General features: G+C 39.6%; 3 protein-coding genes across 3 annotated transcripts in view; all 3 read left to right on the forward strand.

Moving 5' to 3' along the window:
- slc38a6 (solute carrier family 38 member 6) overlaps positions 1–1,786 on the forward strand; it is an 18,056-nt gene extending 16,270 nt beyond the window's left edge. The window contains exon 16 of the mRNA XM_062995693.1: positions 687–1,786. Within this exon, the coding sequence (XP_062851763.1) occupies positions 687–770 (84 nt within the window). The 3' untranslated portion in view covers positions 771–1,786. The remainder of the gene's footprint in view (positions 1–686) is intronic.
- A 2,620-nt stretch (positions 1,787–4,406) lies between these two features.
- Positions 4,407–31,488, forward strand: prkcha (protein kinase C, eta, a). Its single transcript, XM_062994886.1, has 14 exons — positions 4,407–4,778; positions 15,724–15,787; positions 17,797–17,950; positions 18,983–19,017; positions 19,178–19,260; positions 20,040–20,169; positions 20,997–21,130; positions 21,230–21,364; positions 24,099–24,272; positions 26,194–26,348; positions 26,541–26,679; positions 28,633–28,821; positions 31,071–31,217; positions 31,327–31,488. Exons 1-14 carry the CDS (start codon positions 4,407–4,409, stop codon positions 31,483–31,485), a joined length of 2,070 nt encoding a protein of 689 aa, XP_062850956.1. The 3' UTR covers positions 31,486–31,488.
- Positions 31,489–39,574: 8,086 nt separating this feature from the next.
- On the forward strand, positions 39,575–60,715 carry hif1aa (hypoxia inducible factor 1 subunit alpha a). Its single transcript, XM_062995695.1, has 14 exons — positions 39,575–39,938; positions 48,464–48,654; positions 48,954–49,096; positions 49,744–49,831; positions 49,939–50,042; positions 50,747–50,943; positions 51,194–51,300; positions 51,421–51,568; positions 53,201–53,409; positions 53,856–54,043; positions 55,719–55,909; positions 56,185–56,278; positions 56,942–57,047; positions 57,290–60,715. The coding sequence occupies exons 1-14, from the start codon at positions 39,907–39,909 to the stop codon at positions 57,448–57,450; spliced, it is 1,959 nt and encodes a 652-aa protein (XP_062851765.1). The 5' UTR covers positions 39,575–39,906; the 3' UTR covers positions 57,451–60,715.
- Positions 60,716–60,948: the final 233 nt, after the last annotated feature.

Genomic DNA, 60,948 nt, shown 5'->3' on the forward strand with positions numbered 1-60,948 from the left:
CTTCATATTAGGGTAGCCAAAAGAAAACCACTGCTAACCAGGAAGAACCTCAATCTCTGTCTGACATTTTATAAAAAGCACAAACCTTTTGGAAAAATGTTTTATGGACAGGCCAATCAAAGTTGTAATGTATTTGGGCAAGCAGGTTCTTGTCATGTCTTTCAAAAAACAAATCTAGCATTTTATAGCTAAAACTCTGTATTAGTACATTTTAAAGGAGAAAATAAGGGCATCTGTCGGTGAGCTGAAGCTGAGGTGTGATTGGGTTCTGTAGCAGGACAGAGACACAAAATACAAAAGCAGATTTGCCATCTGAATGTCTGAAAAGAAACAGACTAGTTCTGGAACCAGTAGAGTTGCTGTGATGATGTAAGACATGAAACCAGTAGATTCAAGTCTCATCAGTAACAAAGAGTGGAATGTGCTGCTATGGGTGTTTGAGAACTTTTACGAAATATTTTTTTTTAAATTGAATAATAGATGCTGTTAAACGGTTTAGTGTGACATATGCAACGCAGGCAGTCCAAAAAGGGGGCAATTACTTTTTTACACCACTCTACTATCATGGTATAGTAATATATTGTTACATCCCTATTAATCAGGTTGCTGCAGATAAATATAAGAAATGAAGTCATAAAACACAGAAGAAGATGATGGATGTATTGATGTTCTCTGTGTCTCTGCAGGCCATCGCTCTGGTGGTGTTTGGGGTGTTTGTGGGTTTGCTGAGTCTGTGCACCATCATTATTTCCTGGGCGCAACCATCTTGACATTTCACCTCAGACCTCCTACATCTTCTTCCAGACTTGCAGACAATTGCACAATAATGGGGAACAGATTGATCTGAAAAGGGATGTGGGGTCAGTGTAGGACCATTACTGCTCTACCACACAGAATAAACTCTGAACAAGTGACCAACAAATAGAACAAGATTAACAGCACTGGCCAATTTGTTGCACCAGAAATGTAGTTCCACCCTTATTGTAATGAGGTCAAGTATCGGGGTCAGAAGAGGTGCCGATCTTGGTTTTCATTTCGCTTTGATTTTACCCTCCTTTTTCTAATTACATTTTACCTCATTATATTAATCATTAATAATAAAACATGATATTCTGACCATCTAAGGTGTCTGAAGTACAAAGTAAATGTACATTGGCATCACTGCACCATCAGACCAAAATTTACCATTCCAGTGTCACATTCTTTATAGACTGTTTTTACTGCAACTAAATTACTTATACTTTATAAGCTTATAGAGCTGTTACCATTACCTAGCAACCTATGTCCAGTGGGATGATACAGGTGTGGTGAAAAAAACACCCAAATAATAATATAACTACATATAACAGCTCAGATAAAAGGTTTATAGCTAATCGAATTGTCTACCACTTGGCCTTGAACACCACAAATCTCAGCTTGTGATCAGAGATGACAGAGGGTTTTTAGATTTATAATCATGTTTACAGAACGGCCGCTCATCAGGTGCTTGCAGTAACACAATTCTGCCAGAGAGGCCTCCAAATCCCAATGAATTAAAATGTAGCTGAAACACCCACACTCTCTGCTCAGGGATATTGGTTTGTGGGGGTGGGTGGGTGTCGGTGATCTTATTGAGTCTTGTAGTTTTATATGTGTATATTTAGAATTTAATAAAATGTGTTCTGGGACTCAAACTGTTAATCAGTGCCACACACAATGTAAATGACTTTATTAAAATAGAATGAGTGGAAGTGTGTGCACATGTTTGTGCCTGCACTGTGCTGAACAATAAAATTGAACAATGTAATTTGTATTGTGTTGTTGATTTTGATTGAACATTTTTGCGTTCTCTCAGCTCCAAACACACCCAAACACAAGGAACCAACTGCAGGTGAATTTGGAACACCTGTGCCTAACAACCTTTCACCTCATGCCGAATTAATTTTACAGTCGTTATAAAGTCAGTAGTATTAGTTCAGACTTTGATCCTAACACTAGCAATACAGTCTATAGTTCATGACTAAGATTTCATTCTGTACTTGCTATTTAGCTGTGTTAGCACCGTTCTGATGTTCTCCAGTCTACACGCCATGCAAACCATCCATTCTGCGGCTAATTATTTTGCATGCCAGTCAAATGGTTCCTTCTGTTTGTTGTAGGTGTTGCTTCCTCACCACACTGGGTTAAAAATACACCAGCGTGTCAGGTCACCATTTCAGTACAAAATATTTGATGTTTCAACTTTAATGTTTTTTGTATGTACAAATTCACAGAGCACTTTATTAGGAACACATAACCCTCTCTGGTGTGTCTGACTGTCGATCTACAATTACCGTCAATCATAAGGGACCCCAATAGGACCCCGCTGTAGAAAATAATAAATGCATGGACATAGCAGATAGATGTACCTAATAAATTGCTAGATGATCTGAGAATATATATACTCACTAAGAGTGATGTCTGCAACATATTCCAAACAAGTTGGGACATGTTTACTGCTGTGTTCCAACACCCTTTTAACAAGGTTCTGTAATGGCTTGAGAACTGAGGACACCAATTTAGGTGTGAAAGTGGAAATTTTTTCCTCATTCTTGCTTGAAAAGAACACTTTAGTTGCTCAGTAGACTTAAAGGTCTTTGTTGTCATATCTTGCATTTTATGTTGCTCCCTACATTCTGTTCTTGAACCGTTGAACAACTATTTACTCAGGCAGTTTTTGAACCTTGGCCCACCTTCCAGCCTTGTAAATCCAATCATGACAGCGTTACCTCTGAAAAGTTCAAAAACGTTAAAGATTCACAAACGTTAAACAAAATCTTTTATATTATAGGATTATTGGAACATTTTTGGTGTGCGTTTAATAACATATAACTCTAGGCCTTCCTAATCCATTATTATGCAAAACGCTGCTAGGTACAATGATTTCTGAGGAAGAAAGACATGACTGGCTCTGGATGTTAGCAGGAGAAAGAGGTGATATATCTGTATTTGTACAGTAGTAAATTTCATTTTCATTAACCACTGTTAGCTGGTGGGTCTGATTTCACTGGAAAACACTGGGAGCAAGGCAGGAATACCCTAAACAGGGCGCCAATCCATTGCATGGACTCACTAATCAGACACTAGAAAGTCCGGTCCTCAGATCTTCCTGCTGAGTATAAGACTGCAGCACCACTTATTTGGTATTTGATAGTATAAGAGACATTATTAATACATGTACATTTATGACGATATTACAAACCTTTTTATTCGCATTTTACCTTTTGCCCCAACTAGAATGGGGTTAGAGGTTATACAGGTTTAAGTTTTGGGCTCCAATTAGAGGAACTCGGTTTGTCCCCTGAAGAAGGTTTAATAAAGAATGACCTCTGAAAGCCATCTGAAGTTACCAAGCACAGCAAAGAATGCAGGCTGGTTTGAGCACATGAACTTTCAGTTCTTTCTACTGGACATTGTTTGTATTGTCTCAGCTTGTCTGGTTTCAGTCATTAAATGTGCAAAATGCAGAAGTATATAGGCACCCCTTTTAATGACTGTGTTCGGGTGTTTTAGCCCTGCCCGTTGCTAACGTGTAGAAAATCTATTATATAAAATAATGTATTTGCTTGCATGAGTTAATTATGGAGAAAGTCCTGCACAAAGCCCTGATATCAGTAACGGGTACTACGGGTACCCTGACTACAGGTAGAACAGGAGGAGTTTGAAAGCTGATCCAGCAGACAAGGCAAAATTATTCCACTAGTACTAGGCCGCTAGTACACAGAAGCGATGAGATGCTTGTCTTCCTTGAGTCCCGAGAGGTGAGTCAGGACAAACCAGACTTGTGTGACTAGAACTTTGTTTGCAGACTTTTTGTCCAACATCACTGCTGATCAAAAACTTGCACAAAGCCTTACTGAAGTAAAGTGGCTGAGGCCAACTGTATAATAATGCCTATAATAATGGTTTTGAATTGAGATTTGTTCATGTTGTTCAAGTTCATGGTCAGGTGTCTACATGTTTTTGTGCATATAGTGTGTAAAACACTGGTACATACTAAAGTATTTGGTTTGTTTTCAATGCTTTCTTTCGTGCAGTGCCCTGGTGCTTCTTGATGGAACTTTTGCATGCACTAGCTCAAAGAAGTTTGTAAAGTTTATGATCTCACACTTCCTCTTTAGGTTTAAACTCTTCCGCATACACACGCATACACACACACACACACACACACACATACACACTCACTCTTCCTTTTATTATAACCTCGGCACCTGGTAGCTCAGGCGGCACGGAGTACACAGGAGCTCGTGAGTCGGTTCCCTGCACGGTGCGCGTGCTGAACTTTACCGGGATGCCAGCAGCAGTGCCACTCTGCTCCTGCTGACCTGTACCTGTAAACACCCCCCTCCTTCCAACCCCCGGTGTCTCACCCACGGTTTGTCTCGCCAATGAAGCGCTTCAGCGGCACGGTGAAGGTACGCGTGGGCGAAGCGGTGGACCTGCAGCCCACTAAAGCGTCCACGCGTCATGCCGTGGCTCTCGGTAAGGCCGGAGTGGGACTGATTGGCGGCACGGTCCTGGACCCGTACGTGGTGGTGCGGGTGGACGAACACGCGGTCGGACAGACCCGCGTGAAGCAGCGCACCAACGCGCCTACCTACAACGAGGAGTTCAGCGTGGGCGTGGATCGGGGGGAACGCCTGGAGTTCGCCGTGTTCCACCAATCACCCATCGGCTACGACGACTTCATCTGCCACTGCACCATCCAGTTCCAGGACCTGCGCAGCAGCGAGAGCGCTCTGGAGACTTTCGAGGGATGGGTAAGTATGCGTGCGTATTTTGGCACAAGTTCTCCAACACCCATATCACCCTTGTTGTATCACCTCTATCAGCACACATCTCTTCCAAACACTTAATATCCAATCAGAATCTTTTACGTCGCTGTGGAGGAATTTGTGTTCCACTTTCTCAGAACTGCTTTAAATCTGACACATTACTGCTTCAGGTCTCACCAGGCCACAGCATCTAAACTAACTTAACTTGCTTTTGCATTCTGATCTGTCATAACCCAATTTCACCTCAGTATCAGCTCACAGACAGATGATCTTTCATTCTCCTCAAAACAGTACTGATGGAGTGAAATTTATTGATCCCTCACTTCCCGAACCAGCAAGGCTTTCCCACTCCATCCCTCCACAATAACCAGGTTTAACTGTTGCTATCATTTTCTTACTACGACATGATGGATTGATTTTTTCTCTGCACATAAAGAGCCTTTTCTCCTCTGTTCATAGAATGTTATTTTAAAACGTTTAAGGATCTTCACAGTGTTTTTTCGGCTGCACTCATTTGCCCTGGTCCGTTTCTTTCATATTGTGAAGACTGAGCTTATCTGAACCTAGAGACATTCGCCTTCACTGTAGTTCAGAGTAGTTCAGTGTAGTTCTAGAGACTTGGAAATAGCTTTCCAGACTGCTGTAATTAAACAGTTTTCTCTGCTGTTCTAGAATGTTTCAAATGTTCTAGAAATTACAAGTGGCTGGAAGACAGTCTACTGTCCACAGTCAAGCAGGCTTTACATCACCATGAGCTAATAGGCTGCCAATCAAAAATGTGCATTTTACACAAATTTTAAAGCATTTATATCTTAGTGTATCAGTTTTCTCCAGGTCATCTGGCTGAGAAGCGTTGCAGGCTAGCACACATGACCACACTATCCTTTCTGTATTCCCTCACCACTCATAGCCTCCCCTAAACCAGACAGTAAAAGTTGCTGTTTGGAAGCTGATTCCTCATCTGGCCTTCCATCCCTCACAATGGTTAAATGTGCCACTACAACTTAAACCTGGTGTTGGCTATTGTGTCAGGCTATTGCACTAGTTAAGCACCTGGTTTTGAATGTAATAAGTATTTATAAAGAGATTTATTTCCACAGAGGCATTTTTGTAAGATTATAAAATTTTTACTAACATAATTTCACAATATGACTTTAGTGTTACTTATATTAAACCAATATAAAAACACACCTGCCCTGACTTGCTTCCTTCAATAAATCTGTAATGCTTAATAAAGTAAATTAAACATTGATATTTAAGTTAGCCTTAACAGATGCATTTTACCATCATTATTAGTTTTAGTTTGTTGTAATAACCTGCATCAAACTAATTTTAGCACACATACACACATGCAAATACACACGCACTATAAAAGGCGAATGAATGAACAATGAGAAAAAAGTGCTTAATCTGATGCAATCGAGGTCACAGTTTTAGTTTACATATAAGGTCGTGCATAAAGCTGTAAATGAGGTTGTGTAAAAGGTTGTATATAAGGCCGTGAATAAGGTTAGTTGTGAGTCTGAGTATGAGGTTGTGTATAAGGTCACGTTTAAGACTGTGTATGAAACCATGTATGATTTTGAATATGAGGTCTTTTATGAGGTTGCTTCTGAGATGATGTATGTGCATATATCTGGTCTTGTATGAGGTTGAGTAGGAGGTTGTCAAATGTGTATAAGGTTGTATATTAATATATGTTTTAGATAGCATGACTACATGAACACAACCTGTTTCAACAGTATAGGCTGCTGTTGGTGGTGTATTAGTGTGAGAAATGGTGTCTTGGTGCACATTGGGCCCCAAATACCAACGAACAGAGTTCCAGCGATGCCAAATTCATCAGTTACAACCAGTGGTAAATGTCTGAATGTTTGAAGTCTCAGAAGTCATGGCAGTCAATGTCAAACATGAGTGAACATGCCTCAGTAAAATGGAGCACTGGGTGCAAGCACAGGGTTATTACTAAACACCCTAAATGTAGCGCAGCCCCTAAAATACCCCAAGAACCAAGCAAACATCTGTATGATCCAGTCCCAACAAAAACGGTACATGGTAAAGATTTACAAAACTCATGGCAGCACCACCATTTTGGAATTTTGTGTTCTTTTTGTAAGTATCTTTTTGTGTAAGCAGCACAATACCTGGACCCCAGAGCAAAGTAATACAGTATGTTCTAATGAGCCAACATTCACTATATTTCCTAAATCTCGGTTGTGATGTTCTACTGCAACTATGAAGTGAATCATTGTGGAGGATCGATAATGGTACAAACAACATCCTTAGGTCCAGTGATTGCTTTGCCAGGTGCACCCTATGGGGCAAACCCTCTTTCCTCATGATGTTTCTGTAATCCAAGATAGTAAAACCCCATACAAAATTGGTTAAGAATGGTTTGATGAACATTAGGATGAAAGTGAAACCCCTTTTATGCTCACCAGATGTTAACCTTATGAAAGCTCTATATAAACTTCTCTACTGTAGACTAAGAAGTAGATCTCTATTGACTTAATGCATAAAGAACTGACTGGAAGGTTTTCTTTTTGAAGCTCCAGTTTCCCACCATACACCATCAGGACTTGTATGAATGTGTGAAATATGCAGTGTGAAAAAGTAATCGTTGCTCCTCTCACTGAATGATTTTTATGTTATAAAGCTAAACATATCACAGACATGGAAATCAAGTAAAAATTGATTAATCAAGTAAAAACATATTTGGTAAAAGAGGATAAAAGAAGTCAGCCGACACGTAAACATAATGTAAAAAAGTAATTACACCTTGATTAGTTGGCCAATTTATCTTTAGTTTAACTAATATGCCGGTTTAAACACAGCAAGCTTGATTTTAGAACATAAATCAATGTGCCAGTCACAATATTAAATTCTGTGTGGAATACACTATATGGATAAAAATGACTAAATTAGTTATTTTTGCCACGTCCATTGCTAACATGTATAAAATAATAATTTAACATTGTGACAACAGTTTGGGGAATTTCCTCTTTCTCTTTTAGTATGATTATATCTCTGAACACAAAGCAAAGTCTATAAAAACATGGTTTGACTAGCTGTGTGCAAAGGAGCTCCAGTTGTCTAAACAAATTCCCGAACCAATTGGGATGAATTAAACTTGGATTGTGGGCTAGGTCCTCTCTTCTAACATCAGCGCCTGACCTCAGTGACTTTATTGTCTGAATGGTCACAAATTCCCACAGACACATTCCAAAGTCTTGTACAAAGGCTTTCCAGAAGAGTGGATGATATCAAAGCTACAAAGGAAAAAGGGAACAATACAATATAAATGCTCATAGTTTTATGTTGTGATGTCTAACAAGCTTGTGGTCATGTGGCCTGATTCATGTAGCGTATGTGTTGAATAGCCTCTTTTCTTGTGGAATTAAAATAATGTTTTACAAACATGCTGTGTTTTTACTCAAGCTTAATTTCATGTAAAATAATTTTTGTTTGTGTAAAAAGAAACAATAACTCAGGCAAGCACAAGGGGGCAAATACTTTTTCACAGCCGTGTTTTCAGTAGTTCAAAGTAAACTGGCAGGTTTGTAGAGTCTCTGTGAGTGAGTAGTTGAATACGGGAAGTGCTGGCTAATATCACACTGACCATATTTAGCATTTTCGTCATCTTGCTTCTCACTACTGTATGTCTGGTTAAAGAGGGGTGTGGGGGCTTTACATCAGTGTGTGTGTGTGTGTGTGTGTGTGTGTGTGTGTGTGTGTGTGTGTGTGTGTGTGTGTGGTTTTCGGACTACAGTGCATTTGCAAGAGGGTTTAACGCGACATAACACAGGCACACACACACACACACACACACACACACACACACACACACACACAGTGTTTTATTAGATTAATTGTATAAACAGTTGATTCCCACTGCTGGTTCGATCCCCTTTGTGCTTGTCTATTGCACCTTTAGTTTTGATATTTTTACACAGGCTGAAACATATGGGCACCTTTTATTGTTGCTCTTAACGTTCCTGTTTCAGCAGGACTGCACCCCTGTGCACAACGAGAGGACAATAAAGATCTGGTTTGACCACCGTATTCACATTAAATCCTGCAGCTGAAGTCAATTTGCACTTTTAAATGAGTTGCTATACACAAAATGGCCAAAAATATATGTGGACACTTGTCCTTAACACTTATTGGACATCCAATTACAAAGCCCCAGACATTAATATGAAGTATACTCTCCCTTCCTTCTTTCCAGCACTTTTAACATTTGTCTAAAAAGGCTTTCTACAAGATTTGAAAGTGTGTCTGTAGGAGTGTGTGCCCAGTGTGTTTAGTGGGATTGAGAACAGGGGTCTGTGCAGGCCACTGGAGCTCACACCATACTTGCCTAATACTTGTGTTTAAGTATTGTGTCCATACCTAGTGACTAGAGGGACAGCTTCCATGCACTTAATTTTTTTAATAAAGCTGTTAGAACTACTACAAGGATGACAATCTTTGGAAAGACCTCATTCAAAAGGATTCTGGACTTTCTAAAACACATAAACCTGAGGTACTTAATATAACCTGTAACCTCTGTCTATAAATTCGCGTTTCTGCTGTGAACAAGTGTGTGCCATGTATGTATGTATATAAGTTGGCAATAAACATTAACTATTCACTTTTCTAAAGACTTTTCTACAGTTTTCACCAATATTTTAAATAGTGAACAATTAGGATGAAAACCTGATTAAACAACCATATTTAAAGTGATCATTTTATTAATTGATAGAGGTTACAAAGTGAACAGATAATCCGAAACCAACCCTGAGGGGCGAATACTTTTTCACGGCGCTGTTCACATACATCAGCACTACACAACTTGAATGTGTCAGTAAAGTACTGTAATGAAGTACTTCCCTTTTCTACACATCAACCGGTGGTTCATGTAAAGCAGCCTGACAAACAGAAGCGCAAACACACACACACACACACACACACACACACACACACACACACACACACACACACACACACACTCACACTCTCTCTCTCTCTCGCTCTCTCTCTCTCTCTCTCTTACGCCTTCAGTTTCCTGGTACAGTTGGGCAGTGAGGTGCTAACTCTGCCCCACTGAGCTGTGGGTGTGAGCTTAGTGCAGTGTTGTTAAGCTTTGCATGACAACACACACACACACACACACACACACACAGTGGACTGTGTTAAAGACATTAAAAAGTTGTCTTTCAAGCGTTTTGTGTTTAGAATCCTTTACCTGATTTTATTTTCATTGTATGACCTACAATATATATATATATATATATACACACACACACACACACAGTGGGGCCAAAAAGTATTGTCAGCCACTGATTGTGCAGGTTCTCCTACTTAGAAAGATGAGAGAGGTCTGTAATTTTCATCATAGGTACACTTCAACTATGAGAGACAAAATGAGAAAAAAAATCCAGGAAATCACATTGTAGGATTTTTAAAGAATTTATTTGTAAATTACGGTGGAAAATAAGTATTTGGTCAATAACAAAAGTTCAACTCAATACTTTGTAACATAACCTTTGTTGGCAATGACAGAGGTCAAACGTTTCCTGTAAGTCTTCACCAGGTTTGCACACACTGTAGCTGGTATTTTGGCCCATTCCTCCATGCAGATCTCTTCTAGAGCAGTAATGTTTTGGGGCTGTCGCTGGGCAACACGGGGGACTTTCATGTCCCTTCACAAATTTTCTATGGGGTTGAGGTCTGGAGACTGGCTAGGCCACTCCAGGACCTTGAAATGCTTTTTACGGAGCCACTCCTTGGTTGCCCGAGCGGTGTGTTTGGGACCATTGTCATGCTGGAAGACCCAGCCACGTTCCATCTTCAATGCTCTCACTGATGGAAGGAGGTTTTGGCTTAAAATCTCACGATACATGGCCCCGTTCATTCTTCCCTTAACACGGATCAGTCGTCCTGTCCCCTTTGCAGAAAAACAGCCCCAAAGCATGATGTTTCCACCCCCATGCTTCACAGTAGGTATGGTGTTCTTGGGATGCAACTCAGCATTCTTCTTCCTCCAAACACGACGAGTTGAGTTTTTACCAAAAAGTTCCATTTTGGTTTCATCTGACCACATGATATTCTCCCGATCCTCTTCTGGATCATCCATATGGTCTCTGGCAAACTTCAGACGGGTGGACATGTACTGGCTTAAGCAGGGGGACACGCCTGGCACTGCAGGATTTGAGTCCCTCTCGGCGTAGTGTGTTACTGATGGTAGCCTTTGTTACTTTGGTCCCAGCTCTCTGCAGGTCATTCATCAGGTCCCTCCGTGTAGTTCTGGGATTTTTGCTCACTGTTCTCATGATCATTTTGACCCCACGGGATGAGATCTTGCGTGGGGCCCCAGATCGAGGGAGATTATCAATGGTCTTGTATGTCTTCCATTTTCTTACAATTTCTCTCACAGTTGATTTATTCACACCAACCTGCTTGCCTATTGTAGATTCACTCTTCCCAGCCTGGTGCAGGTCTACAATTTTCTTCCTGGTGTCCTTCGACAGCTCTTTGGTCTTGGCCATGGTTGAGTTTGGAGTCTGACTGTTTGAGGCTGTGGACAGGTGTCTTTTATACAGATAACGAGGTCAAACAGGTGCCATTAATACAGGTAATGAGTGGAGGACAGAAGAGCTTCTTAAAGAAGAAGTTACAGGTCTGTGAGAGCCAGAAATCTTGCTTGTTTGTGGGTGACCAAATACTTATTTTTTCTCATTTTGTCTCTTACAGTTGAAATGTACCTATGATGAAAATTACAGACCTCTCTCATCTTTCTAAGTAGGAGAACTTGCACAATCAGTGGCTGACTAAATACTTTTTGGCCCCACTAGAGATATATATATATATATATATATATATATATATATATATATATATATATATATATATATATATATTGTAGATCATCATTTGATTTTACGTGGGTTTCTTTTGATTGGTAAATGGGGTACAGGGGGTAACAGTGTATAAAGCAACAGGGCTACAGTCTGTAATTGTATACAAACAAAAGTTCATCTGTATGGTAGGTTTGGCTTATAAACCTTTGATTAATTTACAGACCAGATAGATGTTCCTAATAAAATGCTCAGTGTGTGTGTGTTGTATTTAGACTGAAGTCACCACATGATCCTGATTCAGCTTGGTGAAAATCTTGTTTCAGTAGGTGTGAGAGGCTGAAAGGAGAGTAAATGTGTTACCAAGGGTGTTTGTAGGGGTCTTTCTTGTTGATTGGCATTTTACACTTGTCTTCCTCCCACACACTTCCTACTACACCAGCTCTCACCATCTTATTATAATGTTTGTGCACCCCTGCACTTAACAAACTTCTGCAGATTTTAATGAACAATTACTGTTTATTAACTGAATTTCTCATATTGGAACAAAAACATTTAGCCAGTAAATTTAAATACTTTTTTAAAAAGCCACTGAGAAAATGACATGTTTTTAGTTTTACAAGCTGTTATTAAGGCAAAATGATTATTTATATGAATTTAAAATATACAAATATAAATTAGACGTTTTTTAACTGGCCAGTAGCGCCTGCTGAAATTCAAACGTGGATCTCATAACAGGCTAGCATAATAGGATGCTGCATCACCTGAGCACCCTGTATCTTCAGATCATCTGTACAAAACACATGGAACAGTGGTCTCTTTGCTAAGGTTGGGAAAAAAGCTGTCACTTTAAAACCTGAAAGCATTTAAAAAGCATTTAACCACAACACCTTTTACAAGTGTGTGTGAAACGTCTGACCCTAACTGTACTTGTCTACATGTGTGTTTGTGTGTGGCTTTGTTCTGTGTTGTTGTTTCCTGTCGCTACTGATGATCAGCCTACACTCTCAACCTGAATATCTTGTGGTGGTCTGATGTTGTGAAACTTTATAGCTATTATTATTTATGAGAAAAATAAATCAGATGGTTTTGGGTTGACGAATAAATAGATTTAATGTACAAGCCATCAAAACGTTTGACGGTAAAAATGCTGCAAAATATTAAAAACCATTTTAATCTGATCACCTGATGAGACTAGAGATTAAAGCCACGTTTGCAACCGTTCTTTGGACTCTCAGTGCTCAGGAGTTTGCAACAAACAGGTGAAATCTTTAAATTTGTTGAACTTTGCACCACACATTTGCATTAGTCAACAAAAGTACACCTGCTCTGCTGTATTGAATGTGATGGCAGGGCTTTGTGCTGACCCACAGTTGATTCTAATCTAAACAACATCTAGAGTCTCTTCTAAAGAATTTGGCATCATGATTATGTAAATATGGATGCTGGGATTCATATTGGAGCTCAGTGGTGCACTTACCCCTGAAAACTGAATACAAAAACGACACTAGTGTTTAAAACCACCTCTAAAAGAACTGAATCAAATGGTAAGTCTACTTGGTTGTAATGGAGTTAATGTTGTTTTACTTGCAGTTTTTTAAAGCCTGTAGGTGGAGCCACGCTTCTTTTTGTGCTGTTCATAGCCAAGCATTGCTAAGACTTCCCCCAGCTGTAATCTTGTTAGAGGTCATGTCTGACTCTGACCCCACAAGACTATGCTGTTTTAAAAATTTTTTTTTGAAAAAAAGTGTTTGTTGTAACAGTGTTCCATTTGAGACTCAAAACTTGAAATTAAATATTCAAAATAGCACAGACATGAAATGATGACACTGATTTAGATGGTGTGACTGGACTTGAGAACCTGGTCTCTGTGGTGCTAAGCTAGCACATTAGATCAGTGGTTCTTTTTAAACTTTTTGTCATGCAACCCCCATCCCAAAAAAATAATAGGTCCGGTCTCACGACCCCTTGATTTCCCAACCAACTAATTTGACAGCGTGCTGTCATGGCTAACCTCCCCCGAGCATTAATCACATCATAGAACGGAAAATGATATTTATGTATGTGTCAGCCATTCAGATCTTGGTGGAAGTTTTTAGTTTTTTCTCATCTGTTTTGATATAAGATAAAATAAGACTTTATTGTTACATCAAATTAACTTGTTACATCAGTACAAGAGAAAGGAAAAGACAACTAATAAACGTAATATATAGATTTAGGAGCAGCTAGACAAAATCGAACACAAAGTGTATACACTAAAGGGTTCCCTTTTAGTACACTGTTATATTATTATAAATATAATATATACATGTAAATATGAATAACATATAACATATTGCACCTTTGTATTGCATTTATATGAGGAGTATTTGGAATAATCGTAATAGAAAATGGAAAAACAAATAGAAACTGTTATTTAACTGTCATAATAGAACACTTACTTAGAGTATACAGTCCGATAAATGATCATTGGTTATAGGGTCTGGTTGTTATTGTACGCCCTGATAGCTGCTGGAATAAAGGACCTGTGGTAGCACTTCTTCCTACACAGGGGGTGGAGGACTCTGGTGCTGAAAGAGCTTGTAGGAACCCCTGGGTGTTCACCGCAATAACAAACTGGACTGGTCTAGCAATTCAGATTTTCTATACAGAAAGGGCCAAGGTCGTCTCTGAGGAGACTGAGGTCTTTCGGAGTGTACCGGCCACTGTTGAGATCTTCCTATGACACTGTAGTAGCATCAGCCATCTTTTACACAGTGGTGTGCTGGGGAGGTGCAATCTTAGAGAGAGACAGGAAAAGACTGAACAAGCTGGTCAAGAGAGCAAATCTCTAGAGGCTATAGAATTTGTAGAGAAGGTTGGAGAAAGGAGGATGATAGCCAAGCTGCCATCCATCTTGCACAACCCCTCACATCCACTGCACGAGTCTGTAGGTGCTTATACTTCCTTACAATCTCAATGTCCAAATGCAGGGCCACACCTGAGGATACTCATATAGAAACAGACCCACTTGTAGATGCCTCCTCTGAACTGTTTATTGCCTTTTTCTGGAGCCACCAGTACATATTTTTAACCTTAGCTGGCTAACAACTCAAGCATTCAGCTTGATTTTTCTTTAATAAAGCAGAAACAATCTGTGTTTACATACACCGAGCATCTGGTTTATTTCTTTAATTAGGAGGAACAGTAAGGAAACACTCTTAATTGTGCATTGCTAGCATGATTAGTAGTTAATACATTTAGACAGAAAATAATCTCACGACCCCACCCATTTTTTGGCAAACCACCGAGGGGTTGTGCCCCGATTTGAAAACTGCTGCATTAGACCACCGCATGGCTTAAGTTCCCCTTATTATATTGTTTGCTGTCTAATGCGCTGGCCACTGTCTGTATATCAGCTTTGCTATTATCCTGGCTGAGTGTCTTTAAAGAAGGGAAGATTAATGGGGTTCCCCATTGCTGTAGAGCAAATGCAACCTGTGCTGTCTGGTTCAGGCTTTTTCAAAAGTGGGGGATGATTTGCTCAGAGCTCTGAACTTTGTGTCTTTGTGGGACTCCGCCACTGGAAGGTGAAAAGAAACAGCCAGTGACTGAACCTGTTTGGTGGGGGTGAGTGATAGTCTGCAGCTCAGTTAGGTCAGCGCAGGGTTTGTGCAAGTGACGAGGGAATTGCAATAGGGAATAGAAACTACTATATTGAGGAGAAAATTGGTAAAAAAAAAAAAAAAAACTGCTAATATCAAAACATGGTGAGCACTGTGTAAAACCTGGTTCAACTTACCTGGAATACAAAATTAAATGAGTATAATATGCGAGTACCTTTACGGATTTTTATATTGTGCAGTTATGAGGAAGCTTAATTATTGTAAATGTTGGTCAGTGATGATGGTATCATGGAGAAGAACAGAACTGAACTTTAGTTTTTGAGAAGTGATGAAGTTGGTAGAGGAAACAGGATCCACTTTACGCTGGTTCTTTACCTTCACCTCATCTGTTCCCTCTTCATAACAGGACAGTTTATCGAACCATTATTGATTATATACTAACAATATGTGTGAATATAAACATAACGGGTGTGTGTGTGTTGCCAGGTTGACCTGGAGCCAGAGGGCAAGGTGTACATCCAGATCACTCTCGATGGATCATTTACTGATGGTAAGAACCACTCACAGCCTGTAACCACATTTCAGACTGACTCCTGTTATTGTGTCTGTTAGTGTGTCTGTGTCAGAGAGAGAGAAAGAGAGAATACACTATATGGCCAAAAGTATATGGACACCTGACCATGAGCTTGTTCCCATTTCTCTTTTTTAAGAACAAATGGTATTAAAATAGATTGACCTCTATGTGATCTTTTAAGCTACAATGACAGTCACTATTCTGTGAAGGCTTTTTATAAGACTTTACAAGACTTTCATTGGTCTGTGGAAATTTGTGTCCATTCAGTCAAAAGGGTGTAGACATTAATGCATATGTCTCAATTAAATATATACAGTTTTATCTTGCTGCCTGCATTACACCCAGGCTTCTGAAAAATCCCATGCAGACTAGTAGAAACACAGACAGGATCAAACCCAGGTCCTCAGGACTCATGTTACAGTGAGGCACCCACTCAACTAAATGCCTAAATACCAGACCACTGACATGGGTTCCTGTCTGTGCATGTCAAAATGTCAAAAACCAAACACACACACGCACCACACTGAAACACCTGTGTGTGGGTTTATGCTCAAAAATAGAATAATCAGATGAGCGACCATGCATGTCTGCAACAAAAGAAGCACAAAGCCCTGATCTCTTTCTGGGTGCTCGATTTTACATTCAAATGATGTTATATGTTCAAAAGTATGTGGACACCTGACCACAATTTTGCTGCATATCCCATTCCCATCACATTCAGTGCACTACAAAGTAACAGCCTCCACTCTTCTGGGATTTTTTTTTTATTTTGTGGGGATTTGTGCCAATTCAGTCAAAAGAGCATCTTTGAGGTCAGACACAGATGCTAACCTAGAACAGAAAGTCTGGCTTGCAGTTCAATTCAGCCCAAAGTTGTTCAGTGGGATTAAGGTCAGGACTCTGTGCAGGGCATTTGAGTTTCTTCAGATTAAACTCATCTAATCAAATTGTGTCTTTATAGAGCAGGGAAGGGCCAAAACTGTTACAAATATGAAAACCTACCATGTATTAATAGAAAGGACTTTATTGTTGTGGTTTTTATTTGAATTCTCTTCATGTAATGTTGTATTTAGTTAAGCAATCTGACATTATTCAGTCTGAAATATGCAATAACGGAAGCAAAAAGAAAGGGGGCAATAACTTTTTACACTGCTACACACACACACACAGAATAAAATGTACTTCCTTAGCTGATGTGGTTAGCAGTTTTGGTCTTTATTTTAATGAAACAACAGGCAGCTCATTGTCAATTTTTATCTCTTTCTTTCTTTCTTTTTCTTTTTTTAACTTTTTTTTTTCTAGGACAGAGAGAAAAAACATATTTCCTTGATGAAAGAATAAAAAAAAAATAAGGGTAGTATGACACTAAAAAAGTGTGAGTGTAGGAGGTCTTGGTTTTAGTCATCATATCATTACTAACCTTTAGCCTCATTTCTCTTTCTATTCTCGTTATTTTATAGTGTTTTTTTCTATTTTTCTAATTCTATTTTTGTATTCTCTCAATTCCCCATTTCTCTCAATCTAGTCATATCCAATTCCCCAGTTGTATATTGCTACTGCTGCAGACCTCAGTTTTGATCAAGGGGGGCCGTACTTAACACACGTCCCCTCCAACACATGTGCAGTAGCCAACAGCTTTTTTCACCTGCATGAAGTGCGTTTACACAGGGATCAATATCACATCTGAAGAGTCACACACTGCTCTCCATTATTCACTGTCTCTATGCAGGTGCTTCAATCAGCCAGCAAAGTGGAATAGTTTTAGCATGCCAGACACAGCCAGTCACAATGCCAGTCTGTGAAGGTTTTCGGCCGACCAAAAGTGTAACCCAAGCGTCCTTTTGTTGAGACACCCACCAGTTCAGAATTTATTTATCATATTTTGTCCTTTTGTTGTCACTTTCCTCCTTTTTTTTATGGAGTTGTTCCATTCCCTCCCTTCTGTTATTATTTGGATTCAGATTTAGTTTTTGTTCCTTGTTTAGAAGACCCTCCGGCTCCTTCTCCAACGTTTAAGGAGTTCAGTCGGAAACGCCAGCGAGCCGTGAGACGGAGAATCCATCAGGTCAATGGCCACAAGTTCATGTCCACCTTCCTGAAACAGCCCACTTTCTGTTTCCACTGCAAAGATTTTATATGGTAATCCCAAACACCACATGCGCGCACACACACACATTCAGAAACTAATTTAAAATCTAAACACACTGTACATCTGGTGAACAAAAACATTCTTTGTTGCAAGGTTGGCAATTACAGCTTTAAACAGCAAAAGAATAATTAGATTTTTGTGTTTGATTCACCAGGGTTACAAAATCCTTATTAAAAATTCATGGGTTTGAGTCAGGATATCATGTAACACCGTCACTTTCTTTTAAAGACAGCAGTCTTGACTTGTGGCTTTATGTTTGAACTCGTTTTAGTGGACATTTAGTTTCTAGGAGAATGAGATTCAATTCTCCATGTATGTGTCCTGTGGGTTCGGTGTTCTTGAGATCATACACTCTTATTTGTCCAAACTTGAGTAGCTGAATTAATACCAAAGATTCAGTTTTTTGGTTTTGATTCAGTTTGTGTGATAATACAAAACTGTTCTTTGAATCCACCTTAAACTACTTAGAAAAGACAAGCTGAAACTTTTGAAATGGCCCTCACAGTCCACTGACTGGAACATTATTGAAAATCTGTGGATAAAGCTTAAACATTCTATGCATGCAAGACCGGCTGAGAAGTTCTCAGAACCAAAAGCGTTCTGCAAGGACAAGCAGAACAGGGTAAAATTTTTCCCACAAAAATAAAGACTAAAACTGGCTGCTACAAAAAGCCTTTGCAAGCTGAGGTATCACCCAAAGATATCTATTATCTATTTTTATTAATATTTTATTAAAAATAAAGTGCTTCTAGAGGGTGTGTTGTGTCTCAACAAAATATATAATTTGGTCAGGGGTGCAAAAACTTTTGCATACAACTAAAACAAACTAAATTGTAATTAACCATCCACTGTGTGTGTCCTTCTGCATCTCTGTCTGTCTGTCTGTGTCTATATGTCTTTCTGTTTGTGACTCTCTGTCTGCATGTTCTGTGTGTCTGTGTTTGTGACTCTTTGTCCTCTCTGTGTGGGTGTGTCTGTGTGTCTGTCTATGTGTTTTGTGTGTATCTGTGTGTGTGTTTCAGGGGTGTGTTTGGAAAGCAGGGCTACCAGTGTCAAGGTGAGACACGCACACGCACTCAAACACACTCACACACACTTACACACACACGTTCACACATAAACAAAAACACTCATACAAACACACTTACCAAAATACACACACACACTTTTAATTCTCTGTTTAATGTAATAAAGTGTAAATGTTGTGTGTGTATTAGTGTGTACTTGTGTTGTTCATAAACGATGCCATCAGCTTGTCGTCACCGTGTGTCCACGCATGAAAAAACCTGCTAAAGAACAGGTGAGTCACAACCCACACACACACTCACATATTATACATATACGACCATGAGCTTTACATAACAGACATTACGCTTTTCATTTTTACGCTTTTATTTAAGCGTAAACTAAATTTTCATCTTCACACAAGTACAGAAGCCATGAGTTCTCTTATGATACTGTATTTCATTTATTACACGCTTGTCATAATTACAAAATAAAAACTTTTTTTTTTTCGTAAGATGATAAGAAAAGTTTCCTGAGATCTCAGTGTAATAAACACGCCTCTGATTTTGGTGATCACAACATCATTATAATAAGCAAATTATTAAAAAGCTGCCAAAAGGAATCAGACAAGGTGAAGTTAGACCTAAATCTAAACCAGTGTAATTATAAGAGTCCCTCTGTGCTCCAGTCTTCATGTGCAGGAGCAAATCGATCATGACCTGATGCAGCATGAAACTGTTTTATGTTCTGCTGAGAGGAAAAATGACCTGATTCAACTTGTCACCACAGAAAACTGACAATATTACCTCATTATTACGAGAAATGAAAATAAAATTGAAAAACGATGTGAATTTCTGCTGATTTTATGCTTTATTGATCACTTAATAAGGTCAGGTTAGCTTAGCTTTCTAATTACAATTGTGGTTGTGGTGTAATGATGGCCACACATATCACAAAGCAGTGAGAAGAGCTGAAACTATAGTGAGTTTGGTTGTGAAAGCATGTAATGTTAGTCAAATGTGTAATATTAAAATAAGAACATGAATTAATAATTTTCTCTCTCTGGGTGTGTAGACGGTGAATCAGGGCTTCAGTATCAACGTTCCCCACAGGTTCAACATCCACAATTATAAGGTTCCTACCTTCTGTGATCACTGTGGATCTTTACTGTGGGGCATCGTCAAGCAGGGACTACACTGCAAGAGTGAGAACACACACACACGCACACACACACACACACACACACACACACACACATATATATATATATATATATTAGATATAGATATATATATATAAATAGATTTACATATTTATATATATACACATGCATATATGTATATATTTTGTGTGTGTATTTATACGTGTGCCATAAAATTAAAACCACCTCCTTTTTTCCACACTCACTGTCCATTTTATTAGCTCCACTTACCATATAGAAGCACTTTGTAGTTCTACAATTACTGACTGTAGTCCATCTGTTTCTCAGCATGCTTTGTTAGCCCCTTTTCATGCTGTTCTTCAATGGTCAGGATCACCACAGGACCAGCACAGAGCAGGTATTATTTGGGTGGTGGATCATTCTCAGCACTGCAGTGACACTGACATGGTGGTGGTGTGTTAGTGTGTGTTGTGCTGGTATAAGTGGATCAGACACAGCAGCACTGATGGAATTTTAAAACACCTCACTGTCACTGCTGAACTGAGAATAGTCCACCAACCAAACATTTCCAGCCAGCAGCGCCCCATGGGCAGCGCCCTGTGTCTAGAAGGTCTAGAAGATGACCAACTCAAACAGCAGCAAGAATGATCCTGAGAATGATCCACCACCTAAATAATACCTGCTCTGTGGTGGTCCTGTGGTTGTCCTGACAATAGTCCAAATCTTGATCTTCATTTTCTGGTCTGATTATTGACCAGATTCACAGCAGCATGATTTACTTTTAGCTCCTGTACAGAGATTTTTCTACTGCTACAGGAACCCATTGTTTCTAAGTGTATTTTAACTTTTGTTTTCACCTGCATGTGTAGTCTGTAAGATGAACATTCATATTCGTTGTGAGGGGAACGTCGCACCGAACTGTGGGGTAAACAACGTGGAGCTAGCTAACAAGTTAGCAGAGATGGGACTTCAGCCAGGGGGAACAATAAAGCGCAACTCATTGGTAAACACACACACACACACACACATAAACACACAAACACACTTATACACACACAAACTTTCTGCTTAGCGTTTTTTTGTGTTGGTTTATGTGTCTTAGAGTGTAGCCGGTGTAGAATCATCTCGGCGTGTCAGTATGAAGGAGAGTGAATCTCCAGAGAAGGAGAAGGTTCGAACCCTGCACGTCACTGATTTCACCTTACTGCAGGTGCTCGGCAAAGGCAGCTTTGGCAAGGTTTGTAGGTGTGTGTGTGTACCATTGAGTTTGCTGTACTTACAGGGTTACTGGGTGTCCAGTTGTCAGCTGTAATGTCCAAGTCTGGTCTGAAATCCGAACTGGACATTAAGACAATGTAATTTTTAAGACAAGGTAATCACCATAAAGATTAAAGTAATTTAATGGGTTTTTAGTCCAAGTAATTGATTCAGTGAGTTGTTCAATCAGGAAATAAATCAATATGTCATGTAATGTCACTTTGCTGTCATTGCTTTGTGATGGTTGGCTGCACAAATAGATCAGTCTTGTGTTGCCTACAGCAGATTAGCCCTTGATAATGCAATCCATGTTGTGATGTTGTCAACTCAGCTTATTCTTGATCCTCCTTGTTATCTGAATCCCTTTACACGTCCTCTTAACACCTGCCAAGTACCTGTCTCCATCAGGGACATTCTCTTGACTGTCCCAGGTATCTACAGGAGCGGCAAAGACTTACTTTTCCCCAAACCATGAGAGAAATTTTCGACAAAGTTAAAGCTGGAACGGTACTCGAACTTTTCACAAATACAAAACTAAAGACACACGTATAAAGATAGACAAAATGAAAACAGAACAAGAAAGACTATTACCTGTCATGACACTGCCCTTGGTGTTGTCCTGTGGGTGCTTCATCACATGCCCAAAGTTACGCAACTTGTAGAAATTAATGTGGTTCAGTAGCTCCTTTTTTGTTCTGGCCATCTTGTAAACCTGCTCAGTGGTTATCATCTTCATCCATGAGATTTTCAGCATTTTCATCCACTTGTTCTCAAATGCCTGAATGTGTCTTTCCAGGCTTCACCTCCATATGTGCCCACTGGCCAGACCAAAGCTTTCATCAACTGTTACTTGGTGATGGTGCTAACTGACTTGTTGTTTATATCCTTGTCAAATTGACCAACGCCACCATTCCCATTGCTATTCTTCACTTCACCAGCATATTGTGTATACAGTATACACATGTACAGTGGGGCCAAAAAGTATTTAGTCAGCCACTGATTGTGCAAGTTCTCCTACTTAGAAAGATGAGAGAGGTCTGTAAAATCACATTGTAGGATTTTTAAAGAATTTATTTGTAAATTATGGTGGAAAATAAGTATTTGGTCAATAACAAACAAGCAAGATTTCTGGCTCTCACAGACCTGTAACTTCTTCTTTAAGAAGCTCTTCTGTCCTCCACTCGTTACCTGTATTAATGGCACCTGTTTGACCTCGTTATCTGTATAAAAGACACCTGTCCACAGCCTCAAACAGTCAACCATGGCCAAGACCAAAGAGCTGTCGAAGGACACCAGGAAGAAAATTGTAGACCTGCACCAGGCTGGGAAGAGTGAATCTACAATAGGCAAGCAGGTTGGTGTGAATAAATCAACTGTGGGAGCAATTGTAAGAAAATGGAAGACATACAAGACCATTGATAATCTTCCTTGGGGTCAAGATCTCATCCCGTGGGGTCAAAATGATCATGAGAACGTTGAGCAAAAATCCCAGAACTACACAGAGGGACCTGATGAATGACCTGCAGAGAGCTGGGACCAAAGTAACAAAGGCTACCATCAGTAACACACTACGCCGAGAGGGACTCAAATCCTGCAGTGCCAGGCGTGCCCCCTGCTTAAGCCAGTACATGTTCAGGCCCATCTGAAGTTTGTCAGAGAGCATATGGATGATCCAGAAGAGGATTGGGAGAATATCATGTGGTCAGATGAAACCAAAATGGAACTTTTTGGTAAAAACTCAACTCATCGTGTTTGGAGGAAGAAGAAGAACCCAAGAACACCATACCTACTGTGAAGCATGGGGGTGGAAACATCATGCTTTGGGGCTGTTTTTCTGCAAAGGGGACAGGACGACTGATCCGTGTTAAGGGAAGAATGAACGGGGCCATGTATCGTGAGATTTTAAGCCAAAACCTCCTTCCATCAGTGAGAGCATTGAAGATGGAACGTGGCTGGGTCTTCCAGCATGACAATGATCCCAAACACACCGCTCGGGCAACGAAGGAGTGGCTCCGTAAAAAGCATTTCAAGGTCCTGGAGTGGCCTAGCCAGTCTCCAGACCTCAACCCCATAGAAAATTTGTGGAGTCTGTGTTGCCCAGCGACAGCCCCAAAACATCACTGCTCTAGAGGAGATCTGCATGGAGGAATGGGCCAAAATACCAGCTACAGTGTGTGCAAACCTGGTGAAGACTTACAGGAAACATTTGACCTCTGTCATTGCCAACAAAGGTTATGTTACAAAGTATTGAGTTGAACTTTTGTTATTGACCAAATACTTATTTTCCACCATAATTTACAAATAAATTTTTAAAAAATCCTACAATGTGATTTCCTGGATTTTTTTTCACATTTTGTCTCTCATAGTTGAAGTGTACCTATGATGAAAATTACAGACCTCTCTCATCTTTCCAAGTAGGAGAACTTGCACAATCAGTGGCTGACTAAATACTTTTTGACCCCACTGTATATATATTGTGAAATCATTGAAACCTATAGTTTCAGGTCTTGCTTTCACCATGATGATCCGGAGGTTTGTGATCTGATCCTGTCTCTTCTTAGCGAGTCGATACAGTGAATCAATTCAATTAACGGAGTGGTTGTTTAGACCAGGCAGTCAGTATAGTGAATTTAAACTTGGTATGGTTGATTGTTTATGTACGGAAATTTTTAAATAAAGGCGTTTAATTTTTTTTTGTGTGTGTGTGTGTGTAGGTGATGTTGGCGAGGTTGAATGGTTCCGATCGTGTGTTTGCTGTGAAGGTTTTAAAGAAAGACGTGATTCTGCAGGACGACGATGTGGAGTGCACGCTGACAGAGAAACGAGTGCTGACGCTCGCACACACACACCCCTACCTTACACACCTGTACTGCTGCTTCCAAAACCCGGTAACTAACACACACACACACAAACACACACACACACCTGTACCTTACACAACTGTACTGCTGCTTCCAAAACCCAGTAACTAACACACACACACACAAACACACACACACACACCCCTACCTTACACACCTGTACTGCTGCTTCCAAAACCCAGTAACTAACACACACACACAAACACACACACACACACCTGTACCTTACACATCTGTACTGCTGCTTCCAAAACCCGGTAACTAACACACACACACACACACACACACACACACACACACACACCTGTACCTTACACATCTGTACTGCTGCTTCCAAAACCCGGTAACTAACAAACACAAACACACACACACACACACACCCCTGTACCTTACACATCTGTACTGCTGCTTCCAAAACCCAGTAACTAACACACTTACACATACACACACACACACACACACACACACACACACCTGTACCTTACACACATGCACAGCTGCTTCCAAAACCCAGTAACTAACACACTTACACACACACACATACACACACACACACACACACCCCTACCTTACACACCTGTACTGCTGCTTTCAAAACCCGGTAACTAACACACACACACACACACACACCTGTACCTTACACATCTGTACTGCTGCTTCCAAAACCCAGTAACTAACACACACACACACACACACACACACATTCCTACCTTACACACCTGTACTGCTGCTTCCAAAACCCGGTAACTAACACACTTACTCACACATGGAACAAACATATTTACATTACATTACATTTACTTTTATCCGAAGCAATTTTAACTAAATACAATTAACGCAATTCAGGTTTAAGGGCCCTGCTAAGGGTCCCAAATGTGGCAGCTTGGTGGTGGTAGGGCTTGAACCAGCAACTTTGATTACCAGTCAGTGCTGAGCTACTACTGCCACACACATTTACATGCATGCACACACTCAAGTGTGTCTAATGGGACCATCACTCACACACACACACACACACTTTGCATGTGAACTTCAGTTCAGACAGGAGCTGATAAAAGCACTGCACTGTTTCTCCTGATTCACCTTCAAGATACTGCTGTTAAACCTGCATCAGTCGCATCTCCACTCTTCAAACCATTACTAACCTGCTTAAAGGATGATGTAGTGTGTGTGTGTGTGTGTGTGTGTGTGTGTGTGTGTGTGTGTGTGTGTGTGTGTGTGTGATTGATGGTTCCATCTAATGCACTTGAGTGCATGAGGCAGAAAAACATACAGCTAATAAATTGTGTTTTTTGTTTCAAGAACACATAAAGCACAACACACACACAAACACCAAACACCTACACACACAACACACATTTAAACACACGCACACATTTACACACTTAAACACACAAACACACCTGCACACAGAACAAACATACATTTAAACACACACACATTTACACACTCACACACACAAAAACACCTACACACAGAACAAACACAGATGCACACATTTACACACACACACATACACACTCAGAACAAACACATTTTCACACATGCACACATTTACACACACCTACACACACGGAACACACAGACATTTTAACACATGCACGCATTTACACACACGTACACAGACACAGAACACACATTTACACACTCTCACACAGAACACACATTTAAACACACACACAAACACATTTGCACACACAAATTAACACACAGAACAAACACATTCACACACTCACACAAACAAACTTTTATTACACACAAACTCTGTTCCTTTCCTGTGTTCTCCTGTGATTAAATGGATTAAACACATTTATTTAAATCAGCATTTTAAAGTTTGTTGCTGATCACAGAGACAAAGCAGAAGCCAAAGCTCCTGTCCTGTATGAGAGGCATGTGAACCAGCATGTGAAGGTTTAATAAATGTGTCTCTTGTTTCCTCTTATCTCAGGAACGTTTGTTCTTTGTGATGGAGTTTGTGAACGGTGGTGACCTGATGTTCCATATTCAGAAATCCAGAAAGTTTGAGGAGAACCGAGCCAGGTTTTATGCAGCCGAAATTACATGTGCACTCATCTTCCTACACAACAAGGGTATTATATACAGGTCAGTAACACACACCTACAGAACACAGCTGTTATATATAGGTCAATAACACACACACACTGCCCCCCCTCCTCGATTTTCTGAAGAAACTGAGCAGCAGTCACAGAGAGCTCACATTGACATTCAGCAAATCATTTAATGTGTGTGTGTGTGTGTGTGTGTGTGTGTGTGTGTGTGTGTGTGTGTGTGTAGGGATCTGAAACTGGATAACGTGTTGTTAGACAGAGAAGGTCACTGTAAGCTGGCAGATTTTGGAATGTGTAAAGAAGGGATATTTGAAGGATCAGCTACAGGAACGTTCTGTGGAACACCTGATTACATCGCTCCTGAGGTGAGTCACTTCACAGGCAAAAAGTTTTCACCCCCTTGTTTAGTACTTGTTTAGAGCCAGTAGTCCATTTAAAGTCCATGTGTGTCTGAGTCTTAGAGTCCTTGATCTTTGGCTTGTATTGGATCTAATGAAATCAAAGTGGTTTCTATCTGATTCGTATCTACAGATTTATTTTGATCGATGAAAACTGAAAATTCAATTTCCTTACATTTTTCTTTCACTGATCACACAGCTACTGGAGGATTTTCTGTCTCGTACTGCATTCATGTTGTCTCCTTCAGGTGACATGAGGTCAGTTTGTTTAATGAAGCTGTCGTTCAGTTCGAGAAATGATATGAAACAAACAAAAATCAAGTCTTACCCAACACCCAACACTTAGCTTAGCATCATGCAGACACGAATAGTTGGGCCTGAGGGAGGCGCTTCTGGGTCAGGGTGGGGGTGGTGCATGCAGCGGAAATGTTACCATTAGGGGATTTGAAGATGACTAGATTCTAGACTAAGGAGAAAAAGTGATTAAAACCAACACAAAAAATAAAGATTACTAAAAAAGGCTGGATGAGGAATCAACTCCTTGCCATTGCATCAGCAAACCCAACTGTCTGGTCAAAGCACTGACGAAAGCATCAGAAAAATATGGCGGGATTACATGCAGCGACTCTCTGTAAATGCTGTAAAACTCAAGTTACATTAGGCACCTTTTCATCGTCTGGTAATCAGGACATAAGTGAGAATTAAGTGTTATTAGTGAATATAAAGTAGTGCTTGACAAACCTATTAAACACGATTGGGATGAATTGGAATGTCTATTTTAAACCAGGAGTTCTTGGTCAACATCAGTGTCTGTACTTACACATTGTCTTTTAAATAACTGGGCACAAATTCCAACAAATGCACTCCTTACACTTTAATCTTAAATCCTGTAGATTTCAGAAGAGTGTAGGCTGTTATAGCTACACGGAAAGGCTGAGACTCCATGGGTCTGTCTGAATACCTAGTGAGCTGGCTTGATGCCTACTGTCTACCTAGTCAGCTGCCTAAGTAGAGAGGATTAATCAAATTTATAACGCAGATTATTTAGAGGTACTACTTAGACAGCGATTACGCTGATTACGTCACCACAGTTTTCACTTACTAAGCTAACACAGTTATCCTCATGCCATTCAAACCAATGGGCTGAGGTGACACAACCCTCTAGCATGACAGCTAACATCTCCCTCCGTGTACCAAAAATGGTTAAATTGGCTCTGACAAGCTTGAATTTGCAAATACATGACACTTGTGCACCTTTATACAAATTGAAAATAGAATAGAAAAAAGAAAAGTTGTGCCACACTGAATGCTGAGATTGCCGTCACAGCTAGAAAGCATTGGATGCTTCCTCGTTTTTCAGATAGAATATTGCTTCAAATGAAGGTACCTCAGTAGGCAGCATTTTAAGGTATCTAAGAATTTAGACAGCCTTCTTCTCAGGAGTGCATAGGATGTAAAATGCTGTTTATACTCTATAGAGAGCTCACCAGGTTTTCTATATTCATGCATATGGTTTTAAAATGGAATATCAAAAATTCTCGTGTTCTGGTGTCCACATACCTCATGTCATCTGAAGTGATGTTGTGCTTGAAAATTCATCTCTAAAACCCTGGTGTGACCGTAAATATGTTTTAGTTTAAACTGGCCTCAACAAAAGTGTTGCGTCCACACACATACATCACTTTCTATGGTTCCAGTCTTTCTTTTTGGTGGAAAACGAATGGGTAACAAAACCGTAAGTTCTGTGTGTTTGGGTCAGTTACTGTGTTTGTGAGTGCAGTGTGGGTATGAGTGTAGTAAACACACTCAGTCACTGATAGCAGGGGTGATTAGAAGGTATTGATCAGTAGAAACTAATCAATCGTGGAATTGATTTCAGCACTCGTCTCATTCTGTTACCCCCCCTGTATTGATGAACAGATCCTGCAGGAGATGCTCTACGGGCCGTCGGTGGATTGGTGGGCCCTGGGAGTGCTTTTATACGAGATGCTTTCAGGCCACGCCCCCTTCGAGGCAGAGAATGAAGATGATCTGTTCGAGTGTATTCTGAATGAGGAGATTGTTTACGCCTCCTGGTTGAGCATTGAAGCTGTGAATATTCTCAGAGCTGTAAGTTTCACACACCAATACAGATCTGACCTGACTTTACTTACTTCCTCCGGTCAGTTACACCACCTGAGTGCAGCGTTTAGACTAAAGATTAAGATACAGATTTGGAAACAGAGTTTGGAGAATGAAGCGCTCTGGGAATATGCAGCACAGGTTTGGAAACATAAAGCTTTACAGTAAAAACTTATTGTTTTTTAAATTTCGCCAAATAAAATCACTCCAGTTCCTCAGGGGTGCACAAACCTTTGCACACGACTGTATAGTGCCCCTTTTTCACTGCACACTAGCTGTGTTTTTTAATTTGTGTTCCCACATTTTGTACTTGTTTTTATTGCTAAGTGACTCGTACTATACTTAACTAAATTTGACCAGGGACCAGGTACAATGAAGCTGACTATGGGTGGAGCGATTGACAGTCCACTGAAGTCAGAGAATACACCGATCAGCCATAACATTAAAACCACCTTCTTGTTTCTACACTCACTGTCTATTTTATCAGCTCCACTTACCATATAGAAGCACTTTGTAGTTCTACAATTACTAACTGTAGTCCATCTGTTACTCTGCATGCTTTGTTAGCCCCCTTTCATGCTGTTCTTCGATGGTCAAGACTCTCACAGGACCACTACAGAGCAGGTATTATTTGGGTGGTAGATCATTCTCAGCACTGCAGTGACAATGACATGGTGGTGGTGTGTTAGTGTGTGTTATGCTGGTATGAGTGGATCAGACACAGCAGCGCCGATGGAGTTTTTAAACACCTTACTGTTCCTGCTGGATTGAGAATAGTCCACCAACCAAAAACATCCAGCCAACAGCACCTCGTGGGCACTGCCTGTGACCACTGATGAAGGTCTAGAAGATTACCAACTCAAACAGCAGCAATAGATGAGCGATCGTCTCTGACTTTACATCTACAGGGTGGACCAACTAGGTAGGAGTGTCTAATAGAGTGGACAGTAGTGGACACGGTATTTTAAACCTCCAGCAGCACTGCTGTGTCTGATCCACTCATACCACTTGTCACTGCAGTGCTGAGAATCATCCACCACCTAAATAATACGTGCTCCTGTGAGAGTCCTTACCATTTAAGAAAAGGGTGAACGCAGGCTAAAAAGATATGTAGAGAAACAGATGGACTACAGTCAGTAATTGTAGAACTTCAAAGTGCTTCTATAAGTGGAGCTGATGAAATGTGCAGTGTGTGTAGAAACCAGGAGGTGGTTTTAATGTTATTGCGTTCAGCGTCTGGTGGAGAACGGCAACATCAGTGACGCCTCCTACTGTCACACGTTCCCTTGTGCAATCAGATTAGGACAGTAGCAAATCAGGTACAATATAGATAGTTCTGGATTTGAATGCGTACCATATAGGGACTAATTCTGTATGATTTAAGATTAAAGACACACAGGGGGCATACAGGGCAAGTGTGTGTGTGTGTGTGGTTTCATTAGCTTAGCTCATTTCTTACAATTGCTTTTGTCTTGCCTCATAAGGTCTGCTGTTTGTCTCTGCCCCAGAGACACAGACACACACACGCGCACACACACACACAGAGAGGTTGAATGTTTAATAATCTGGTTGCAGATGGTCAGAGAGATGCTGGATATATTGAAGTAGTTTTAATAACGGTCATGTGGTGTCGTATCTCCTGACCTCAATCACCTGCACGATATTAAACAATCTACAATAATCCAGTCGCCCACGTGCACAAGACTTTCTGCTTAAATCAGCAGGTTTTTTGGGGGGACTGGGGCGGTCGATGGGGGTGCAGAGTGTGGTGCTGATGCTCATGATTTACCTAAACCAAGAGATTAAATATTTATATTGCACTGTTGTGTAGGTAATGTATCTGTGAGATAATCATACTGTATATAAATCCTTTTACTAGACCGTATAAATTGGTAGAACGACAGTAACACTGTCTATAGTCAAGTGAGCTTTATGGCATTATGGGCTTAGGAAATGCTGTGCAAGAGAGAAGAGAGAGAAGCTCCTGCTGTTTATTCCTCACGTGATCAGCATTAAACTTCAGGGCTTCTTTCTTGCGTGGCAGCCTTTCAGGTCACAGTGATTTAAAGCTTGCTTGACAGTGTGAATGTTAACCTGACTTGTATCCAACCTGAAATAGTGTGGTGTAAAAAGTCTTTGTTATTTATTATTATTCATCATAATATACCAGAATATAGTAATGATAAAAGTGAAATAGCCTCGGGCAGATGTTTATTCAAGTCATATTAAATCTGCAGTTCCTGATAAAGAATCCATCTCGGCGTCTGGGCTGTGTTGCGGCCGACGGAGGAGAGAAGGCAGTTACGGCTCACGCTTTCTTCACACCTATCGACTGGGACAAACTGAGCCGTAGAGAGCTGGAGCCGCCGTTCAAACCTCAAATTGTGAGTGTGATTCACTTTGTATGGGATAAAATGCTTTGTGGAATTGGACAGACCTTCGAGCCTAATAACAGCAGTAATAATCAGATTTGTGGTTTTGTTTCCTGAGTAGAAAGCAGCCGAGGACGTGAACAATTTCGACCCGGATTTCACTCATGAAGATGCTGTTCTCACTCCCATTGAGGCCGGTGTGCTGCCCCAGATCAACCAGGATGAGTTCAATGGATTCTCCTTCACCTCAGAGCAAATGCTGCAGTACTGCCCACCCTAAAGAACAAGGAAAAACGAAAATGCACCTGGGGCCGGTGATGTCAAAGGGGGCCGATGAGGTCACGACGGGTTTGTTGTGACGTTGTAGCGAAACTATTTATTGCCGCCAGCTTGAGCATGTACACTTACAGATGTTAGCTAAAGCTATCAAGCTAAAGCTATATTGATGTGTAAATCCATGCTTGATCATAAGTTTGAGACACTGGGCCCATTTTTGGAACCAAAGACAAGTTAGACATTTTATACGTTCAGTGTTACTAAAAGCTACGATCTTGAAAACAGCAAGCTATAAAACACCTGAAGAGATGTGATGAGATCAATATTCATGTCGTTTCTTAAAGGAAATGAAGTTTGAACCACATTAGAAAATGGAAATGGGTTTCATTTTCTTTCCTTATATTATTACATACGTGAGGTTTGGTTTTTAATATTGCTTAATATTTTTCAGCTTACCTGTGGATGGAATTTGAACTAGCTGCAACTGTCTTTGTTTGTTTGTTTTGCATTTTCACATTTGTTTAAAATAAGTTTAAAGTATCTTACCCGTCAAAAGTCTGGTAAGAAAGATTATGCGCAGTGATATAAAAATGTGTGTGCATTTATGTTAATGTGATTGGTGGAGCAAGAACAGACAACACCAGGTTATTTATAGAGCTTGAAAATATTCTGCATTGTATGACCCTCAAAATCCCCAAATGATATAGATTCAACTTGAAGGTCGGTGCAGCCCCAATTGTCTTTTTCTTCTGGTCCTGCTGAAACAGATGCTACATGTTTAAATAACCCACATGTCATCCTGGCGACCAGAACATTGATTTATAACAGAATTCAAACTTCACTGCACGGAAAGTGATAATGTAGCAGAGAACATGCTGGGAGATGGCAGGAACATCCGGATGGGATTTAATTTTTAGGGTAAATGTAAATGTGATTGAATGTCATTGCTGTCTGTTTCCAGATATATGCTGCATTAGGAGATTTGATCTGTTGATTTTTTTTAATTAAAGGGAAGTGAGCACATTCACATACAGGGAACAAACAGAAACATATGCACTAATGTTAGCAAAAAGGTGCTGTTTTATTCATTTGCTGAAATTAACATTTCAATGTGGCATCTGTCTAGCAGTTTGTTCACTGTAGATGAAACAGAATGTGGATCTGGTTCATCAGTGCTCAAAATGTTCCATTAGAGGTTTTAGGGGTAATGGGGGGAAACGAGTAACATGAAATGTATTGTGGTTTTACATAGATATCATTACATTATGCATCTCGGAGGTATTAAAAGGGGGTATTGGGGGATAATAGGGGTATTATAAAAATTTCAAAAGAAAATGGTATTAAAATGGTATGTGGGGGTAAGCAGAGGGAACTGGCAAATGTTTTGGAGTGTTATTAGATCACTGGAGCAGAGAGTGACTGGATTTTTTCCAGAAATGAAAGTGTGTGTGTGTATGTGTGTGTATTTGTAGCACTTGTTATAATGAGTATTGTCATGTGTAGTTCAGTGTAACTTGCTTTGGTTCATCGTCACTGAGAGCACTTTGTGTGGAGTCGATCGGTTCCTCCGCTTTATTATGTCTGTTTTTAAAGAATTTCAAGCTTTTCTCTTTTTTTGTTTTACTTGTTTTGTCTTTGTGTTGTCAGTGAGCCACAAATTACAGAAATTTGAGTTAGACACACACTCCAAAATAACAATAACAATAAAAATAATGTAAGAAATGTTTGCCGTGTTTTCAGAGCACTCCAATAAATCACTGCATTAAAATTCAGTGCAATTCAGTGCAACAGTGCGGTGTGAGTCTGGTGCCCAGCCAGCCTTCACACTTCTGGAAAGTCTTTCCACAAGATTTTGAAGTGAGTCTGTATGAATTTGTGCCCTTCAAGGTTAGATGTTGGACATGAAGGCCCAATAAATAAATAAAAAACGTGTTTATGGACCTCGCTATATACGTGGTGGCACAGTCATGCTGGAATAGGAATGAGTCTTCCTTAAACTGTTACCACAAAGTTGGAAGCGTATCATCTTTCTTAATGTAACTAATTGATTTTACACACCCAGCACTACTCAACAAACAGTTGGGAGTGGATAAAACACATAAGACATGGTGTGTATACTACAGTGTATCACAAAAGTGAGTACACCCCTCACATTTCTGCAAATATTTTATTATATCTTTTCATGGGACAACACTATAGAACTAAAACTTGGATATAACTTAGAGTAGTCCGTGTACAACTTGTATAGCAGTGTAGATTTACTGTCTTCTGAAAATAACTCAACACACAGCCATTAATGTCTAAATGGCTGGCAACATAAGTGAGTACACCCCACAGTGAACATGTCCAAATTGTGCCCAAAGTGTCAATATTTTGTGTGACCACCATTATTATCCAGCACTGCCTTAACCCTCCTGGGCATGGAATTCACCAGAGCTGCACAGGTTGCTACTGGAATCCTCTTTCACTCCTCCATGATGACATCACGGAGCTGGTGGATGTTAGACACCTTGAACTCCTCCACCTTCCACTTGAGGATGCGCCACAGGTGCTCAATTGGGTTTAGTCCATCACCTTTACCTTCAGCTTCCTCAGCAAGGCAGTTGTCATCTTGGAGGTTGTGTTTGGGGTCGTTATCCTGTTGGAAAACTGCCATGAGGCCCAGTTTTCGAAGGGAGGGGATCATGCTCTGTTTCAGAATGTCACAGTACATGTTGGAATTCATGTTTCCCTCAATGAACTGCAGCTCCCCAGTGCCAGCAACACTCATGCAGCCCAAGACCATGATGCTACCACCACCATGCTTGACTGTAGGCAAGATACAGTTGTCTTGGTACTTCTCACCAGGGCGCCGCCACACATGCTGGACACCATCTGAGCCAAACAAGTTTATCTTGGTCTCGTCAGACCACAGGGCATTCCCGTAATCCATGTTCTTGGACTGCTTGTCTTCAGCAAACTGTTTGCGGGCTTTCTTGTACGTCAGCTTCCTTCTGGGATGACGACCATGCAGACCGAGTTGATGCAGTGTGCGGCGTATGGTCTGAGCACTGACAGGCTGACCTCCCACGTCTTCAACCTCTGCAGCAATGCTGGCAGCACTCATGTGTCTATTTTTTAAAGCCAACCTCTGGATATGACGCCGAACACGTGGACTCAACTTCTTTGGGCGAAGCCTGTTCCGAGTGGAACCTGTCCTGGAAAACCGCTGTATGACCTTGGCCACCATGCTGTAGCTCAGTTTCAGGGTGTTAGCAATCTTCTTATAGCCCAGGCTATCTTTGTGGAGAGCAACAATTCTATTTCTCACATCCTCAGAGAGTTCTTTGCCATGAGGTGCCATGTTAAATATCCAGTGTCCAGTATGAGAGAATTGTACCCAAAACACCAAATTTAACAGCCCTGCTCCCCATTTACACCTGGGACCTTGACACATGACACCAGGGAGGGACAACGACACATTTGGGCACAATTTGGACATGTTCACTGTGGGGTGTACTCACTTATGTTGCCAGCTATTTAGACATTAATGGCTGTGTGTTGAGTTATTTTCAGAAGACAGTAAATCTACACTGCTATACAAGTTGTACACTGACTACTCTAAGTTATATCCAAGTTTCATGTCTATAGTGTTGTCCCATGAAAAGATATAATGAAATATTTGCAGAAATGTGAGGGGTGTACTCACTTTTGTGATACACTGTATATATACACACAGGGGATGAACAAAATATGGAAAACAGGTACAGGTGCACTATCATTACATCATCAGTGCAACTGACTTCCACCAGATGCTTTATACACCATTATGAATCCTTTACCATACTGACTGCTGCAGGACATTGTGGGTTGAAAGCATATTTTGGCTTCCTCTGTAATTCAATCCAGATTTTGAAACCAAGTTGGACTTTGGTGCTTTGGTGTTAAGCAGTCATCTAAGCGAGACTTAAGTTCAAGTCTTAGCAGTGCCAACACAATGGGGCATGCCTGAGGGAGAGGAGGCTTATTGCCCTGCAGCAGTGACTGGTCGAGGTGCCTGCATGTGGTGGCAGAATACTTTTGTGTGTTACAGTTCTATGTAGAAATCTACAATTTGCTGATTGGTGATATTAAGAACTCCGTGTATTCACATGGATCAGAGGAGGCGTGTGCTAGTCTGTGGTGCTTTCTGGCCAGCATACATGTCGTGCATGAGGCCCAGCTTGGTGGATCACAGTGGTGTTCTTAAGTGCACTAGGTTTGTGCATGTTTTTTGGCCACATTGTCATTTCTTCTCTGTTCTAGTTTATCATGTTTTAAATGTAATTAAGCTTCGTTAATGCTTTTCTCTCAGGCCCAGAGATCTGGTTACTGTGTTCGATGGGACAGCAACTGTATAATTTATTATCTTTCTTATGTAATAAGGTTTTGGTAATGCACCTCGGTATCACTTTCCCCCATTATCATGTTAGCTGGGGAATAGCATTGTTTTATGGATCCTGATTTGCAGTTTTGCTGCTCAGCGTCTCCTTTTAATAGCTGTGTCTGATACGGAGGATTGCTTTGATAAATTATCAGCTTTCTGAATACAACAGAAGCACTGAGATATCCGAGTATCAAAGATAACGATTCTGCTATAAACATTTCAGTCGAAAATTAAATGTCCTCTTCAAATATAGTAAATCAGTCAATCATGCTTGCTCAGTTTTGTTCTGAGGCTACGAGGCTATTTCAGCCAAATGTATTCCCAAAAGGTAAACAAAATCAATCTCCACAGACAAATGTTGGCAGGAGAATGGGTTGTACCTCACAGCTTTCTAACAAGTCCAGCTTGTTGAATTTGTGCTCTGCTAGTACCGCCCAGTTTGCAAGCCATTATTTTCAAGTAGAAATGTCTAGGAGCAACAACAGCTGAGCCACACTAGCAAACAAAAAGAGACCCCCTGGGTGCTATAGTGTGAAATCATCTCTCCCCAGAGTTCCAAACTGCCTGTGTAAAGAACGTCAGCTTTAAAAAGTTTTTATCTAAAGGTTCTTGGGTCAGTACAAGCTGGTGATCACCATGTGCAAAGCCATTTGGCTGCTTTGCTGGTATAAATCACAGAGCAACAGGTCTCTGAAGCAGTAGACATATTTTTTGTAGGGTTGAATTTCTTCTCACTAGGTGCCAGTCTAATAAACAAGTTTCTTGTAAAATAACAAATATTGATTCAGGACTGTTTTGATGGTTTGGACCAATTTTTTCAGTGAACAGATGAACTGTTTTCTTCCCACTTTGTTGCAACAGTTCAGGGCACAAAGAAAGCTCTATAATAAAATGGTTTGATATGGGTGAATTTGAGTGCAAGACCCTGACCTCAGACAAACACCTTTGGGGTTAATTGGAACCATGACTATGAGCCAGGTCTTAATGATTAACATCAATTCCCGACCTGACCAATGCTCCAGTGATTAAATAGAAGTAAATCCTTACAGCCATGTTTTGTTTTCCTGTTTTCTGCCTTGCACCCAGTGTTTCCAGGTGTCAAAGGATTCATTGTGACCCTGACCAGCATAAACTCACTGGTAAAAAAAACAAACTCTTTTTATGGTGCTATTTTTTTACAAATTGTATTGCTGAACCCATTTTGGTCTTTTAAAGTGTAAATATTATTAGACATGCAGTGCATTGTGGGATTTTATGACCCTACAAAAGTCTGGAAGAAAGTAAGATGAAAGGCAGTGATGAACAGAATTAATTCAGCTCAATGGAGGAGGATGAGCTGATTTTTATCACTTGAGTTGAGGTTTGAAAGTCAAGGCATTAGTTCAGAGTTGTTTAGCTTTCTGAACAGCTGGGCCATAAAGCAAGTAAAAAAGTATTAAAGTGCTTTAATGATTGTAATTTAATCTTTACATTTACAGTATACACATTACGTATTTTAACTTCATATCTATAAAAGAATAATAAATTAAAGAGTGTTTTAAAAAAGTATTCAGTCACTATTTAAAGTGGAGGAATAAATGTTATGACTGCATAAAAAATAAATTTAAAAATAAATTTTTTGAGTCACAATTTGCCCAAATCTGGATCCAACCTGTGCAAGATGCCATCAGGCTCCTGCTATGCTCTCTCATGTGGTTTGGGAATGTCCCACTCTTACAGGCTTTTGTCAGTCAATGTATTCCATGGAGGTGCTATCAGCCAGCCAGTCCTGAGATTGCTGCTTGCTGGTGGAACCCTGACCAGGACAAAGCAGTTGATGGAAATGGATTGAAATAGGAAAATAATCTTCGAGTATTTTGTGTTTCTCCAGCATTTTGATGAACCTTTTGAACCCATTGTGCTCTGTTTGGGCCTTTTAGAGGTGTTTCTCTTTCTGCCTGTCAATACAACATCACAGTCTTTTGAAAAACATAATAAATGTAATTCTCTGGTGCTAATTGTACCAGGTTTGGTTATAAAGGACGTTTTCGTTGGTTGGGAAGATTTTATACAGCGAGTTGAAAAAGCAATAGAGCCACAGCAACACTTTTTTTTTTAACATAACTGTCAGTACAACTGCTTCCATCATTCACAAGTGGATAATTCACAGAACCTCAAATCCTTCCCGGACAGGAGCAGCACACAAAATCTTTCAACCTGCTCTAAGACTAATGAACAGCTATACAGTAAACACATGCAAACTGCTCTGCACAGAGCACAGAGATGGAACAATGTTCAGATGAAACTAAAAAAAACTTAATAATGGTAATTAGTATACTAATTATTATAATAAATTAATTATTAAATTAAATTATTAAATTATTATAATAATTTGGCAGTACATGTTTGGAGGAATTAAGAGTATGATTTTGAGATTACCAAACCCACACGGAAGTATGGTGGTGGAAGCATCATAATATGAAGCTGCTTAAGCAGTACTATAGCAGTTCACATCATGAATGCAACAAAAATACTGGGTCACATTAACTATGCTGCTTGGTACATTCTACTTATGACCGTCTTCATTTCTGGGTGGCATGGTGGTGTAGCAGGTAGTGTTGGTGTGGGACTTTAAACCAAGTAAATTGGTGACTGTGTGGTGCCCTGTGATGGACTGCCCCTTTTTCCAGGGTGCATTCCTGCCATGTACCCATTGTTTCTGGGTAGACTCTACTCCAATGATGACGCTGGTATTTAATGGGCGTGGCTTCTGTCTTCTGACGTGTGTATCAGTGGGCGTGGTTTGTTGCCTTAGCTACCATTTCGACTTTCCTCACTAAGCTCCAATTCAGGAGTCGACTCTGAATCTGATACTTAAGTGTTAGTTATCGACTCAGTTGATTCAAGGAGTCGATTCATTGCAACGTTGATTCATATGTACAGGAACTAGCACAAATAATACTGTTTAATGCCATCTTACAACTTATTACAATAAATTAGTCATATGTTATATGAGAAAATGTGAAATTTAAATAATCAATAAATAATTTAGAGTGGTAATAGGCCTATTTCCTAAATCCATGTATTTGTCTAACAGGGGATTTATTGTAAAATGTAAAAAAATCTTTTTTTCATTACTAGTTGTTAGTAAATTGTTTGATTGTCTGTGATGTGTTTTTATGGTTTATGCCTCGTGTTTCTGGGTGGCATAGGACCCACCGTGATACTGAAATAAGCGAAGCTGTTACTAAAAACGCGTAGGCAAATTATTGTTTAATCTAGTTCTTTTTTCGAATCAAGGTCGCGGTGGCCAAAACTGTAATACTCCACGAACATGGCATCAGTCCAGTTTTAATTGCCAACTGTTTATTGGCTGTTCTGAATCCTGAGTAAGGTGATGACATTGGTTAATATGTGGTGGTGTTCTGTGATCTGCTTCCAGGGTATATTCACACTGCTGACAAGCGATCCCAGGCAAACCGGAATCCCGACCACGCTGAAGTGGTTAATGGAGACGAATAATTGACCATCGCATGGGCGCCACCTGAGCCTAATCGATTTTACTCTATGAAAAGAACGCTTAGGAGTCGAGTCCTCTCGATTTCCAGGAAATTTTACGCGGGAACCGACTCATTTTGGAATCGACTCCCAGCCTCAGGAGTGAGTTCGACGGGAAGCGTGAAGTGTTTTTCCTCTGTGAACGAAGCCGCTGTCAGCTGAGCACTTTCCCAGCGGACTGAAATAACTAAAGTATAAAAACAATTACATGTCGCTTTAAAGCGAGAAATACGACGGAATTTCAGCAACCGTTGTTTTTTTATTTCGTCGACTGTGCTCGAGCGGATTCATTCCAGTTCGGCGTTTTATATGACGCTCGCGAGACCAGCCGCTGTTTAACGGTTTTCTCCGACTGTTGAGCTCGTCAAACGATTTCACCAGTTTTATAGTGTTTTGTTATTTCGACGGTTTTATATTAACATTTATTCCTATGTTCATTTGATCATTAATTGTGGTGACCAGTGGTCAGCAGTAATCAGCATAATGACTTCTGGAGCAACAGCTGATAAGAAAAGGTAAAAAAAAACGCTTTATTTTTTCCCCAAGTGGTTGAAGTACTTTTCTTCTCACTTATTAATACATTTTACTTTTTAAGGTTAAGATGCCTGTAATGTGTATTTTAACTGATCAAAAATCATCATTTATAAGGTCACTTTGACAGTATCCGAATAAAGTGCACTAGATAGGAAGGATAATGTTTATATTTTATAAGAAATGTAGGGAACCTTGGAGGAAGCGTATTGGCGTTTGAAACACAACCTCCAGTTCTTGTTTAGACTTTTTTTCAGAACCAAATGTAATAGTTTAATTCTTTAAAAAGAACTTGCAGTTTGCATCAAAACGTCAAATATATATGGTTTTAGAAATTGTATGCATATGAATTATCTGTAGTAGGATTAAGCAAAAGACATTATTCAATAATGTAAAACTTTTCCATTATGTAATAGAACTTTTAATGGTATTAGATAATTAAAAGTGTTTAGAAAGTGTTTAGAAAGCCTTTTTTTTGCAGTTTGGTGATTAATTAAAATGCAATACTTAACTTTTGGAAGTTTTCGGGTAAAATTATATTACTGCAGGCAATTTGCGAAAGGTCATTTTGTAAGGTCACTTTTTAGTCATTACATATTGAAGACAGATTGTAAACCTAGCCATTGGGGGGAACATATCAGTGCACCCCTAGTACAGGTCCAAATACTGGATAAATAGGAGGGTCTCGTTAGAAACGGCATCTGGCATAAAACAGAAAAGGAATAATTCACTAGATGCATAGTTACTTACACAGTAAAAACTACAGCCCACTTAATTTGACTGGTGTGTTTTTTGCATTTGGGGTGGCATTTGTCTATCAGTTAAATGAATTGGATTGCTTTGATTATTTGGAAACACTAAGATTGGTTAGAATGATGTATGTGTTAAATTGGAGTGTCAGTAAGGTGTCTCCTTCATTATTGTGAGCACCTCAATGTGGGGGGTTTTGCTTTAGATCAGCTGACACCTCCACAGATTGTCAGGAAGGTAAGAGCTCTCAGTATCAGTGGTACTGTCATTAACACGGGTGTAAGGAGATGTCTGAGAAGGTTAAAGCGCCTGCTGTGTTCACAACCTTGTACACTGCTGCTAGAATTTATAACAAAATGACTTCTTTTTTCAAAGGTTTCCCATTATTTGTCCCTACATCTCAGGTGTAAATAAGAAATCATGAAATCGACACATCAGCTAACAACACAGGAACAACATTGATTTGTTCAGTTCTAATGAACACCGTAAATGATATTATGATTTTCAAACATCATGTTGAATAATTTATGTCTAGAAATAGACACTCGGACTATTTAAAATGGATTATTTTAACCTGAACACGACAGGGTTAAACAGAGTTCAGAAAACATATCTCGGAGCGATCTTCGGTGAGAAGGGCACAGAGAGACTAGACAACCATAAAAGGAGGTTATCTAAAAGGTAGCTGATCTTTAGTGGCCAAAATAGCTCAGTGTCATTTCAGAGAAAAAGAAGAGTCAGAGTTTAGCTTCCTTCATGGAACAATCATTAATTTATGCGATCAAACTAATACACCAACATGTACTTGTAATTGTACAAACCCCATTTCCAGAAAAGTTGGAATGTTTTGTAAAATGTATCAAAAAGAAAAATCTGTGATGTATTAATTTTCTTAAATTGTTATTTAACTGAGAACAGTAAAAATGATTTCCACTGTTTTTACAGATCAACTTCATTGTGTTTTGTAAATATAACACATTTGATGCCTGCAACACACTTTAAAATTTGAGATCAGGACGTGTTTAGCACTATGTTACATCTCCTTTCCTAATAATGAGACTTTTTATAGTTTGGAAATTAAGAACAATAATTGTTGCAATAAATTATTTCTCCATTTCTGCTTTATACGGGACTACAGCTGCTCAGCGGTGGTCACTGTTGTCTGATTCTCCTACTGATGATGCACCAAACATTTTCAGTAGTATACTGACCTGGACTGCCATCAGGCCAGTCAAGCACATGCACTCTGCGTCTATGCTGTTGCTACTGTAAATGAGGCCTGGGCTTGTCTTGCTGAAATAACCATGGACTTCCTGGAAAAAGACAACACAGTGATGGCTGCCATAGCAGCTGATATGGTGTTAAGAATCAAACAAACAACAAAAAACCTTAATGGTAGCATGTGTCTCTCCTAAATCCCAACATACACCCATGTTAATGGTACCTTCACACTTATACAAGTCACCCAAGCCGTGAGCACTGATGCACCCTTACACCAAGACAGATGTTGGCTTTTGGACCTTTTGCCGATAACGGTCTGGATGGTCCTTTTCGTCTTTAGCATGGAGAACTCTAAGTCTGTTCTTTTTAAAAAGAAACTAAAATGTGAACTTATCTGACCACAGCACACATTTTCACTGTTTTTTGGTTCATCTATGATGAGCTTGGGCCCAGAGAACTTGGAGGCATTTCTGCATAGAGATGTTTGGCTTTCTCTTTGTGTAAAAGTTTCGATTTGCATTTCTTGATTTAAGAGCAGACTGTGTTAAGTAACAACTTAAGTACTGTACTTCTAAACTCTTGTAGCTATATTTAGCGCAGTAGCATGATGGTTTCTCATGCAATGTTGTCTGAGGCCTTGCCCTATACATACCAAGACATTTCTGGATTCTGTGAATGTTTTTATAGTATTATGTATGTACAGTACATGATGAAAGAATTTACAACAGATTGACAATTTTCTCATGATGTTTGGTACAAAGTGGTGAGCCATGACCCATCTTTGCTAGTAAAGACTTTTATACTTTCATACCCAATCATGATTCGCTCACCTGTTACCAATTCACCTGTTTATTGTAGAATGTTTTAAAACACTCTTCTTTTTATTGGAAGTGAGGTTCTTTTTTGGAAGTGAGGTTTATACATGAGTTAGACTTGCAGAAGCCAACTCATGTGTGTTATGACATTTTAATCCTGATTTGTTCAGCAGTGTTTCGCTTACAATTTAGCTCATTATACATCATTCTTTCTAGCAACACAACATGACTTATCAGCTTCTCACCATAACAAATAAACTACACGCATCATTGCATGTAATGCACCTATCAACTCATGTACAGCACAGGTCGACATTGTCCATGTTGGTCGTGTGTAGAGCTGGAAGCACTGGGTGCAAGGCAGCAGTACATCATGGACATGACCCCAATCCATCACAGGGCACAGCTTACTTACACATTCACCTCATAACTCAACACTAAGGGGTAATGTAAAGGAGCACATGAGTACACAGAGGAAACCCACATGTTGTACAGCAGCCAACCCTCAAAATATACAGCAGCTTGAATGAGTCATTTGCTGGTGTAGGAGGTTCTATTTTTTGACTAAATTTCTAACATGGCCCCCTAATTCCTCCTAAGTGATTAGAATTAATTACAGCTAATTACATGACTTCTCTGTACCCATATAAGTACAAGCAACTGTTCACTGAGCTACAAGCATTTCAATGAAAAAAATCAAGAAGATCTGTGTTAATCTTAGAACGCATCATAGATGAGGTTTATTAAAGCAGCAAACTTAAAAAGCAGTCCTCTACTACTAACACCTCTTTCTCCAAGAGTGGTGTGAGAAGAGAGGTTCTGGCTTACACGGCTTTTCGTCTTGAAAGCTGAAAACCTTTTTGCTAATATATTGATATTTTATTATCAATATTAAAATAACTGTCTGGACAAACCCAGAATTACAAACATAAATGCTCAAGCACTTGAAAAGCCGAATTTTGCTGCTGAACTTTTGTGTCGATCTGTGTTCTTCCTTGTTGAATTATTCATTACTGATTGTGAGTGCTCTCTTGTTTCATGTATATTTAATTGGATATAAAGGCCAAAGGGGTCAACCCCTAAGGTTTTGTCCAGCACCATTATTGGATATTGACCCCGTCTTTTTGTAACAGGTATTGCCACAATCTTTAAAGCTTTGGGAAAAAAAATTACTGACATAATGAGGGCACTGCTTGTAAAGTTTATTATGTCTGATAATCTTTCTTGTCTAATTTAAAGATATTTTCCTTTTGGTTGCTCCCATGTTTAGGCATCCCCACAGTGGATCATAAGGGTCTGCATACCTGGTTTGGCCTAGTTTTAACACCAGATGCCCTTCCTGATGCAATCCTCCTTATTTTTATCCAGGCTTGGGCACTGAGAGCACACTGACACATGCACCTCACAATGGCTAGGCTGTTTGGCCAACCTTGGTCTGGTAGTTGCTTGGTATATTTCACCACTTGAGCGCTCTTTTATTTTACCTATTCAGTATCTGTTTTTTAATCGGATTTTAATTTATCCAAATATTCTCTAGGTCACTCCATAAGGAAGGGGTCCCTTTTACGTTTCATCCCTTATATTTTTTCTGCCATTGTTGCTCTTGGCTGCTCATTAAGGGGTTTTGGGCCTGGATTCTGTAAAGCTGCTTTGAGACGATGTTCATCATTTAAAGTGCTGTCCAAATAAATGTGACTTGACTTGATTTGACCTTTCCTGCTAAATGTCCTTTTCTTCATGTTGGCTTTTTACTGTACTGTTTAAAAGCCAAAGCAGCTTGTCCTTTTTTCTGAGTGGAACTGTAATAAGGGGTATGATGATATTTTTCATTTGCTTAATAGTGCTGTTCACTTTTCATCTGGCCACTTTTTATCTGACTGACTGACTTTGCTTTTTTTAAACTGCTCTTACAGAGAAATGCATATGGTCAAAAGTTTACATATAATTGTAGGCAAAACATCATGTTGGCATTTTTATAGTTGTGTGAAAATAATAGGAACACATACATCTTTGTACATAAACATTCACAAATTATTTACTGTGATTTCTGAAAATAGATTGTAATCCAGGGATTAACAATAACAGGTGTTAGATGTTGTCTAGTCAAGCATACTTTACATCTCACTTTAGCTGCTTATAGCTTCACTACAGTTTGTGGTTGATGACATGGACTAAAAATTTACAAGCGACAGTTTTGTGGTGGAATAAAATGATTTATTTGTCCACTATGACAGGATGTATTTAGGAAAAAAAAAGATGAGACATTAAAACCCAACAACACTGTACCTACTTATTGAGCACTGGTTAAATTCCATATTTTGTTAGTATTTGTAAGTAATTATAAGTGAAAACATTCTCAATATTTTAATGCACAACCTTTAAAACCCTAGAAGAAACCAGGCTCCCTTGCTTGTGTGCAGGTCAAATAAACAGGGGGAGCGTATCAGATTCTGAACTGCTGACATTAAAATGCTCAGCCAGTCTAAATATTTGTTTTTCATTCTGTAGTCCTACTCATTCTAAAAAGACATCCCCCATCTATGCCTTAGCTTCTAAGACTTCAACCACTCTGTTCAATGTCACTATCATAAATAACACACTGGCAGATAATGGCATTCACACACACACACGCACACGCACACAATCCTGTCTGTGCACATATTGAAATATATTCGTGGTTGTGTTGTGTTTGGGTAGTGTTGGAAAGTAAACAGAACGGATGTGATAAAATCAGCTCTGGACTTTTCAGACTCTATTTGCAGAACGCTCTTCTCTTTTCTGCTCTTCATTTGGAGGGTGGCCGTGTCAAAGCCAGCGAGACAGAAAAGCGATAAAGCCTTAATCACATTCTGCAGTTGCTTCTGGGAACAAGTGACAAATGGAGCATATCTGTAGAGAGAGAGAGAGAGAGAGAAGGATAGAAGGATAGAGAGAGAGGAAGAGAAAGATGAGAGGAAGATGAAAAACGAAGGAAAGAAGTGGGGGGAGATAAAAGAGGCTATGAGTACTCGACCTCTTCCCCTGTTGCTCATGTTCATGTGGAATAATGTTATTGAACCTACTCTGCTTTTCCACAAGGCTTTTAAATTATCTCTGCTTGCTAGGGTTGGGCGATATTGCCCGTCTTCAAAAAAATACCGCGGTACACGGTATTACCGCGTAGGGGGAGGGGGTGTGTCTGTCTGTTAGTAATGGGTCGTTCGCGAACGATCCGATTCTATTGAACAGCTCTTTGAAATGAACTAAAGGAACCCAAGTCGCGCCTCTGGGAGCTGTTATATAGGGTGTGTTCGAAAAGCTAGGGAGCTCTCTACATATATTTTTATTTTATAATGACTGATTAATTCCGTCTACTGATGCGAAGCGGAGTGGGTGAAATACAGCTGATTAGAACTGCGCAGTTATCACGGGGAGCGAACGACACACACAGAGAGATAAAGAGAGCGCTAGTAGTATTATAACAAATAATTGAGAAAAAACTCGTTTAATGATGTTAAATCTGACTGGTTCATGGCGTGTATGTTTTAAAGCAGAAATAAACAAAGGCACAAATACATCTCTGCACAAGAGAGCATTTTTATGAAACTTAATGCAATGCAACCAGTCTGTCTCTTTCCTGTAGTCCCGTAAAACGCGTCTATGTAGAGCGCGCACTAGTTTTTGTGTTATCACCTCAGTAATCACCTCCACAACCAATGAGCTCCAACCGCCTACCCCTCCCACCCCTCCCTTACTGTGGATGTGCGAATGTCCTAAAGTCTCCGTTTTTAAGGTAAACCCGAAGCAGAAATTTGGCGCTTCACATTTTTAAAAATACCGTCACCATTTTGAAATACCGTCATCATTTTTAAATACCGCGGTATACCGTAATACCGTCATACCGCCCAACCCTACTGCTTACTCTGATTAACAAAGTGCTGCATGATACACTCTTTATTTCATTAAAATAAATACACATTTACATTCCTAACCAGTCCTGTGCTGACATGCTTTCATGTCAGTATAACTGGGTGCTGGAATGGTGCAGCAGTAGATTACGCTAGCCCACTACCACTGGAATCCAGGGTTTGAATCCCCAGTAATGCTTTCATTCTCTTGGGTGTCCACATACAGACATGATTGGCCATGTTTGAGAATAGGATGGCTGAGGCTCTGTGCTAGATAGGCATCCTTTGTTACCGTGTTGCAGCCATTGATTTTGTTTAAACTATTTGCTGTGCAGCTAAGATAACTGTATGGATGATTATGAAAAATGACATTACACATTAAAGTCACACTGATATATGTTATGAATGCACAACAATTGCAATGGTATAACAGTATATTGCTTGCCTAATGAGTCACATGACCTCAGGAGAATGATTGCAATATAATGTTGTATTCATGTTTCATGACTGATGGAATAAAAACAGATTCTGATTGCGCACTCAGACTTTCAGAGCCGATTGAATGGGCTTTTATGATGGCTGGCTGCTGTGGTTAATATAATGGTACATTTTTAGATGACTGGACCAGAGCCATACAGCTCAGATTTCTGGTAAAATGATTTCTTAAAGGCACTGAGCATGGAACACATGTTGTATATTAGGTATTTTAATCCCATTAAGGCTCTTTGGTATTCTGTGCTGTGGCATCGCCATTTACAATCGATAGGCCTCTCAGTAGTGTGTGTGTGTGTGTGTGTGTGTGTGTGTGTGTGTGTGTATTCCCGAGAGACTCGCACTGCCTCTGTGTGCCTGTTTGTGTTACTCTAAAAAAATAAAATGACCTTATTACCTAAAATATTTCCAAAACCCCATTTCAGAAAACACCAGAATATAATACCATAACATCAAATGTTTACTTCTTTCAGTCATGTTGTGCTTTATTGATTAATGTATATTGACTTTGGAGAGCTGTGGGAATTAATGGCTCACCTCACTCAGGGTCACAGTCAGCAGAGCAGAAAGAAGAGGAAGAGAGGAAAATTAAAATGGTGTACAGTTAAAACCAAAGGTTTGCATACACTTCCAAGAGACTTTATCCCAGAACACTCCTACACCTGCCCACAAATTGATATTACTTTTTCATTTGTTACTTTAATGTGTAGCTGGTTTTCCAAAAGAAAACCAAACTGCTGTGTCAAAAATATAAATGCAGCAGCACAGATGATTAGTTTGACTGTGTTAGAAGATGTATAATGTTATTAAACTATGTGGCATTTATGACGCTGTACACAGTCAAGCAAGCTTTGCATCACCATTTGTTAAAAGGATGCCATACAAGAAAAAATCTGCTACTGCTTTTTTTTTGTTTATGTGATTTGCAACAAACTTAAGTGTAAAGCTTGTTTGACTGTGCACAGTGTCACCCTGTTAGCATAAGGTGACGGAGAAAGAGAGAGAAATAACTCATACCCCCTTTTGCTCTTTGATTTAGTGCACTGACTCACAATCATTTTACAGTACACACTACTCCAATCTCTTGAGAGGTCTCACACAACACAGCTGCAAAAAGTGCATTTTACCTCTCAAAAATGAAAATAATTTTAATTTAATTTTTTTAAATTTTATTTTAATTTTAATAATAATAATTTTATACATAACAGCCAAAATATATAATTAAAAAAAAAGTTAACGGAAAAAAATGATAAAAGCTGTAGTGGAAAGATGTGTGGAAACATGTATAAACATGTAGGAAATGTACGAGCTGATTTCCTGAAGTTTTGTGTGTGTGTTATACAGACAGAGTTCTGAACGGAGGAAGGCAAGGTGTCGTGATGCAGCACGCTGTAGAAGGGTAAAGGAGACAGAGGTGTTTACTGAGCTGGCCAATCAGCTTCCTCTCCATCACAGCATCATCTCAGGACTGGATAAAGCTTCGGTCATTCGCCTTACATTGAGCTACCTTCATCTACGTTCTGCCCTCAACACAGGTCCCTTGTTTCTTTTATTCATTTACTGATTTGTTTATTATTTCTATTATTTTAGAATTGTATGAAGAATTAAAAGTGATGAGACGAGGAAAAAATCCAAGTTACCGCAGCAGACTTTATGAAATTGTTATTGTACCCGGTTAAGAAGTTTCTGATAACGGCCCCAAACGATTCATCATCCCTGTATCAACAAAAAATAACAGCCATGAAAACATTCATTTCAGTAAAAAGATTCAGTCCCACGCTAGATTATAGACAACTGAAAATTTCTTTTTGTACCTCCACCCCTGTCTCTGTAGTGAAGATGGATGAGCTGGAGTTGGACACGCAGTGGACTTCCTCCTTTCTGAAGGCTCTCGATGGCTTCCTCATGATCCTCTCTAAGGATGGAGATGTTGTCTATGTGTCCGAAAATGTCAGCAGGTGCCTGGGGATCCCTCAGGTAATATAGTGTTGTGCACACACACTTTGACATCTCTCATTTATTTCACAGTGATGTATGGAATCAATAATATATACCAGCGAGTCTAAACTCATAAAAACAAAAACAAGTCCTTGTGTTTCCCAAATGCTATTCCTTTTATTAGCTGTTCCTCATTACCTCGATATCAGTTATAATTGTCTGTTTCTCTCAGTTTAAGTCCATGCTGTCGTACATTTTAACCAGATATGATAAACACACCATTATCACATGTAATATGCTCCCACTTTAATCACTGTAGCTTTAGGCTGAGTTCACATGATGCATGACAAAACCAATTTTTGTGCTCCTGTGCCACTGTTTCCTGTGGAGTACAGATTTGCTGTGTTTGACTCGTGGTTTGAACATTGTTTATATATGACATTATTAAAAGTGAATCACAGACGCAGAGGAGAGGAGGAGAAAAAACGACTCTCACAGATTCACAAACCCTGAACTGTTGTATTTAATGTAAAATTACAGAAAAAATCCGGCAAGCGACTAGTGAGCTGTGAAACGGTGAGAGTGGGTTTGCATTTTAGATAGCAATGCCATTGTTGTACACCTCGTGTTTTCAATTTCTGAGTTCTGAAAAAAAAACCAGCAGTTTCTGTCTCTGTGTTTGATAGCTTGATCTGTCAGGACAAAGTGTGTTTGATTTCTCACATCCATGTGACCATGAAGAGATCAGAGAGATGCTGGTGCACAACAGAACAGGTCACACACAAACACACAAACATTAAATGTCCCTTATTCTCCTTATGTTTCTCCCATTCTAAATTATTTTCTCTTTTGTCATTTTTTTTTATCCTTCTTTTTCTCAGGTTCCTGTAAGAAAATGAGGGATGAACAGAGTTGCTTGTTCAGGATGAAGTGCACTCTGACCAATAGGGGGCGCACCATCAACATCAGATCTGCTACATGGAAGGTGTAGTATACACTAATGCTGGTCCCTGCTCCTGATTGGGGAGGACGAGGCTGCTCCATGCCCTCTCCAAGTGCACAGCAATCGAACATCTTATCACCTGCACTTGATGAGTGCTGTGCAGTAAGCGCTGTGTACGGAGAGCCACACACTCTACCACACTCCTTTCCCATCTCCGTGCAGGCGCCACCAACCAGCCAGCAGAGGTCGTAATCGCACCAGTCTGAGAGAGAGTCCCCATCCGGCTTAATCCCGCCCCTATCTGAACAACAGGCCAATGGTTGTTCATGTGGCCGCTCAGCCTCAGCCGGCAGGCAGGCAGAGCCGTGATTCGATACGATGTATTCGAGATCTCAGCTCTGGTGAGCAGCATGTGTTTTTACCGCTGCGCCACCTGAGCGGCCAACAGGCCAAATTTAAATGTTGCAGCTGTCGGTTTGGAAGAGTGCTAAAGGCATAGTTAAAGCAAAACATGATTAAAGGGGGTCTCTATGTGTCAATGTTGAGCTATACAGTCAGAAACTCAGAATAAGCACACAGTAAACAAGCTCCGCTTCTACAGCATGGAATTTATTCATTTATTTGTAATAGGATTTCCCATTTAGAGCACATTAACAAAGTTAAAAACATTTAAAAAGGATCAACACCATGTTTCAAAATTGTAAAATTTACCGGCCTACCTAGTCTAGCGTTTTTGTGTGTTTCAGGTGCTGCGTTGTTCTGGACACATTCGTGTGGAGTGCACTCAGAAGAGTGATTGCGAGGAAAAAAGTGAACCTGTCTCCTACCTGGTGCTGATCTGTGAGCCGATCCCTCATCCTGCTGATATTGAGGTTCTTCTGGACTCCAGAACATTTCTGAGCAAACACACACTCGACATGCGGTTCATCTATTGCGATGACAGGTGGAAACTCTAAGCCATTACAAATGAATGATTAGTGATGACTGATTTTTATTACTTGTGCCTTATAGCTGCAGTGTTAAGGACTACAGTGTGTGGAGTTTTTGTGATTCACCATGGCCCTGATTCGAAGCGTTATTATATTTGATAATGATGTGGCAGCGCCATCTAGTGATAATCAAATCAAATAGGACTGAAACAATTTATCTCTGTGTGTGTTTGTGCGTGTGCGTGTTTAAATGTGTTTGTTTAGGATCACAGAGTTGTTGGGGTATGACCCTGAAGATCTGCTCCACCATTCTGTATATGAATTTTACCATGCTTTGGACTCAGACAGTCTCACCAAAACACACCACAACTGTAAGTAAACACACCCAGACACACAAACCAACCCCAGCTAGAAAACCTGTAGTTGGCTGTGCAATTTTCCATTAATAAATGTGTGTGTTTGTGTGCGCGCGCGCGCGTGTATGTCTGCAGTGATGGTGAAAGGCCAGGCATGTACCGGTCAGTACCGTATGTTGGTGAAGAGTGGAGGTTTTGTGTGGGTGGAGACCCAGGCCACCGTTATTTACAACAACAAAAACTCTCAGCCACAGTGTGTCATCTGTCTAAACTACGTCCTCAGGTACGTGTGTGTGTGTGCGTGTGTGCGTGCATGTGTGTAAGTAGGGCTGGGCGATATGGATCAAAAATTATATCTCGATATTTTTTTCTGAATGGCGATATACGATATATATCTCGATATTTTTTTATCCCATAAGGTAATAACAAAAAGACACTTCTGAGACAAAGCTACATGTTCCAATTTTTTACAGGCACTTTTATTAATATTCATGCTGGGGAAGCTTCACACAAGAATTATTTTTGCTTAAAAAAAAAAAAAAAAAAAAAGAGCTATTCTAAGAAAAAAAAAAAGTTGTTTTCTAAGGCATCTCCTGTCGTCTAATGTGAATTACAAATATATTGTCTGGCCCTTTAAGAATGTTAAGTGTACTATAGGGCGCAGGGAGCGAGTGTGTAGGGAAGATGGAATGACGGTTTCCGGCTGAGCTTGTGTAACATTAAAAGTAAAACCCTGTTAAAGTAAACCCCTCGTTAACCCCGCACCCCCCATGTTTGGACTTTATACATTATTTTATGTATATGTCGCCACAACATTAACATTTACATTAATATTTTCTTTTACTGTATAGAACTCAGTTCTGTAATACAGGTATAACTAATCGTTCATGTTACTGTGTAACTATTACAACATTTAATGCATTTTAATCAGCGTTCTTCTTCATACACTTTATTATTATTTAACAGCTTTATTTGTTGTTTAATTGCTGTTTGCTCCTTGTTTACTGCAGAGTTAGTTCATGCAATTTAATAATGTTTGGTTGTTTACTGGCCGACAACAAGAAATACTATAATAGAAGATAAATAAATAAATGACGTGTCGGACGTCGGGCGATCGTCCAGTATAAACTAACACAACCACGTACAACATCCAGTACAGAAATCACTCCCCATAATGTTTGTTTTTACAGATAGAGCAAATACATGCACATCACATATACAAACACAAGAGTCAGAACAACAGGAGACGCACCGCTACGTTATTATTACTTTCTCAACACTTAATGTGAAGTAAATACGTGCATGTCAGCGCGTGCATGCGCTTGTGTTGGTTTTTGAAACGAATAACGACTCGTTTTCTTGTTTTTTAACTTTGGGATCTGAAGTGAAAAACGAATGAAGGTACACGGAGCTGGAACCTTTTATCTGGACTTGTTTTCGGGGTTTTCTACAGAATACATTATTCTGCTGCTCATCTGACACTTTGAATTCGAACCATCTCCAAATAATTCCAAAAAGAGCCATTATTTTTCTTTTTAGTAAACAGCTCCTCTTCGATAGCTTCGTGTCTTTATGCGTCTCCATGCTATCGCTGCCTGCAGGACTTACTGGTGAAGCGGTGGGGAGGGGTGAGTTGTGTTCAGTGAGGGAGAGGGGCGGGGCAGTGAGGGAGAGGGGCGGGGCAGGTGAACATGTGCAGAGACAAACTGGGAGAAGAGAAAGACGAACTGTCGGATCTAACTGGAACGCAACATTTATATCGATATACGCGATATTGTCTTATCTTATATCGCGTATGAAAATATATCGATATTTTATAAAATCTCGATATATCGCCCAGCCCTAAGTGTAAGTGTGAGTAATTAATTCTGAAGTGTGTTTGGTGATTCTTCTCTCTACTGTTGATTCTCTCCAGTGGTGTTGAAGAGCCTGGACTCGTTCTCTCTCTTCATCAGTCTGCAATAAAGGAGGAGACTGAGGACAAGTGTGAGAGACAGAGTGAAAGAGAAAAGCAGGATGTGGTAGATCAGGAGAAAAAGGGAGATGAGGAGAAACCAGAGACGAGTGATGAAGAAATGGAGATACAGACGGACATTGCTGTTACACTAGACTTCAGTCACAGTGGTATGTAGATCAACCTGATGGTGAACTTTTAGTAGAAAATAACTGGTGACCCCCAGGCTGATTAAAGGGGCCATATTAAGCGAGCAGTAAACAATAAAGTAAACAACGACAGTTGTTTACACATGTCTTCTTAAGATTGTGTGTTCTCCCCCCAGACAATGCCACTGCCAACTGTCCAGGAGTCTGAGGTAGCATAGTGGTTTCTCCCCTATGGATCAGAGTGACATTACCCATACTCATTTACTCGTGCACAGAAGTAGCAGTTAGCTCTTCTTGCTACAGTATAAAGTCAAAGTTAACAAGGAATATTTTACAGCTCCGGTAGCTCTAGAATAGGGGTGTCCAAACATTTTAGAGGGCCAGAGTAAAGTCTTGAAGTTACTTTTTAACTTTTTTTCGTGTGTGTGCGTGTTACAATCTCATATATTGTAAAATGTTTCACACAGAAACAGAAGTGACACTGATGAAGGACGAGCCTCTCTACAATGATGTCATGTTGCCCAGCATTCTGTCACCACTGTCACCTGTCAGTGAAGCCCCATGTGAAAGCATAAACACTACTCCGTCACAGCTAGAGAACTTTTCCTTTCCTCCATCCCCTGCAACAAATTCTTCCAGTTGCTGTTCCAGTCAGGTTAGAATGAAGAACTTTCTTCATTAAACCTCAGTTGTAGAAGTAGCCCTAAGTGTGTGTGAATGTATGTGTGTGTGCATTCGTCTGTGTGTGTGTGTGTGTGTCTGTCCTGCAATGGACTGGCGACCTGTCTGGGGTGTTTCCTGACTTTCGCTTCTTGATTTTTTTCAACAGAAATAAAAATATGAAGTAATTAATAATTAAAATAATTAAATGAAGTAATAATAAAATAATAATAATAAATAATTAAAAAGTTTTTTAATTAACATCGTTTTGTGTGTGGTCATTTAAACAGAAATGTATTGTTAATAGGGCTGTCGAAGTTAACGCGATAATAACGCATTAACGCGATCTCAATTTAACGCGATTAAAAAAAATTGTGCCGTTAACGCAAATTCTAGTTCATGTTGAGACTTGACTGGTAGAACCAACGTTTTAATGTCGGACTTGCCACCGTTGTTCATTTGCGGTTTGTTAAAATAATATAACTGAGCGTCGTAGGGATGCACTTGCATAATAAAGAAATAAATACACTCTATATTCACAAGTTGTCGGGAGCAAAACACTTTATTAACTTAATCTGTTACGGCACTGAATACCGGAGTCAAGCACGCTAGTCCATGAACTATGGAAGTCCCAAAGGGTCAAAACACACTCACTTCGTGTAGAAACGTCCATCAAACCATCGTCACGATACAAGCACAGAAAAGTCTGTTACAATAACTACGCCTTATCCCACCTAAAGCACCGCTGATCTACAATGTTTGCTGATGGAGAAATTCTAACCTACAATCTGACATTTATACGAAGTCAAGGGTCTCTGCTGGATAGTATTACTGCCTAGTATGTGAGTGAATAAAACTCCCTTACAGTTTTCTCTTGTCCCATCAGTTTTTAACATGAGTACATTTAGCATAAAATGTGTTCACCATTTTAATGGTAACATTTCACTTAAAAAAACCTTGTTTTCTATAACATTTACACAGATTTTATTTAATGCGATTAATCGCGATTAACTATATGAAATTCTGAGATTAATCGCGATTAAAAATTTTAATCGTTTGACAGCCCTAATTGTTAAACATCTGAATCTTTCAACTCAACTTATTATTTGCTTTCAGCTCGTTTACAGTAAGGATGTCATTATTGAATTAATTAATCTAGGATTGGAAATTCTTAATTTAAAGAAAAGACTCTTTGATTGTTTGCTACTTTAACCAGGTAGCTCTTAGTTTCTGTGTCGAGCCTAATCATCAAACTTCAGACACTGAACATGGCTGTCTGATTGCTTTTTTTGTTTGTTCACGGCAGGAGTAGTGTTTTATGTTTTACTAGGGTTTGTCTTATATTTGTGTATTCACTCACATATTAGTAAGAAATTTGAGAACAGTTTTTTTGTGTTATCCTGATTGAGGGTCTCCTTTATTATTCCAGTCATATGTAATCTTTGTCTATATGTAATCTCTGTTATATGTTGGGCACTCAGTTAGGATATGCTTTATGGTAATGCGTATCTAGCATGCTTCACTTGGTGTAGGAGTTTCTCCCCTTATTAGTTCTGTTTGGTCCAGTTCTACATCTTGATCTCTCTGACTGATTACAGTTCAGTGAAACATAATATCGTGTAAAATTCAGAACTCCTGTAACACTTTATGATCTGTATTGTCATTTTCAGGAAGGAGAGGATTTGGCTTTGGAGATGTTGGCTCCCTATATCTCCATGGATGACGATTATCAGCTTCAGATGCGCACAACAGTGAAAGCCAAGGGTTTAAGTTTGGCTCTAGGAGATCCACCACTTAACTCGAACCAGGAAAACACCAGCACCACAAACATGAATGCAAAGTCCAGCAATACAGAACAAAGGTAAGGCCAAAAAATAACCAACTAAACATTTAGAGTTTTTAAGAAAACAAAGTTATTTCTGCTTCTGGTTTTAAGACTAAAGGTCACTGAGTTCTGTATATCATAGTAGTAGTAGTATTTATTTGTAATTTTCACTACAAATTTAGGTTATATTTCTAATTGAATTTTTGCCCTTTCATTTGCCATTAATAAAAAAATATAAATACTGTTTCAAGCAAGTAGCATTTCCGGAGTTCCACAAGAGTTCTTTTTTCTGTTTTCTGTTTGTTTCTAAGAGCTCATCAGCTGGGCGTATGTCACTCCCCTACCACACTGCCAAGCCTAAAGAGGAAATTAGAAACAATTTACCCATCTCAGCCTGCAGGGCTGGTACGTGTGTGTGTGTGTGTGTGTGGTTTTACTTCGGTAACCTCTAATTTTATGTTTTTATCTTACAAACACAAAACATTAAAACCACCCCCGGATATGTGCATGGCTTTTTCTATTCTGTAGCACTGGTGCATGTAAGGGTGAGGAATCTATTAATGTTGGGCTGATGGTAGTTCCTTGTAATTCATATGTAGAGTGCAGCAGATCTGACCAGCATAAAGACCTGAGGGACTTTGGTCTAAGGACTCTATTGCTATGATCAGATAACTAGTTTGAAGTATTTCTCAAACAGCCAGGGGTGTCACATGCAGCTGTGGTGAGTACCCTTCTGTGGCAATCAAAGTGTCCAGTATTGGAACTGGCCATGCGAAAGACACAAGTTGCAGTACTTGCTGGTAACATCCTGATACCAGATATCACAGGCTTCCTTCAGATGTCTTGTGGAGTCTGTGTTTTGCTGGGTCAGAGCTGTTTTGACAATCTATTTGACAGGTGGTTTTAAAGTTTTGGCTTGGTTTTTACTTTTATGAGTAAATTACAATAAACTATTACATATCAATAAACCAAATAAATGGCAGTCTTGTTACCTGTAGGTGATTTTTTTCGAATTAATGACAGACGGACAAAATCAGACCTTGTCTTTACTGGGGTTGTCTGCTGCAGGTTGTTACTGAGTCACCTCAGATCAAGAAGACAAAGTTCATAGTTTCAGAGGCTCTTCCAACAGTTTCCCTGCCTGAGACACTGACTATACTACTGCTGCCACCTGGTAAGTCTTTTTTCTGGTTTGTTGTAGTGATTTAGGATTCAAACTTGTTGGGAAAAGTAACATCTTTGTATGTTATCAAACGAAGCTGTTATATAAAAAAAAAAAAACTGTTACATTTGGGTTTTGTTAATAAGAAAAAAAAAAACTTTTCATTTTTAATAAAGCCATTTTTACAAAAAACAATTTAAAGTAGTCTATCCTGTTTTACACTATCAAATATTTCTTTTCTCGTTTTTTTCCAGAGGTCTTAAACCAGTTAATGACTGGGTCTTTGCTTAGTGGAGCCATTTTGAACCCACTGCCAAACCTTAGTGGTTTCAACTATGATGCTACTCCACCTGTAGCTTTGCAGCACAGTTTACAGGGGGAGGAACTTCAGCCTAAACTGGACCAGGTCATTTAGAAAAAGACTCACCGTACACGATTTATTCTTCATTATATTTCAACTCCGATTCCTTACTGAGATTTTATTAGGGCTGCACATTATTGACTAAATTATTACAATTATTTGGCACAACTATTTAAGAACAACACAGGAAACCAATCCAAGCGTACTTATCAGCTTTAACGGAAGAACTTACGCAAAAAATTACACTGTTATTAGGGTGAGAACATATTTAGATGCATCTCAATTCTTGAAACAATTCTGCATTGAGGCACAGATTTCCATCAGCATTTTTACCTTTAACACTTATAATTAAATAAATCCATTGCAAACTGAACTTTTCTGCAATCTGCCGCTTACAAAAGTAGTAGTAACTCTAGTGTTCATGAGCATAGTCCTAGAACTGTAGTGTGTGATTTTGTAACTGGGTGGATCACGCCTCACCACTAAAGTACCAGAAGTAACCGGCTAGGAACACTAGATTCTGTAACTGTGCCCCCTGCTGATCTCCAGGGCAGGTGGGCCTGTGACAAATTAGGACTGCTGCCCTTTGTTTTGTCCATAGTAATATAGAGGTGTTCCTGCTTTACAATGAAATACATTTCATTCAAAACTGCACGTGAATAAACCATCAGAACTGTCAGTCAATATTGTAAGTTGTTTTCAAGCTTGTCGTTCAGTGGCACCGCAGCAGAAAGCCACTTTGTCATCATGTAAAACGCATAAGGTGTTTCAATATATTAAATCAAATAAATTAAATAATAAATACACGTATAAAATAAATATTGAAGCAAACAACCACACAGCTATCGAACAATCCGGAAAAGAACTGAGATGCATCAAGATGTGGCATCTGAACTGTTTACAGATCACCCGTCATATCTGAACCCGAACGGGTGCCTTTGTCATATGACGGCAAACACAAAGGCTAGATAGCACAAAACATTTTACAGATTAATCATTTGGATTCTAGTATAAAAATCCTGCATATAAACTACCTACATTTATATTTGCTCCTGTAAATCCCCTGAAAAGTTAGATGTGATGTTATGATACTGCTACAGAATTACATTAACAGTATAACGATCTTTCCAAGCTGATGATCTTTCACTTAGGCTTCATAGACGTCAATAAATACGCACATTTATCTTTTTTATTTCACGCACAAGCACACAGTGTATGTAATTTATATGATGTTTATTCATCACACCGCTTCAAACGCACAACTGTACATAGAGTTGTTTGCATTAAGTGAACAGATATTACCAGCAAATCATGCAATATGATTTATTTTATAATAAAAACATTGTATGTTGTTAACGGTCTTAGAGCAAAAGTGAACATAGTCCGATGTCTACTGTATTTGTCTGTGTGTATTGTAAAATGCCATTAACATCTAATTGTCTATTGTCCAGAGATTTTAAAATATATACGTAAAAGTAAGTTCAAAACTATTAAATATATAAAATATAGTATTTACTATAGATATATTTACAAGACATATTTTAATGCTAAAGGATTATACTTTTTGAAGTAGGTTCTGCTACGATAATATTGATAATGTATTTTTATGATAATTCAAATTATTACATTTATTAAAATTCATGTAAAATTAATTGTATTAGTGTGGGCATTGAGTGGCACAATGCTCTAACACATTAGCCCACCACTGTTGAGATCTGGGGCTCTGCAGGGTTTGACCCTCAGCGGTGCTATCGGCCAGTCGTGCGTCTACATACAGACATGATTGACTATGTCTGAGGGGAGGGTGGCTAAACAGCCAAGCCATTGGGAGTAGCACTTGTCAATGCGCTACCTCTGCAGGCCCATGCCCGGACACAATAAGGAGGATTATGTCAGGCAGGGCATCCGGAGTAAAAACTGTTATATTTAAAATGTTATATTTAAAAATAAAGTCAAAAGTCAGTGTGCAGAGCACAAATACACTTTACACAACCCTCCAAAACAGGCTGGTACGACAAAAACTAGAATTAGATCAAATCAAAAAAAGAAAGGGGCACTCCGGTGGTGCAGCAGTCTAATGCACCCAGTTTTTAGGACAGTTGGTGGGATCTGAGGGGGGCAGATTGGAAATCAGCTTTATGTTGCTATAACAGTGAATCCTAGTGGCTGGTTGAGGTGCTGATATGAACATTGATGAAATACTCTCTGTAATAATCAGCAGCTGGACTGTAACGATAACACAGTGCCGCCAGTGTGTGTGGTGCATGAAAGAAAGAATTAGTATTAGGAGTTCCAATCACCCTTTAAATATGCTGTCAGAACAGCTCTGACCTGCCGACACATTAACCTCACAAGACATAAGAAGGAGTACCAGGTCATTACCAGCTAGATCCTACCAGCTGGATTCTAAAGTGCATCCTGGTGCATCTCTTCAATGTAATCTTTGAGAAAAGAGGATTCATGGGACCAATTCACCTTTATCTGTTGCTCCAATGTCCAGTTCCGTTTGGAAGTGGGTAGCACTGTCGCCTCACAGCAAGAAGGTCCTGGGTTCGATCCCCAGGTGGGGTGGTCTGGGTCCTTTCTGTGTGGAGTTTGCATGTTCTCCCCGTGTCTGCGTGGGTTTACTCCGGGTGCTCCGGTTTCCTCCCACAGTCCAAAGACATGCAAGTGAGGTGAATTGGAGATACTAAATTATCCATGATGAACTGATGAACCTTGTGTGATGAGTAGCTACTGTTCATGTCATGAATGTAACCAAAGTGTAAAACATGACATTAAAATCCTAATAAACAAACAAAATCCAGTTCCGATTTCTGTGTGCTCACTGTTAATAAATAACGAGGCTACTGAGAGGGTCTTACTAAACAAACACACTTTTATTGGCATTTTTTCTGGGTGCATTTGCCCAATTTCCTCCCAATTTAATTGTTGCCAGTTACCCTATTGCAACTGTTTTGCTGCTTGCACCACCCCTGCACTGGCCGAGAAGCGCTGAGACTATCATGCTTCCCTTCCGATACGTGTGCAGTCAGCGTGTGCACCTTTTCTATCTTCTGCCGGTTGCTGAGTCATACAGATTAGACCGCTGCACTACCTTGGTGCCATTTCCTTGAATTTAAGGGTAAAATGACGCATGCATGTTTATGTTGTAACTGTATTAAAAAAAAAGCGATTCAATAGCACCCTAAATTTACATACCCGATGTGTTTCTCCTGACGCAGTTGCTGTATTGTTGCTCATTGTAAGTGTAAAATCATTTAACTGTGGGGTTCATGTCTCTCTCTGTGTGTTGAATTAAAGTGTCTGTAGATGTTTATGTGGTGGACTTTTCTTATTTTTTATACCTTAATTCCAGTTTAAGCATTGTATTTATTTAAGTGTTTTGGAATAGCATGTAAAACGTATCTCCATTTTGTCCTGACGTTGGGTTTTAACATTCCCAACCAGCTTCCTGCACTGTGTTCTATGAGACCAGATGTGACCGTGGAGGAAGTACTGAAGGATGTAGTTTAGGTGTTTCATCCCTTTATCTGCTGCATTGCTTAATCA

The sequence above is a fragment of the Trichomycterus rosablanca genome, chromosome 5 (assembly GCF_030014385.1).
Source record: "Trichomycterus rosablanca isolate fTriRos1 chromosome 5, fTriRos1.hap1, whole genome shotgun sequence".
Lineage (NCBI taxonomy): Eukaryota > Metazoa > Chordata > Actinopteri > Siluriformes > Trichomycteridae > Trichomycterus > Trichomycterus rosablanca.

What these genes read in the sequence shown, in the direction of transcription:
- hif1aa (XM_062995695.1), top strand. Translation starts at nt 39,907, where the DNA reads ATGACTTCTGGAGCAACAGCTGATAAGAAAAG. An exon ending in GGTGCCTGGGGATCCCTCAG is followed by an intron (nt 49,097 to 49,743) that starts GTAATATAGTGT and finishes TGTGTTTGATAG; the next exon opens with CTTGATCTGTCAGGACAAAG. An exon ending in CCAGTTGCTGTTCCAGTCAG is followed by an intron (nt 54,044 to 55,718) that starts GTTAGAATGAAG and finishes TGTCATTTTCAG; the next exon opens with GAAGGAGAGGATTTGGCTTT.
- prkcha (XM_062994886.1), top strand. Translation starts at nt 4,407, where the DNA reads ATGAAGCGCTTCAGCGGCACGGTGAAGGTACGCGTGGGCGAAGCGGTG. An exon ending in CGATGGATCATTTACTGATG is followed by an intron (nt 15,788 to 17,796) that starts GTAAGAACCACT and finishes TTCCTTGTTTAG; the next exon opens with AAGACCCTCCGGCTCCTTCT. An exon ending in GCAAAGGCAGCTTTGGCAAG is followed by an intron (nt 21,365 to 24,098) that starts GTTTGTAGGTGT and finishes GTGTGTGTGTAG; the next exon opens with GTGATGTTGGCGAGGTTGAA.